The 58,100-nt window shown below is 48.8% G+C and overlaps 7 protein-coding genes across 7 annotated transcripts; all 7 read right to left on the reverse strand.

Annotated features, from left to right (window-relative positions):
- Positions 1-251: 251 nt before the first annotated feature.
- Positions 252-7,251, reverse strand: LOC134501146 (C-type lectin mannose-binding isoform-like). The gene is given in 5 exon segments (XM_063308754.1): positions 252-364; positions 5,267-5,381; positions 6,348-6,436; positions 6,439-6,484; positions 7,030-7,251. Coding segments are annotated over 5 exon segments (585 nt in total).
- Positions 7,252-15,494: 8,243 nt separating this feature from the next.
- Positions 15,495-16,430, reverse strand: LOC134501147 (olfactory receptor 5V1-like). Its single transcript, XM_063308755.1, has one exon. It carries the CDS (start codon positions 16,428-16,430, stop codon positions 15,495-15,497), a length of 936 nt encoding a protein of 311 aa, XP_063164825.1.
- Positions 16,431-21,871: 5,441 nt separating this feature from the next.
- LOC134501149 (olfactory receptor 5AR1-like) lies at positions 21,872-22,828 on the reverse strand. The gene has a single exon (XM_063308756.1). It carries the CDS (start codon positions 22,826-22,828, stop codon positions 21,872-21,874), a length of 957 nt encoding a protein of 318 aa, XP_063164826.1.
- Positions 22,829-28,891: 6,063 nt separating this feature from the next.
- LOC134501150 (olfactory receptor 5V1-like) lies at positions 28,892-29,827 on the reverse strand. Its single transcript, XM_063308757.1, has one exon. It carries the CDS (start codon positions 29,825-29,827, stop codon positions 28,892-28,894), a length of 936 nt encoding a protein of 311 aa, XP_063164827.1.
- Positions 29,828-38,088: 8,261 nt separating this feature from the next.
- LOC134501151 (olfactory receptor 5V1-like) lies at positions 38,089-39,024 on the reverse strand. Its single transcript, XM_063308758.1, has one exon. The coding sequence runs from the start codon at positions 39,022-39,024 to the stop codon at positions 38,089-38,091; it is 936 nt and encodes a 311-aa protein (XP_063164828.1).
- A 2,859-nt stretch (positions 39,025-41,883) lies between these two features.
- LOC134501152 (olfactory receptor 5V1-like) lies at positions 41,884-49,053 on the reverse strand. The gene is made up of 2 exons (XM_063308760.1): positions 48,127-49,053; positions 41,884-41,976 (listed from the first exon to the last, which is right to left on the reverse strand). The coding sequence occupies exons 1-2, from the start codon at positions 49,051-49,053 to the stop codon at positions 41,884-41,886; spliced, it is 1,020 nt and encodes a 339-aa protein (XP_063164830.1).
- A 5,911-nt stretch (positions 49,054-54,964) lies between these two features.
- On the reverse strand, positions 54,965-55,900 carry LOC134501153 (olfactory receptor 5V1-like). The gene has a single exon (XM_063308761.1). The coding sequence runs from the start codon at positions 55,898-55,900 to the stop codon at positions 54,965-54,967; it is 936 nt and encodes a 311-aa protein (XP_063164831.1).
- Positions 55,901-58,100: the final 2,200 nt, after the last annotated feature.

The following is a 58,100-nucleotide window of genomic DNA, read 5'->3' on the forward strand; positions in this document are numbered from 1 at the left end:
CATCCGACCATCAATGGGTGGTCCTTCTGAACACCCCCTCCCTTTGGTGCCCAGCCTTGCCATGCAGGAGACTCAGGGCTCTCGAGCGTTGGACCTCACCAGTCGCCTGGCTCTGCAAAATGAGTGAGGCTGGTCATGCCAAGTGAGTATTTATTGGACATTCTGGCCCATCGGAGTGAGCAAAACCACATCCGAGCTACAGAAAGCATTCCTGGAGCGAAAGGGCAGAGATTTCGGCAGGCAGCAGGGCTTCATTCCCTCTCCAAGCTTGATGGGGTGCCTCCATCACTTGGGGGCTGGAGTGGGAACTTGCAGAGGAAAGCATGCCAGGATTTGCAGTTCTCATCATTCCACTTGAGATACCCTGGGCAGCAAAAGAGAAAGTTTGATCCCTGATTTGCAGGAACTCCATCAGAGTCGCAGAAAAGCATTTCAATGGCTTCTACTTCATTGGCAGGAGAACATGAGGATACCAGGCAATGGAGACCCAGGTGGAGACCCTAATCTGTTAAAACGGGCTTGGGGTTCAGCTAGGCTGACCATATTTCCTTGAAACAAAAACGGGACATTGGGATGGCAAAATGGGATGGGGTTAAAAATGGGACAGGGCAAAACAGGGCAGGGCTGGGCAATGGGCTGGATCAGCAGGCAGGAACTTCTCCGGTTTTCTTGGGCTGGGAATCTTCGGATTCCTTCGTTTGTGACAGGCAAGGCTGGGCTGGAGAGTCTAGTGAATGGTTGTCCCCGACCAGCCATTCCTCCTCTGGCCGTGCTTTTACGTTCTTTTTTTCCTGCCGTTTCAAGGCAGGAGCCAATCGGCTTGCCCTCTGATCACCGCCTATCAGCCAATCCTGTTTTTTGCTTTTTAGGTTTCCCGCTGGGTTGAGCTCTGTGGCTTTTTTCCTGCCATTTCTGCTGAGCTCCCCCTCCTTCCACTCAAAGTCAGACTGCCTTCTGACAGGTTCGCGGGAACGGAGGGCAGGCCATCTATGGGGAAAACGCCCCTGGCCGGTGGCATGTTCCGGCCCTCTGTGGTCATACCCAGGCCCTGGACAGCAGATCCTTGAGGGCCCTGGTCTCTGGCTGCTGCTGCTTAACACCAGGTCAGTTAACAAGGATTTGATCACAGAGGAGGGGGCAGACCTGGTGTGTATTACAGTGTATTACAGTGTATTACTGTGGCCTGGCTGGACCCAAAAGGGGGGGTAGCCCTCTCGGAAGTGTGCCCAGCTGGGTTTCAGGTGTGGCATCAGCTGAGACACCGGGGTAGGGGAGGAGGGGTAGCATTGTCATCTGGGAGTCTGTGCTGGCCTTCAGGGGTGCTGCTCCACAAGTGACCAGTTGTGAGACCCTGTTCTTCAACTTGGGTTCCCGTGGACAGTTGGGAGTGTCGCTGCTGTACCAGCCTCCCTGCAGTGTAGCAAACTCCCTGCCTGAACTGCTTGAGGCCGTCTTAGGGCTGGTGGTGGAGGTCCCCAGGCTTATGGTTCTGGGGGATTTCAACCTGCTGTCCCTGGGGCATGCCTCGGAGGAAGCGTGGGAGTTCATAGCCACCATGGTGGCCATGGTCCCATCTCAGATTATTTGGGACCCAACTTGAGACAGTGGTCTCACCCCGGACTTGGTTTTCTTGTCGGAACAGTGGCAACGCGATCTGAGGGGAGAGTTAGATCTGTCCCCATTGTCATGGTCAGACCATGCCCTGGTGGCCTTGAGATTCTCTGGTGCTACCCCACTTTGCAGTGAGGCAGGGCCCATTTGATTGGTCTTTCCCTGGCAACTGATGGACCCGGCTGGGTTTCAGAGGGAGCTGGGGGTTATACCTGAAGATCTGCTGCACAGTCCAGTGGAGGTCCTAGCTGCAGCCTGGAATAGGGAAGCAACTGGGGCCTTGGACAAGATCACACCTATGCGGCCTCTCTTGCCTCATGCAACCCGGTGCTCTCCATGGTTTATGGAGGAGCTGTGGGTTTTGAAGAGGATCAAGAACGTCTAGAGCACTGCTGGGGGAAGACAAAGACCAAATCTGACCGAACACAATCTAGAGCCGCTATTAGGGCCTACCTTGTGGCGGTAAGAGCAGCAAAATGTCAATATTTCTCCATTCTTATTGCGTCCGCAGAATGCTGCCTGGAGGCCCTGTTTATGATTACTTGATCCCTCTTGAGTAAGGGGGATTCAGTGATCCATTTACAGGGCCGTGCAGAGGAGTTTTCTGAGCATCTGCAGGACAAAATCTTTCAGATTCATTCTAAGTTGGATTCTAAGCATGAGGCACAGTCTGGGGTGATGCCAAGGGAATGTACTTACCCTGTTATCTGGGAACAGTTTGATCCTGTTGGACCTAAGGAAGTGGACAGCATCCTCCGGACTATAAACACCACCACATGTCAGCTAGACCCATGCCCTTCCTGGCTGGAGAAGACAGCCTGGGACGTGACATGTGTTGAGTCCAGGTGATGGTCAATACATCCTTGAGAGAGGGGGTGTTTCTGACTGCCTTCAAGGAGGCGTTGGTGCACCCCCTCCTCCAGAAACCATCACTGGACCCTACTGTATTGGACAATTTTCATCCCATCTCCCACCTCCCCTTTTTGGAGAAGGTGGTTGAGAAAGTGGTGGTGTTACAGCTCCAGAGGATTCTGGATGAAATGGATTATCTAGACCCCTTCCAGTCAGGTTTCAGGCTGGGATATGGGACAGAGACTACATTGGTCACACTTATGGATGATCTCTGGCGGGAGTGGGATGGAGGGAGTGCCTCCATCCTGGCTCTTCTTGACCTCTCAGCAGCTTTTGATGCAATCGACCATGGTATCCTTTTGGGTCAGCTCAGGGAGTTGGGGGTGGGTGGCGTAGTCTTATGCTGGTTCACCTCCTTCCTCCAAGGCCGGTCCCAATCGGTGGTGATAGGACATGAGAGATCCAACCCTCAACCTCTCTTGTGTGGGGTTCCTCCGGGTTCAGTTCTCTCCCCTCTCCTATTTAATATCTACATGAAACCACTGGGTGAGATTATCCCTCACCATGGGATGAGATATCATCAATATGCTGATTGTACCCAATTGTACATCTCCATCCCGGGTGAAGTAAGTGATGCCATGACTGCCCTTTCTTGATGCCTGGAGGCTGTGGGGGCCTGGATGGGGGACAACAGGTTGAGGCTGAACCCTGGTAAGATGGAGTGGCTGTGGGTTGACGGCTCCTCTGCTTCTGGGAAATTGTCATCTTTAGTTCTCGATGGGGTTGCACTACCCCATTCAGATTCGGTGCGTAACTTGGGGGTTCTCCTGGACTCACGACTCCTGGTCAAAGAGCAGGTGGCAATCGTGACCAGGAGGACCTTTGCTCAACTTTGGGTTGTGTGCCAGTTATGCCCGTTCCTGGAGTGAGAGGCCCTGCAATCAGTCACTCATGCCCTGGTCATCTCCCATATAGACTACTGCATGCGCATACATGGGGCTACCCTTGAAGAGTATCTGGAAGCTTTGGCTGGTCCAGAATGCAGCCACGTGGGTTATTCTCAGTGCCCCGAGATCGGCACATATAACACCTTTACTGCGCGAGCTGCACTGGGTGCCAGTTTGCTTCCAGGTCCAATTCAAGGTGTTGGTCATGACTGTTAAAGGACTACATGGCATGGGGCCAGGTTACCTGAGGGACCATCTCATCCCCTTAACATTGACCTGTCCCACCCAGTCATGCAGAGAGGGCATGCTGCAAATCCTGCCGGTTAGGGAATTCTACCTGGTGGGGTCCAGGAGGCAGACCTTCTCTGCAGTGGCCCCTGCCCTGTGGAATATTCTGCCCCTGGAGGTAAGGCAGGCCCCTGTGTTCCCAGCCTTCTGGAAGAACTGGTTCTACCACCTCGCTTAGGGTGGGAGAGGTAATAGCTCACCTTGGGGGTGGCTAGCACCATAGATCTTTCCCACCGAATAAGAACATTGCCCCTTAGCTTTGGTATTTATTTTATTGTTATTTATTGGTGTATTTATTGTAATTTATATTTTATGATTTTAATCTTGGTTTTATTGTAAACTGCCCAGAGTTCCCCTTTCTTGGGGGAGATGGGTGGTAATAGAAGTTTGAAGAATAAATAAATTAAATAAATAAATAAGCTTTCAAATTTTTAAGAAAATGGGACAAAATGGGCATTTATATTAAAATGATGGGATGGTCTGGAAATATTAAAAAAATGGGACTGTCCCATTCAAAACGGGATGTATGGTCAGCCTAGGTTCAGCAAATTGTTGTAACCCAGACAGCTACCAAGCCATTAAGTGCTACATGACCATGCCTGTCAAGCTTCACTCAGCCACAGGAGGGCAGCAAAGAACGTGTTTTTTGGCTGAACCAGGACGCCACCCACACAATTTAGGTGAAAAAGGTCATATTGGGACATGATGGCTTTTTTGGAGCCTTTTGCCCCTTGGGGGTCCTCAGGACTATGAGTCATGCCACCTTCTTCAGCTCTGGTAGCATTTCTGGTGAAGAAGGTGGAATAATATTCCAGGCTTGTGCCACTGACATTCACCAGGCAGCCTTCCCCCATCCCACTCATGATCTCCCCACTTCTTTTCAAGGCCACCAGCCCCCTCAGCTCTCAGCTGTTTTTCCAGAATAGCACTCTTCTGGAATGGCCCTAATCCCATGCCCACTAGCTGGCACTCAGGCCCTTTTGAGGGCAAAACTCTTGTGCAAAACCAGAGCAAGCTTGGACAGATGGTGAAAGTCCTTGGTCTAGCCATCTGTCAAAAGAGGCCCAGATCCCCATCCCCAGCCTCGTCCCCCCTTAAGGAGAGTGACTGACAGTGACGTTTGGGGGAACCGCATAGAACGTCACTTGCTTGAGATGGGTGGCCATATAAATCAAATAAATCATAAGGCCAGTTGCCTCCTTGACTCCTCCGCATGGAATCTTCTCAGAAACAGAGGTGGCACATTCAGCCGGAGGAAGAGCTGATCAGCCGATCACCCTGGAAAGACCCGCAGAGCCTTGTAGAGTCATCCACCCTCGTTGGGCTGGTTGGGCAGGAACGAGGACAGGCTCTGCACTGCCTCGGCGAGGGCTGGGGTGCTCAACGTGGGGGGCTCCCCACTTGCATGAGATGGGGGGCTCTCGGGTTAAGTGTAGGGCTGTGACAGCCTCGAGATCCAAGGGATCCACAAAGGCTATCAGATGCCAAGGGGTGAGTGTTACAAGATGGATCAAACGTGTCCTTGTTTGAAGCAAACCCTCGACTGCCTCCCCACCGTCTGACCTTACCTGAACTGGCCCACACATCAGTGCAGTGTTCATTGGCCCCAATGTTGTTGGGTTCTCCTTCATTCCAGGTGGTGTAGTTGGTGTTGGAGCCGTCACTCCACTGCCACTTTCTGTGCTGTAAGGACAGGGAAGCCCCGTTAGCCACCCGAGGGAGGGGCGCTGCCTCTGCAGGGCCCGGGCACAGGTGAAACGTGGGCAGTTTTTGAGGGGCAGACCAAACCGGCAACTCCCTCTCTCTCTCCTTCTCCATCTCCCTAGTCAATCTCAGTTGACCTGGAACAGCTCAGCAGGGCTAAACTTGGTGAATGCTTGGAGAGGGGACCATCAGGAGATCCAGAGAAAAAACGCCCCAGAAGGTAACTACCTGGAGGTGTCCATGTGGTCACCAGCTCAGAGAGCCACTTTTCCTTGTGCCCAACTTGGTGGCAGGACCTGGATGATACCCATTGACCTCAGAGGTATAGACAGGGTCAAAGCTAATGAGGCCTTGGAAGGGAGACCACCAGCAAAACCCCAGGGCTGTGGGTTACACTTGGCAACTGAGAAGCATCTTGGGAATGACTGGGGGGAGGGGAACCTTCTGCCCTTCTTTCTCTGCGATCGACCCTTTTTCCAGAATTGGAAATGCCATGGAGCGCAAGATGAGAGCCAGCGGATAAGAGAAATGAGCCGTATCTGCCCAAAACGAGAAAGGGGGAGGGAAGAACAGCCCTCCCTGGCCGGGCCCGCAGTCCCCTCCAGAGTCTCAGAAGGGCCAAGGCCATCCAAGGGGCGCAAAGGGGAAGGCAGACGGAGGGGGAGAAGCCTCGTTCCTGAGATGGAGGGTGGAGCAGGATCCGGAGCAGGACCCGTCCCTTTGGGGTGTTAAAGGCAGCGATGCGTCCTTCAGCTGGGCAGGGAAGGGAATGGAGGGGAGGGGAGGAAAGGTGGTCTTGGAGCCAATAACCTTTTTCAGTGGTTTTGCCCAGGGTAAGAGCCTTTCGCAGGGAGATCCCCCCCTCCTCTTGGAGGGATCCTTCAAAAAGCCCCTTAGAGATGGTAAAAACTGATTGATGCACATTAGCAACAGAAAGGGACCTACTTTTGATGGATCCCACAGTCCGATCCAGACAAAGACATCACTTTTGAGATATCGGAAGTACTGGGCCAAGGCCACTGCCTCCGCTTCACATGGAAGGAGGCAAGATGGCAGCCTGTCTTGTGGTTCTCACAGAGCCCCTGGGAGAGGAGAACAGAGGAAGCCCTTGCTCAGCAGAGGAGAGACAAGTGTGTGTGTTTGTGCATGTGGGAAAAGAGCGGGGATCTGATTGCATGATCGTCACCACCATTGTGATTTGTTGACCCCCAGAGACCCTCGCTGGAGCACGTGGCTCTTGAAGAATTCCTGAGTTAAATTCCTGAGTTAAAATCTCTGATCCCGATAACTTCAGCGGGAAGGTGGTCCGAAGGGGCCTGAATTAGCCAGCCACAGTTGCCGGTGAAACATCAGGAAATCTCTTGTCTAGACCGTGGTCACCAAGCCCCAACGCTCAACACTGCCCCACAGATACCGGCCATGAAAGCTGCACCAGTATATGGTTCGTTTGAGACTGTCCTAAAATCCTGGTCTCTGCTGCCTTTCCATGCACCCAGCCTAGCGGCCCCCCAGGCCCCTTGGCAGGTTGTCAGCCCAGCCAGGGGGGACATGGGTGCTCTGCAAGGGCTCTGCAGAACTTCTCCTCTGCCTGGGCCAGGATGTTCAGAAGGCACACACCACCTCTCACCTCTGCAGTGTTCCAGTCCACTTGTTCATTGAAGATCTTGTAGCAAAACCCACTGTAAGGGTACCAATCGAAGGGACAACATTTTTGGGTTCCAGGTGCTGTGTGGGAAGAGAGAAAGCCCAATGAGAGGGTGGCCCAGAGAGGAGGAGGAGGAGGAGGAGGAGGGGGAGGAGGAGACAGCTGGGTCTGCAGAACACGCTTAACCTGCTGAGTTACCAACATCTTTGATCACAACAAATTGATCCTGACTGGGGTGACTGACACAGTGGCTGCATTTGCAGAATGTCCAAAGCTAATTTTATTGAAGCTGCATGTCTTGTGTGAACCTGTCCTCTTTGCTTGGAGTTATCATTAAGTGAACAGTGCAAAGCCAGAAATGGGTTCCTTCAAGATCCAGGTTAAGCCTGTTTAACCTTTGCACAGTTGGGCCTCGGGTGCCAGCTGTGAACCTTCCCAAGCCAGTCAGACTTAGCCAGTTATCCACCCTTTGGTTACAACCCATCCAGACTACTGCAATGCGCTCTGTGTGGAGGCACCCTTGAAAGTGCCTGAAACTGCCAGTGCTGCAGAACGCACAGCCAGGCTGCTGACCGGTGCAAGGGACAGGGATCACCTTGTCCATCCTGAACAATCTGCAGTGGCCTCCTGGACGTCCCTTCACCGCTGAAGCCCCGAAAGTCTTCGGGGCTGATTACTGGTGGGACTGCCCCCGCTACCAACCACCCGGGAGAGGCCCTTCGGATGCTTCTTTGTACCCCACTTTGATTTGGGACCGAGCAAACCCACTTCTGGATTTGGGCAGCTGCAGCAAGCCGAAACTCCCCCTCCGGGCTGGCACTGAGTGGCGCATGGAGCCACAGAGGAACTAACTGAGCATCAGAGGTTGGGCTGAAGCAGCTCGAGGTATTTCTTGGAGCTTTCAAGCGTGTTGTGTGAATGTAGTTGAGGTTTGGCTGGTGTGAGAGGCTCAGCAGGGTCACTTTTCAGGGTCTGACTCCCTTTCAAAGCCTTCCTGGAAGCAGCTCATTTTCTTCCTTCCTTCCTTCCTTCCTTCCTTCCTTCCTTCCTTCCTTCCTTCCTTCCTTCCTTCCTTCCTTTCTTTCTTGTTTTAAACTGCCCAATGGTTGAAGTTGGACAGTTTAGAATAAAATACACTATAAATATAATTTGAATAAAAGCATGTACAATACAATAAAATCAAATGCAAGTAGGAAACACCATATAAATCAGGCAGCAGCAGGCAATAATTCAAAATCTGAAATGTGACAAATTAAAATACAATTTAACGCCCATTAAAAAGTCTTTACAGAAACAGAAAACAGGAAGCTCTTTGCCTGGCACCTAATGTGAGCACCACTTGAGCCTCCCTGGGGAGGCACCCCATCATTGTCATGGCATTGCTGCAACACATAAACAACGAAAATGCCTTCCAAGTTCCCCCCACCATGGCAGACAGTCAACTGTGGATGAGATAGTATATGTCATGCTTCCTGATCAAAAGTTCCCAGAACATCTTATTGGACTCGCATCCATCTTCAAACAACCCATGTCAACCCGCGAGTCGCCAGTTGGGAGGGGAGCTGGCCTGGAGTGTGAATCATTTTGTTTGGGCTAGATGCTCTTTGCCCCAAGGTCATCAAGGAAGAAACCGTTCGGGCCATCTGCTGGCATGGGGAAGGAGGGGCATATACCTAAGTGGGTAGTGGGGGGGGATTAGAAGTTTTCTCATTTTAAACTGTAGGATGCATGGGAAATGCCATTCGCAACTTTGCCTTTGTACTGAATGCTACACTTCATTAAATAGATTTGTAAGCAACAGCTTATGAGTTGTAATTGCATGAAAGCTTGAGTGTGCCGGTCCTTACGGTAAACATAAGTGGCTAACTCACCGTGATGTACTAGAATTTTCCCAAGAGAAGATTTGACAATAGAAGGATATCCTTGTTAATGATTTTATTATGTACAATTACCAGAAAGATTTGAAGTGGATAAAAGATTTTATGGTTTTGAACAATGTAAGACTGACTTTGAAACAGAATTGTGTACAAATGATGAACATGTTATTGCGAAAATGTATAATTTTTTGTTGAAATATGAGACAGAAAAAGTGAAAGAATGCATGATGAAATGGGCTAAAAAATTGGTTACAATATACAAATGGAACAATGGGAGAATATGTGGCTGAAAGGATTGCAATTTACATTGTGTTCTGTCCTTGAAGAGAATTTTTACAAAATGACGCATTGTTGGTGTTTGTCAGCAGAGAAATTGTCTAGAATGTATGTAAGTCTTTGAATGTCTTTACTTTACTAAATGTCTTTACTGGAAATGTGAACAACTCGAAGGGACGTTTTATCCGGCTTGGTGGGTGTGTAAGAAAGCTAGAAAACGTTGGATTCAAAAACACACCCTGATTCAGAGGAATGTAAAGATTAACAAACAGCTGAGAGCAGGTTTTTCTTTGGGGCCATGGTTGAAAAAAGTCATGGAACTTTCTTTTTGCATATGAAAACTGCAGCAAGATTATTGTATGCACAAAGGTGGAAAGATTCGGCTTTACCCACAATGGAGGAATGGCCGGTGAAGGTGATGGAACTTGCAGAGACGGCCAAATTGATTTCCTTGATTGGTGAAAGGACAATATCTGCATTTATGGCTGACTGGAAACCCCTTATAGATTTTATGCACGAAACAGGAAAAAATGCACTTATGACTTGCGGTTTTGATGAATAGGGGAAAAAATGGATAATAGAAAAACATGAGCTTTTTGTGTGATCACAGAGTCAGAGAGAACTTTCTAATCATACTTGAAGGGATCGGGAGCTTCTCCTTTCTATTTCTTTTTCTCCCTTCCTTCCTTCCTCCCTCCCTCCCTCCCTCCCTCCCTCCCTCCCTCCCTCCCTCCCTTCCTTCCTTCCTTCCTTCCTTCCTTCCTTCCTCCCTCCCTCCCTCCCTCCCTCCCTTCCTTCCTTCCTTCCTTCCTTCCTTCCTTCTTGTTATTCTTTATAAGATTGTGTTAGTTTTTATGTTCTCTTTAAAACTTAATAAAATTTACGTATTAAAAAAAACTGGGGCGAAGTAGGCTGCGTAACTGCGTTCACACAACATAGGGGCCCAGTCTGAGACGGGAGGATCATTTGGGTTGGGAGGGGGTGGGAGCCCAGCCCTCGCCGGAGGCCTCCGAGGGGGGCGGGATCCAGGTCACCCTCCCCAGCCACGAGAGGCCTTGTGGGTCGGCCGGTTAGCATGAGATGCGCTCGGTTAGCCCGGGTTCTGGCTTTCTCCCCTGCTGTGAAACTGGGCAGGAAGAGCAATCAGAATTCAGTTGTCACTGTTGTTTATAGCTGGTGTTTAGAAATGAACGCAAGGGCATTTCTCTTAACAAAAGGTCTTTAAATGTCCTCCCTCCCTCCCTCCCTCCCTCCCTCCCTTCCTTCCTCCCTATCTTCCTCCCTCCCTCCCTCCCTCCCTCCCTTCCTTCCTTCCTTCCTTCCTTCCTTCCTTCCTTCCTTCCTTCCTTCCTTCCTTCCTTCCTTCCTTCCTTCTTGTTATTCTTTATAAGATTGTGTTAGTTTTTATGTTCTCTTTAAAACTTAATAAAATTTACGTATTAAAAAAAACTGGGGGCGAGATAGGCTGCGTAACTGCGTTCACACAACACGGGAGGCTAGTCTGAGATGGGAGGATCATTTGGGTTGGGAGGGGGTGGGAGCCCAGCCCTCGCCGAAGGCCTCCGAGCGGGGCGGGATCCAGGTCACCCTCCCCAGCCACGAGAGGCCTTGTGGGCCGGCCGTCCCAGCATGAGATGCGCTGGGCTAGCCCGGGTCTTGGCTTCCTCCTCTGGTGTGAAACCAGCCGCACCGTCTCGCTGGAGGAGACAGACCCGCTGAGAGTTCCTGCCGGCGTTTCCCTTTCTTTATTGACCCCTTTCCTTCCCTTTGCTGACTAATATTTCAAATGTGAGTCTTATAAAGGTGTTAGGAGGTGCATCAGCTTCCTGTCAAGCATGAGGAGCATAGAAATGCAGGGGTTCCTCCCTGGACGGGCAGGCCCTGCTTCTCAGCACTGGCCCTTTAGTCCTTGGCCCAGCGGGATCCCTCAGCCAGAGCCTCGTCTGCCACACGGATGGACATGTCTATTGGGATCAGCCCAGTGGGGGGATGTCCTCTGCACAAGAGCAGTTGCCACCCAGCCCGTTGTACCAGGGCGGTTCAGTGGGACTCCAGGCTGGCTCACCTGATCCCTTGCCCTGGATCAGAGGCTCAGGGGCTCAGAGCATTTCAGAGTTGGGAGGGCGCGTCAGGTCCACCCTCCGTAGGGTGCAGCCCGATCAGTTCAACCATCCTGGAAGTCTCTTCTGGCCAGCCTCCAAGGGGGAGAAGCCACCCCCTTCAGAGGGAGAGTCTCCCACTGTTGGACAGATCTGACCATCAGGGAGTTCTTCCCCCTATCTCAGTGAAATCAAAGGAGCTGCCCCCGTTATTTCTGGCCCCGGTTGCCAGCGGAAAACGTCTGCTAGGAAAACCTTCCTGAGCCCCATAAGACTCCGTGGGGTGGATGGAGACTCCCGAGGTGCCACTTCTCCACACTCTCAGGGCACCTAACAGGGATCCCCAAAGCTCCCCGAGCAGCAGGTTAGGCAGTGGGTTGGCAAGCTCAGTGTCGACAACCGGAAAGAGAGAGCGCCACAAAGCATTGGCACGCAGCGCCACGAGGCAAAAGTCGCCTTCTTCCCTTTGGAAAGAAATCAAGGAAGGAGAAGAGTAGAAGGAACAAGGAAGCAAGCTCTTTAAGCAGTCCAAGGCTGGATTTGGTGGGTCATCAAACAACATTTGCAGCAGTTGCCAGCTCCAAACTCTGCTCATGCCACATTGTGAAATGTTTTCTATAAACCCACTTATGTCACATTGTATTTAGCACACAGACACACACACAGAGAGCAATTTACAACCCTATATCTGCCAACATAAGAATATTGATGTCCTTATTTGTGCTTCCCGGTCTCCCAGTCCCCAAAGAGTTAGAACAGGCCACGATGTGAATAACTGCAACTGAAGCTGCCTTCCCTGAGCTCAGACTGGAAACCTGGTCATAGGATGAGTTAACTGTTTACTAGTTTACTGGAACCATCATTCACCGTGAATGCAAAGTACCCTGTGGAACAAAAGACACCCCCCTGGGAAAGCCCCTCTGCTCCTCCTCTCCCTGAGCCTTTTCAAGGCTCACAGGGAATGTAGACTCTCCCCCCTTCCTGCCTTTGTTCAACGCTTGACAGTTGGACTGTCTCCTCCAGGCGGAGTCTGCCCATCCTGTGAGACCCAGGAGAGAGGGCTTGCTGGGGATCCTGAGCACTCAGGAGCGTCACCACCAGGGACCACCCTGGATGCAACCCCAGCCAGATCATGGAAGCATAGAATGACAGGGCTGGAGAGGACCTTGGAGGTCTTCTGGTCCAGGAATCCTCAGGCCATCCCAGGCAAAGGGCTCTCCAAGCCCTGCTTTAAAATCTCCAGTGGTGGAGCCTCCAGGACTCGAGGAGACAGGCTGGTCCACTGCTTCATAGATCTCACAGGGCCAGAAGCCTAGGAGCCCCCTCCAGGCCAGTCCCCCATGACCCCATATCCCCATGATAGGATTGGCCCCTTCCTTGCTGTTCTTTTGGTGACCATCAGGACTTGGGTGTTTGAAAGGTCTTTGTGGAATGGCAAGGAGAGTTCAGTGGCTCCTGATGGAGTGGCACCTGTGACTCTTGGTTGGTACAGGGGATTAATAATGATGCCCCCCCCCCAGTCCTATTGTGCTGCCTAATCGTGGCAGGGGGAGGGATAAGCAAAGAACACCTGGTGTGCATGATAAGAGTGTGTACTCCCACCCAAGGCGTGAGGGTCATCCCAGCTGCCCCGCTAAAGGAAGCAGGCACCCACGTGGGGCAACAGCGAAAGGGGAAGGTGCTGGAGGCGATGACCTTAGTGACAACGGCAAAAGGCTTCATTTCATGCTGCGCGGGAGAAGGCAATGCTGAAACACGCCTGTATCTTACCAAGGAAACCACGATAGACAATATCACATTATGGGCAATATTGTGTCAGATGATGAGCCATGCAGGTTGGATTGCTCTCAGTGTGCTACTGAGGAAGGGCTGAGCGCTCAGTGGCCTTATTTATCTGATAAAGTTGCTCCTTCTAGCAAGAAATCGAAAAATAGAGCTTAAATTTTGCTGTGGGAAATAAAAGGGAAGTGAGATTCTTGGCTTTCGTTTGTGGTGTCTGTTTCTTTACCATTTGCTCAGAAAGAATATTTTTATACGCCATCAGATTCCACTTTGGATAATACCCGCCTTGCATTCTCATAGGCTGACTCTCAAAGGGACTCCCAACTTGAATTTCAAATATTGTTCAAGGCTTAGCTGCCCACTATTTAACTCTGAAGTAGGATTCCATGTTTTCTTCCTGATGCAACTTCCGTTGCCCTGGAAGAGAGTGGAGTGCCAACATTCAGGGCCCGAGTGAAGCTCCACAGCTCCATTCTGCTCCTCTCGCTGCCCAGCTGGGCAAGCCCTGGGACACCACCTCTGTGGGACACCATCTACAGGACCCTCCATGCAAGCCGGGGACAGCACTTCTATGGGACACCACATCTCTCTAGATGAGAGGGAACTAATTTTAAAGGTTCTCAGCCCTCTTGAGCAGTCTAGAAGAACAGGGTGGACCTTAAAGGGGAGAAATGCAAAGTTCTGCATTTTGGTAGCTCCAGTGAAAAGAAAACGAGAGCCAGTTTGGTGTGGTGGTTGAGGCACCAGGGTAGAAAGGGCTGAAGAAGGCAGCTCTGGGAAAGGACCCTGATGGGGAGGGAGGGAGGAGGCCCACCAGCTGTGCTGCGCCTCCTGCTGCTTAGACTTGGCCTCCCTCGATGGAGCATCGTGCCCCCAACGCTCAAACTTTTCAGTACAAAGCAATGTGGTTGCTAAAGTAGGTAAGCCAGGTTTGGAAAGGAAACAGGCCACGGTTGCAATTCATAATGTATTGTATTCTGAATAGTGAATAATCATTTATTTAAGGTAAATAAATACAAATAAAGCATTGGGTGGGGAATGGCAAGAGGAAAACCCTCCATGCTCACATCTACCTCTTCCCTGTGTTCTCTACAGTCCATTGGTTTAATGTCCTTTGGATGAAGCAAGACAAGCAATTTCTTGGCCTCAGAATAGTTCCTGAAACGTAATTACACCAGGAACCTTAGTTGAAGAGGCACTCCTGGAGGTTTCGGGACATCTGTGCATCCTGCGCCCTTCAGCAGCTTTCTGAAATCTCTAACTCAGCATCGTCCAGTCAGGATTCAACTCCCTTGTTCCCAGGCAGCTCATGGGCCAGTTTTTTTTAACGCTTTGCAGGCTCATAAGGTCTCTCAGAGAATGGCTGCATTGGTCTGCACGTAGAACACCTTGCCCAAGGTTTCACCCTCAGTCTTCAGAAGATATGAAGACGGAGCTCCTAAAACTGTTTATTCCTGGCTAGAATCTCTTACTAACTCAGAAAGTGTATTCTTTGCAAAACGGCAATGGTTGTCTCAATTCATGCTCTATTTCTAGATTTGAAATTAGGCAACAGAAAAGAGCAGAAAGCAGCCCCAGATCTGATTTGTGGTGCCCTGCAATTTTATGCTCCTTGGAGAGAAGTGGAGCAAACCTGGCCCCAAAGGCCATTCCCTCCCTTTGCACCTGCCTGTAATGATTGCCCAACCCAAATACTCAGACTCACAAGAGGTTGCTAAATGAAATCTGATTTATTAGGGAACTTAGGACAAATACAGAGAAAGCTGAGAATGAGCAAAAGCGCGCCAAATACAAACTTAAAACCCTCGGTGCAAACGTACCCCGCCTCCCTGCCAACAGCCCCGCCCGTCCCAGGTGCTGGCAACCATCAGAACTGCTAGCCTGGGAAAGTAACCTTGAACACAACAGATAACCCAAACACATTCCAAAAGCAGAGCCAAGAGATAAATCCTCCCATCCTCCCGTGAAAGATGAAACACGCATCCAGCTAATGACATGCAAAACGTTACGATGTATCAAAGACATTGAAACGGCGAACATGACACTGCCCCATGGCCCAAACCTGCCCTGGCAAAGAGCATTTTCCTCACTATCCCAATGTCACCCAGCGGCACCTCAAGGGGGGGAAATTCTGATGTGCTTCCCCCTGCCTTCTGCTATGGTGCGGCTAGGTGACCCATGACAAATGGCATCCCATGGGCACCAATTCCACCCCACAAACAAGATGGGCTCATGTTGGAAGAAGGAAGCCTGTTTCTCTCTGGTGAAAGACTCGAGGAAGGCAGTGCGGCTAGAAGCCATGGATTGTGTCCATCGAACAAAGATGTGCCACTTTTCCCTGGAGCTTCACAAGAAAAAGCAAGAACTGGTCTCTTGGAGTGCCAAGAAGGCTTTCCAACCTTAGAGAAGAAGTCTATATCCTCCTGTTGCCGTCCAGGACCTTCCACAAGGCCCCCTTCACCTCCTTGTTGCGGAGGCTGTAGATCAGGGGGTTCAACATCGGGGTGACAATGCAATGCACTGTGGAAATCAGGGTGTCAATCTCCAGGGAGTAGCCAGAGCTTGGCCGGTTGTAGTTTAAGATTCCATTTCCAAAGTAAAGGATGACCACCAACATGTGAGAAGAGCAGGTGGAAAAAGCTTTCTGTCTGCCCGAGTTGCAGCGGATGCGCAGGATGGATGCAAGGATGTAGAAGTAGGAGATGACAATGAAAAGGAAAGGGGTCAGTCCCACAAATAGGGTGGCTATATGCGTTGTTATCTGGTTGGCATATATGTCACTACAGGCGATTTTCAGCAGTGGTGGGAGGTCACAGAAGATGTGATGGATCTGATTGTCTCCACAGAAACGTAACTTGGAGGCCAAGGCTGTGTGCACTGCTGAATTCAGGAAGCCCCAGATCCAGATGAAAATGGCCGCTTGCATGCAAACATGTGGGCTCATGATGTGAGAATAGCGCAACGGTTGACAGATGGCAGCATAGCGGTCATACGCCATGATGGCCAGCAACCAGCATTCTGAGCCAGGGAAGGCCATCAGGAAGAACATCTGGGCAAAGCAATGGTTGTAGGAAATGCTGTGCCTTTGGAGAAGGAGACTTGCTAGGATCTTGGGGACTGTGACTGTTGAGTAGCAGACATCCAAGCAGGATAAGTGGCTGAGGAAAAAATACATGGGACTGTGAAGGTGGGAGTCTACCAGGATGAGGCTGATGATCATGAGATTGCCCAGAATGGTGACCAGATAGATGGCGAGGAACACCAGGATGAGGTAGATCTGGCCATGTGTGATGGTGGAGAAACCCAGAAAAACAAACTGAGTAACTAGAGTCTGGTTGCTGAAATCCATGGAAAGGCAGGGATCGTGTATAGCAAAGATGCTCAAGAGGAGCAAGAGGACAGCCGAACGGGACCTTTTTTACCCCCACATATGCACCAGTTGTGCAAAGAAAACATTTTCACTTGTCTCCTCAGATTTTGTAGTGGATTAAACAGTCTGACAAATGTAAATCTTGCACTTAACAGAAGTTCACAGAGCCGCTAAAATATTACTTTTGCTCTTAGAAGCTGAAGGCTTTCAAAGGATCTATTGTCTTGGCTCATAATGGACACTTGTTTATGTTGTGAATTTTTGTAATTTGGGGTTGAATTGGATTGAATTTGGATTAAAAAACCACAACAACCAGAAGCTGAAGCACTATCATCTAACAGGAAGAAAGGAAGAAATACAACAACCTTATTCCCAGTTTTTAGAAAACATCATGTCAGAAGCATCTCACAACCCTTCAGGAGAGACCAAACCATAGAAATCTTTGGAGCCAGATTGTTCATTGTCAGCTCAAGCGGTTCTCCCAACCCTTTGAATTACAGAGGCGCCTGGTGGGTGTGGAGAACATCTGGAAATCCCACATTCAGGCCTTGGTTCATAAGAACCAATTGCTGACATTTCAGGGCTTCATGCTGTTCCTCCGATGACTAGTGTGTCTTTCCCCCCCATCTGGGGGCTTCTTCTCAATGTGTTCATCTGATGCCTTCAGTGGAGGTTTTCTCTTTCTGCTCTTCCTGAAAGCACCCAGCAAACTAAGGAGGACCGCTATCTGATGACAATGAGCAGCCTTAGCCTTAGCATGGCCAACTATTCCCTTTGAGTCTTAGCAGGGGATAAGTCTCAAGTGGCCAGACTGAGAATGTAGGGCTAGGTTAGGACTTGGATGGAGCAGCACTTGGGAACTCCACAGTGGTCCACTGGAGCGGAAAGCCAAGGAAGATCTCAGTAGAAGGCCATGGCAGAAGACTTTAACAGAGAGCTTCATGGAAACATTGATGTGGAGAGTTAGGAAGAGGCATGAAACCATGAATGCTAATAGTCTATTGTTCTTTTAGAAAACTATGACGCGTCCACATTCAGGATGACATTATGTTCCCACATTTCAAGCATGGCATCCCAGAGCTGGAAAAAGAACAGGAGAGGACAAGGGAAATTATCAAGGGGCTCAAATCCCAGCCCTGGGAGGAGATTTAGAAGGGACCAAAGAAAACCCTTCTTCACACAGCCCATTCTGAGCCATGCAATCCTTTCCCACAAGTCAGGATGATGGCGTCTTGGAAAGAGGGCTGCATGAACTGACAAGGACAGTCTGTCCTGGGCTGTCTGTTCCAGATACAGCTGGAAGGTGGGAAATATTGGTCCTAACGGGAAGTAAACATAGAGGAATCATTAATGGTCTGCCTTCTCTGCTTGGAGGTATAGTAAGGGTGGCCCTTCAGAGCTTGGGGATGGAATACTTCCTGAAGGCAGGTGAGGAGGGAAATCCTAACATCCCAGGAGCCATGTGGGGAGGTGGGGAAGGTACTTGCAGAGCCACTGACCTGGGGGCCTGGGCTGCTGGTGCCTTGCTCCAGATGTGCTCATGAAGCTCACCTCTGCACTGCTCCTTCTCTGTCACCCGGATGGGCTCCCCCTCCACGGAAGCTGCCAGTGCGTCTTATCAAGGCTTCCTGAAGCCATCTTTCAGAACCGGTATGGCCTGCGCTCTGGTCCCCTCCAGGCCCTCCTGGCCAGAAGACAGGTGAAAGGAAGAGGTCTGGCCTCAAGTGCCTTTAAGGCATCGCCAAACCCCATCGGCCCAGGAGTGAGATTCTTTACGGAGAGAGCCAAGCTGGGGGCGGGAGAAGACTGCAGCTGAGTTGCAGGAACACAAAGGCAACTGGGGACCAGGACTCCAGGGGGGACGTGCAGCCCTTAAGCCCCCAGGCAGAAAGTGATGTTGCTGTGTTCAGATAACACGTTCTTCTCAACTAAGGAAACCACGGGATGGCTGAAGTTGGCAGGCGGAGTTGCAACATACTCATTTTTGCTCAGTCTGGCACATTGCACAGACCCCCCCCCCTTTTCAGATGACCTGAACCAGGAGCCTAAAATGCCCCCATGCCGGTTCCTGGCCAGTGTCACAGAGAAGGGCTGGAGGGGGCCCCTGTCAGCAAGACCCATTCTGCGAGACCTCACTCTGCAATTGCCAACCTCGCAACCCCTCCCTCTAAGATCCATGGCGTCCTGGTGTGGTTCTTCTGAGAAAAGGTCCACAATGCCCGGCATCAGGCGGTATCTGCAAATCTCAGTCCTGCAGTCACGCCACCCCAAAAGGAGGTGGTTCATGATTTGGGACCTCCGTAGATGCAGGATTACTGCTGTAACAGGGGGCGAAACCTAGAGCAGGATCCAGGGGTCATCAGCCATTGGGGCCTACCTGGAACAGCACCAGGGTGGGAAGTGCATCCTCCAACCCCCCCCCCCTTTGAAAGTTAGTGGGATGTGGAGCAAAGAGCCTTCGGACATCTCTAGCCATGGAGGCTTCCCCCAGCCCTTGGTATTTCAGAAAGCAGGAAAATCAGCCCTTTCTACCAAGCTTTTATGTCCTCAGAGTTCTAATACTATTTTGTATTGTTTTATATTTGTATTCTGTTGTAAACTGTTCAGTGTATTTTGATTAAGGCAGGCAAGAACATCCTGAAATTATTTATTTATTTCTTTGTTTGATATGGTATGACCACCTACCTCCAATGGACTCTGGGCAGCTTACAAAGCCAAAACAAATCCCTAAAAGCAGATCAAGTTGTTTCCTCCAAGATCCTCTGTGACTCTCATCCAACCACCTTTTTCACAACCTTCCCCCAAAAGGGAAGATTGGAGACTGGCTAATAATTATCCAATGGGGTGTGTCTGTGTGTGTGTGTGTGTGTGTGTGTGCACGCGCGCATGGGCAGCAATGACCCCTTGACAAGGGGATGTATTGCCCCCTTCTTCAAGGCTGTGGGACCGCCCCCTCCCTCAGCCTGAAACCACCACATGAACCCACTGTCAGGGCAGCCACGCTCAGAATAAGACTCAGACTCACTTAGAAGGTCTAAGGATTTCTGGTTTTATTAGAATGGAGTGCGTGCAGAGAGAAAGACGGGAATCCTTATGTGGTGATAGGGTGCCCTGTTTATACTTTGCTGGTGGGCGTTGTGCTTCTCTACCCTCGGGCCAGGACCGGATGGGTGCTCAAGACCACAATGCGTCAGCTGATGGACGATCCCGGCGATCTCCTTTGTCTCCCTGTCTTCGTCCGGACCGGGTGCGTCCCCTGAAGGTGTTTCCCCGATCTTCCGATAGGCGTTAATTCCTGTCTGATGGGCGCTCCCATTATGTTGGATATTCCTCTGTGGACATGCGTGCCTGAGGGAGGTGTGAATACATCCCCAGGGGGAATGGGAAGGCGTTCCCCTTACCTCTTTATGGGTGCTAAATTTGGTCTGAAGGGCTTATCTATTGTGTTGGGGGTTCCCTTCTGGATATGGGTGCTTGAGTGATTTAGGGATTATGCTTATCCCTTCCTCTTACCTAATGTGCACGTTCCCCGTTGTGATGCACATATGCCTTGCAATGGGGAACATGACACCCATCCTGTGGTCACCTCCCGTGCTGCCTTAGTAACCCTTGGGCATAACAGAATCGAATTCAGATATCATAAGACTGTGCTCCGGGCAACTCACTTGGACTTGCCCAGTCAGAGTCCAACTCTGAGTGAAACTGAGCAACTTTGTCTGCCAGGTGGGCCCTGGTAAACACAATGAGGGGCAGAGACATGGCAATTTTCAACTGCCCTTCCTGCCACGGTGTGAGCCCGAATGGGCTCAAATAGATAGATGAATAGCTCTGGTTTGGCCCTTTTCACCGGGTTTGCCTGGCTCTTTGAGCTCTGGAGTGTCTGCTAGATTACAAAGCCAGCCCTGTAGGGGTCAGAAAAAGGATCTTTATTTTCGCAGTCCAATGAGATAAAGACTGAGAGCCTCCTTTAATCGCAACGAGTTACTTCAGACCGAGCTCTGCAAGCTCCCACCAGCACTTAGGAACCAGGAAAGTCTCTGCACTAGCAAACAGAGAATCAGGTAAAGGTAAAGGTAAAGGTTTCCCTTGACGTAAAGTCCAGTCGTGTCCGACTCTAGGGGGCGGTGCTCATCTCCGTTTCTAAGCCTTGGAGCCGGCGTTGTCCATAGGACACTTCCGGGTCATGTGGCCAGCATGACTCACGGAACGCCGTTACCTTCCCGCCGAAGCGGTACCAATTAATCTACTCACATTTGCATGTTTTCAAACTGCTTGGTGTGCAGGAGCTGGGATTAACAACGGGAGCTCACCCCGCCGCGCGGTTTCGAACCGCCGACCTTCCGATCGACAGCTCAGCAGTTTAACCCGCAGCGCCACCGCATCAGTAGATATAAAATGATCCGCAAACAGAGCAATCGGCACTGAAGAGAGGCAATGACCAGCATGCAACTATTTTTCTCTGCTGAGGGTAAAGTTACTCTTTCCAGTTCTCCCCAGGTCTTTCTGGATGCTGGGCCCAAATTCCTGGCCCAGTTGCATGAAATCTGTTCCCTGAAGGAGACTGCTTTTGACAAGGCTTCCAGCCAGGCTTCACAAAGGAAGTTCTACCTTGCTCTCCCCTGAATCCTGTTAATATGTTTTCTACTACAGATTAAGGTTACTATGGTAACTAACCGTTTTGGCCAGGTGAAGAGGTTGAATTTAATTGTCCCCTTTTCACATGTTAATGGTTGCATTGCCTAAGGGTGGAACTTGCCTGAACTTGTTTTAGTTTCAGTTTCCCTTCTGTGTAGGCTTGCAGAGAGTATGCAGCTGAGAGAAATCTCTCCTCTCAGCAAACAGCCTTTAAATATGTTTGTTTTCTGTAAATAAAATTATTTTTATAGAAATGCCTGGTGTGTGACTTTTCTGATCTCTCCTGGGTCAAATGCTCTCCTAGCACTCTGCAACAAATCCCACCCTGTCCTTCTCCCTAGTGCCTGTGTTTTGGGAACATTTAAAAGTCCTCCAGCTGGTTATTCATTTCAGACTCACCCACCCCCACCCCCCGATTCTTAACCCACTACAGAAAGAAACTCTGGTCAGGAAAGTCCTTCTGCAAGAGAGGACTAGTCCTGGGAGGACCCCAGTTCTGTCCTCTACCTTCCCAATCCTTGCCATCAAAGGTTAGGGTTTGGGTTTCATTGGGATAACAGGTCTTCACCAGGTTCAGCTCTGGCCGAGAGTTTTCTCTGACCTCCTTTCTGAATATAAATTCCTGAGCTTGGTTGTCAGAAGGCGGAACTCAAGTCAGCCTCTCTCAATGTTGTTGGGGAGCCAGTTGCAAAGGGCCTGCGGAGTAGAACCTCGAGGCTTCTGCATCTTTCCACTGGCAAGGGCAGGAGAGAGAGTAGCTGTCCTACTGAATTCACCTTCACTTGTCATGTCCTTTGGGTAGAGGCATATTCTGCCTTCTGGCCACTCAGAAGCTTCCATAGGGCCTCCTTGACCTCCTTGTTGCGGAGGCTGTAGATCAGGGGATTCAGCATGGGGGTGATGATACAATAGAGGGTGGAGATCAGGGTGTCAATCTCCAAGGAGTAGCCCGCACTGGGCCGGTTGTAATTCACAATGGCCATGCCAAAGTAGATGGCGACCACAGTCAAGTGGGCAGCACAGGTGGAGAAGGCTTTGCTCCTGCCAGTATTAGAGCGGATCCGCAAGATGGCAGAGACTATGCTGGCATAAGACATGAGGATAAACAAGAAAGGACTCACGCTCATGAAGATGCTGGCCAAGTGGAGAGCAATCTCGTTGATGTAAATATCACTGCATGCAATTTTCAGGAGGGGTGGAACATCACAGAAGATGTGGTCGATCTGGTTGGCTCCACAGAAGTCCACATTGGTGGCCAGAGCTGTGTGAATTGATGAATCAAGAAAGCCCCAGATCCAAGAAGCCAGAGCCAGAGGGATACACACCTGACTGCTCATCAGATTACTGTACTGTAGTGGTTGGCAAATGGCAGCATAGCGGTCAAAGGCCATAACAGCCAGAAGTGCGCATTCAGACCCTGCAAACGTCATCAGGAAGAACATCTGAGCCATGCACTGGTTGTATGAAATAGTGTGTCTCTGGTACAAAAAATTGATCAGGATCTTGGGGACCGTGACAGTTGAGTAACAAACATCTAAGCAGGACAAATGGCTAAGGAAAAGGTACATGGGGCTGTGAAGACGTGAATCCAACCGGATCAGGGTGAAGATTGTGGTGTTCCCAATTATGGTCACCAAGTAGATGGCTAGGAACACTACAAAGAGGTAGATTTGGCCATGTGGAACACCCGAGAAACCAAGAAAGACAAACTCGGACACCTGTGTATGATTCCTGGCATCCATGGGAAGCACGGTGTTGATCTGTGTAGGAAAGAACAACGGGTAATGGGGCGTAGTACATTGCAGCATGATGGAGGTCTCTTCCATTCAAAGACAGAGGAATCCAACACTCATGTCACTCATGCTCACTTGTCACCTGGCAATTCTCGCTTCCTCCAAGGCCATCCAGAGGTGGTGTCACACAACATGCTTACCCCCTAAGTCCAGCTTACTGAAGCCCAACGACTGTGTCCATATAACAACGGATGCACAGACCGATCAAACAAGTTTAGCTTAACAGGATGATAGCCCACCTATTCCCTTGAACTGGTAGGAAGGTTTGAGGAACACTGATAGTTGAATTTTTCATTCTCTTTGGGGTGAGAGGAATGCCCACTTTCAGATGGTGGTGTGTCCCTTGATTTGGGGTGGGATGCCTTGTTTACCCCTGTGTTACCCAACCCCATCATGGGAGGCTAGCTTGCTTTTGGTGTTCTCTCTAAGCTGCGTTCTTCCCAGACATGCTCTGCTCTTGCTTGCCAATCAAGAACTGCAGAGCTGTGCTGAACTGGGTCAGGCTGCTCTTCCAGGCCAAAGAGCAGATGGGCCTCACCTGAAGCAGAGAGGTAGACTAGGTGGCTCTGCTCAGGAGAGTCCACGTTCACAAACTGCATGGCATGAAGGAGGCATTTTGAGGATTCAGTCTCCCCCCACCGGGAGGCACGAATATGCAATTTAGCCTAATTCGTTTTTTATCTAGCCCAACATCCAAAAATGTTTTCCAGCTTTGCTGATCTTGAAAACTTCACTTTATAGGAGATGAGGACCAGGAACTGAAGAATGAACTTCCCTGTGGAGAGAAAAAGGTCTCCTTGCCACCGCCCTTTTCCACACCAAAGTGAAGTGAAAGCAGTTGTTAGCATCCCACCCCACATCCGTGGGTCACTCAATCAGTGAGGACTAAAAGAAGCTGCCTGCATGGCTGTTCCTTTGCTGCGCAACGGAAGGAGGAAATGGCATTTAGAATTCCCCTTTGTTTTCTCTGGGCTAGCCACTGTGTGCAGGAAATAGTTCTCACTCTCTGCAAATAGACACAACAGCCCAGATCAATGCTGGTTATCCCCAATGACCATTTCAGCTGAAAGTCATGCTAACTGTTATTTATTCATCTTTTTCTCTCATTTCCCTTTCTTTATCTTTTAACTTTTTGGAGAAGGAACTGATCCTCAGACGAACCACCCATGCCTTCAAAATTGTCTTTTGAGAAGCACTGGTATTTTTTTCAGAAGGTCTCATTTCCAGTGGTTATTTTCTGTAGTTCAATCCCACATACAAGAACAGATTCTTTGTGAACATCTCAGAATGAGTTGGATTGGCAGGAAATGGGAGCTCTGCAAGAAGGTACTTTCGACACAGGGGATTCAGCACCCCAAATTCTGATGATGGTTGTAGGCTGAACTGCCCATAAAGTGGACAAAAGGAAAAAGAGGGGGAAGGGAGATTGTCCTTGGGTTGCTCTTAGCAGTGCCAAAATCTGCAAACTCCACTAGTGAACATCTATAAAAAAGCTACAGAGAGAGAACGTTGCATCAGCACTTTGCAGATGAAATGCTGCCCCACTTTTCAGCAGCTTCCAGGAATACTTTGAACAACTGCTTGGATACAGAAATGAGCTAGGTGGGAGAGCCAACAAATTCAACCTGCATCCAGATGAGAGAGGCACTGCTGGTCAGGAAAGGGATCTGTCCATCCAGAAACAAAGACTTAGCCAGTTTGGGACAAAAGAAACTTCTGTTCATGATCGAATGGGCAGCTTTGATTTTGGAGAGTCAGGTGAAGAGAGAGGATGACCAAAGCAGACTCACCTGGCTGTTTCTAGCAAGGCCCCCCCTTCCCTTCTCAGCAGCGCAGCTCCCCTGCTGCACAGAGATCTCCAGATCATTGGCATGAACCAGTCCACGCTTCCTGGGCATCCGTCACTCTCTGCAGCCGCTCGCTTAATGAAGGGACACGCAAGTCGGTGCCTCTCCAGCCAGCAGCTCAGCCCTCCGGACACCAAACCCTGCCGGCAAAGAGACTTGACTGCCCCCCCCCCACTGGCATTGTCTTACCTGTTGGGGACCTTCCCTCCTGCATCCCCAGCACAACGAAGCTGGTCCTGATCACTGCGGGAGGAGGCCTTTAACGCTCAGCCTGCCTGGCCCAGAGGGACTCACTGCCCACCGGGAGGTGGAGAGAAACACTGCAAAAACATTTCTCTTTTGATCTGAAAAGAGTTTGTGTGCTTGGATCCCAAATCTATTAAGAACTTAAGATAAGTCCCCTAGAGGAGCCCTGAGCCCTGGCCAAATTCTTGGTCACTCATTGGCCAATAAGGTGCTTTTCGCAGCCAGTAGGGCAAAAGTCTCCCTCCCTTCCAGGCCACTCCAATTTCCAGCCCATTCCTGCGGATTGAAATATTTTGTTATACTGATCAAATGCACGACATAATATGCAAGGACTGCATCTCCCCTGCACCAGAGTAGCCCTATCTTTCGCCTCCATCATCTGAGCTGATGGTGGGAATGGAGCTGTCCAGTTTTTCCAACAACCGGGGGGTGAAGCGTTGTGCAAACGGTGTCTTGCGCAACTGAATCAGACTCAATCAATAACCCTTTAGAGCAGTGTTTTGCAACATTAGCAACTTGAAGATGTGTGGACTTCAAATCCCAGAATTCCCCAGCCAGCATCTCTGGCTGGGGAATTCTAGGAGTTGAAGTCCACACACCTTCAAGTGGCTGAAGTTGAGACACAACAGGCCAGGCTGCAGAGCTGGGTCTTCTGGGTCCTCTGGAAGACCAGGAATGATGGGGCTAACCTCACCTCCGGGGGCAATGTGTTCCAGAGGGTGGGAGCTACTGCTGAGAAGGCCCGCCTCCTGGTGCCCCCCAAAACAGAATTCTCTTACCGTTCTCTCAATTCTCTCAGCATGTTCCAGAGGGGTCTCTGCATGATCGGATGGGACGGGTTGACGTAACGGGGAAGAGGCAGTCCCTCAGGTAACCGGGCCCCATGCCACTCCCATGCCTTGGATCATCCACATTTTACCGTTGTCCCATCTGCGGCTCTTCCTCCTGTCTCCCAAGGTCATTCCCACATACCATTACATTTACAGACCCTTTGCTCAACATGTCTTGGCTGGGGATTATGGCACTTGATAGCTAACACAACTGGAGAGGGTGATGCCAATATCCCCCAATTCCAGATCACATTTTGCCCTGAGACTAAAACCAGATCTACTGTGTCTCACACACACACAGACAGACACACCCCGTATGTTGGACCCTCAGTAACCTGGACCGTGATGGAGGTTGCTGGCCATGAACTCCTGAACCGCCTCCAACTCTGGGCCTAGCGGTTAGGTTGAAGTGCCCCAGAACCATAAACCTAGGGAACTCCACCACCAAGCCAGCCACAGAGTCTCAGTAACGCATGCCAGGTTGGCTCTCTCATTCACAATGACATCATGGATGAGGGGGACTTATTACAGACTGACCTGGCATTCAGCAGCAGCAGGGGAAATCTGGGACCTCTAAAGCTGTGATGATCAGTCCATAGGGAGGGAGGGGCCTGAACGTGGCACCAGTACTTAACAGTGGGCCCATCTTCCCCAGACTGACCCACCCCCTATCTCCCACCACATTTCCCTAAACCAGTCATCCCCAAGATGTTACTGCCCACCCTTTCTCCCCCCACAACACCCATCTTCGCTGACCCTTGCCCTCCAACCCCCAGGTCTGTCACACCCTTCCTCACAACCGGGCAAAAAAAGCAACTGGCACCAACACCTGGGTACTTCAGCCTATCACTCTGCACCCAGCACCAAGTCTACCAAGCTAACTGGCACCTCCCATCTGAGCACTCAACCTCCCTCCCTGTCCCCCCACCCCTACTTTCACCCAGTGGAGCAGAGAAGAGGGAAAACATTTTTTCTGCCCCTCAACCAAAGCTAGTGGGCTGTTGGGAAAATCAGTTCAGTAAGATCTTGGGGACTGTGACAGGCAAAGCAAGTGCAGCAGGATGAAGTACATGGGACTGCAAAGAGAAGCATCCAGCTGAATCAGGGTAAATACCAGGATATCACCCATTATGGGGACCATATAAAGACTAGGTAGACCAAGAGGAGGTACATCCAGCCTTCTTGAATAGTGGAGAAACCTAGGAGAACAAAGATCATTTGCTGTGCTTAATTGCTGGATGTCCTTGGAAACTCTTGAGTTCACATGCAAGGAGAAACATGGAGGAAGTAGATTTTATATTGCAGGAAACTCAGCAAGGCCCCTCATTGTACTGCAGGTTTTGGGGAAAATATTCCCAAACCCTTGTGGTGCAGAAGATATGCTAGACCAAGGTTTCTCGACCAGGGTTCTGTGGAGCCCTAGGGTTCCACAAGAGGTCACTAGGGGTTCCTTGGGAGATCACAATTTATTTTAAAAATTATTTGGAATTCTGGCAACTTCACATTAAAGAGGCAGGTTTCATTCTTCATTTTCAATTCAAGAACACCGTTATAGCATTTATACAGGCCTACTCATGAAAGGAATATATATTTTTGTGTGTATGTCAGAAGCACCTACCAAGGCGCTTCTGTATTGAAAGGATTTGCCGGTGACATCACCGTTGCCCGGGGGACGCCCAAAGGGGCTCCTTTCATGTCCCTGTTATTTTCCCACCAAAGTGGTACCTACATGCATTTGCATGCTTTTGAACTGCCTGGTTAGCAGGAGCTGGGACAAGTTGACGGGAGCTCATAGCAAGGCAAATATAATAGTTTTGTAACTTCTGGCCTATATTTGAGCCTGAATGTGCAGGGGTTCCCCAAGGCCTGGAAAATAATTCAAGGGTAACTTTTATTAGACTTTTTTACTTTTAAAAGTTGAACTGATACCACAAATATTTTTATTAGGAAAAATCCCAGAAAACATAAATGAAAAACATCACAATTTAATGTTGATTGCTACAAGAACGAATTTGGCACAACAATGGAAAGGTGAACTTTTGCCGATGGTACAAGATTGAGAGACCAGAATTGGAGAACAGTATAGACTCATAACAAAAGACTAACCAAATTCAAGCAGGAAGGGTAGATATACGACATATTACACAGCAAGGCAAATTCAGACATTTGGAAAACAGCTTTTAGGAAGAGTTAAGGGACCAAACAGGAACAAGAGAAGAATGTGGCTAAATAGATACTAGTAATAATCTCCATGTTTAATGTTCAAAGTACAGGACAACTATTTGGATCGTGGTTAGCAGCTGGGAAAATAAAGGGAAGGGAAGGGAAGGGAAGGGGAGAATGCAGTCCTGTTTTTTCCTAGGATGCTTTTACTTAGGTTTTATCAGCAGCTGTTTTGCTTTCTGTATCCTTATTTTGTGCTGCCATTTCCGTTTAAATAACCTGTCAAAGCTCCTGCAATTAAAAAAACACCCAAAGAAACACACACGGGGAGAAAACCAGCAGGCAACAGTACGACCGAAGCTCAAGGCAGGAGGCTGGACAAAGAGAAACACAGACTGGACTATATCACGCCGTCACCATTCATTATACCCCTCAATGTCTTTCTATCCTTGGCTTCCACCCTCTCTCTACTGTGTTTTATAGATTGTCATTTGTTCTTGGATCACCCAAATCTTTTGCCTATTCCTCATCTGAATTCCACCTTTGACAGAGGATGTGTGTGCTTCTGGGGCAATAACAAATGTGAACGTGTGCAAGCCATGATGAGTGACTTCCACACTCAAAACTCATGTGTCCCTGGTCGAGCAGATTCCAGGAGAAGGGTGTTGCATTTGCTTGCAGGGTCCGTGAGGCTCTTAGAATGCCATGACAGACCACGGAGGGCTGGAGTCAATGAATTTTCATATGCATCCACCTGCAAGGTCCAGCTACTCATGTTCGTAAGACAACTCCCATTTGTTTTCTAAGGGGAAAGTTCTGCAGGTGCCTGGAGAAAGTCTTTCTCCCCAGGTCATGGGCACCAGTTTTATTTTTCTGTGGGAGGAAAACATGTGAGATTCAAGGAGAAAAGTACCTCCAAGTGAAGATTACGCTGCTCTCCAGCGGTTGAGAACCTTCCGCAGGGCCCCCTTCACCTCCTTGTTGCGGAGGCTGTAGATCAAGGGGTTCAGCGTGGGGGTGATGATGCAAAACATTGTGGAGATCAGGGCATCCGTCTCCAGGGAGTAGCCAGCACTGGGCTGGTTGTAGTTCAGAAATCCATTTCCAACGAAGAGAGTTACGACAGCAATGTGTGAAGTGCAGGTGGAGAAGGCTTTGCGCCTGCCCATGTTGGATTGAATGCGCAGAATGGAGGCCAAAATGTAGAAATAGGACAGGATGATGCAGAGGAAAGGGACAAGGCCAACCAAGATGCTGGTGATGTGGTTGGCCCAATTGTTGACCCAGGTATCACTGCAGGCAATTTTCAGTAATGGGGGGACATCACACCAGATGTGAGGAATCTGGTGGCTTCCACAGAACTCCAACCTGGAGGCCAGGGCCGTATAGATCGCTGAGTCCAGGAAGCCCCAGAGCCAAACGGCCACAGACAGCTGGAGGCACACCTTGCTCCTCATCAGGTGGGCATAGTGCAAAGGCTGGCAGATGGCAGCATAGCGGTCATAGGCCATGATGGCCAGCAGTGCTGGCTCACATCCCGCAAAGCCAATCAGGAAGAATGCTTGAGCCAAGCATTGGTTGTAGGAGATGGTGTGCCGCTGGCGTAGGAAGTTCACCAGAATCTTTGGTACAACTACAGAGGAGAGGCAAATATCCAAGCAGGAGAGCTGGCTGAGGAAGAAGTACATGGGGGTGTGAAGGCGGGAATCCAGGAGAACCAGGGTTAGGATCATGAGGTTGCCCATCAGAGTGGAGAAATAGGCAGCAAGGAACACCAAGAAAAAATGGACATGGTGTCTCTGGAATCTGGAGAAACTCAGGAAGATGAATTCTGTCCCCTGTGTTTGGTTCTGGGGATCCATGAGGAAGAAAAGGGACAGCTGGGAAGAGAGAAACATGCATGTGAAGAAAGCAAAAAGTGGCCATGGACCCTGGAAAATGCATGGAAGAAGAAAAATGACAAAGTCATTATTTGAGGACTCAGACTGTGGAAGTGTAGAGGATGAAGTTGTAGGGATCTCTTCCATCCAAAGAAGAATTGATTGCTTGTGCCATTTTGAGTCAGAATTAGCTGCAAGATCTGATTAATTAGATATATCCCTTCTAAGCTTGGCATCAGAACCTTATTCCATAAAGAGGACAAGTGGCTCATCAGGGAAGAAGCCACGGTATTGGTCCCAGAAACTCTGCCCAGGAAGTAGCAGTCCTTCAACCCTGCCTTCTCCAAACTCTGGTGTACGGAAGGTTGCATTATGACTCAGCTGGACCAACAGATTTTCCTTCAACCCCTCAGGAAGTCACCAGCCTAGAGAGGGACATTATAATGGGACATCTTTGATTTTCCAATGGGTCCTTCTCCTTCCCCTGGCAACTGACCTTCTTCTAAAGGGCACCAACAATCAGTGAAAAATGCTACTGAGAAGGCTGTGAAGATCCTCCAAGTTGAAGGTCTGTCTATCTATTTCGTATGCTGTACAATTCCTCAGGTTCTTTTAGAGCATGCTGTTGAAGCCAAGGGCAGCATGGACAAGGAGTAGCTGAATCAAAGGCACATTGAATGGCTGTTACATTTCCTCCCCTTCAGTGTTCTGTGCTCTTCCTTATTTCTGTAGGGACCCTCAATTCTACCAGTAAATGTGGAGCCCGAATCCTCCCTTTGGACATCCTGTGAATCTCCAAAGGAGACTTCAGGAGATGCTTGACTTACTCTGGGCTTCAGCACAGAACACGTCTGCCCACTCTTGCTCTTTAGAGTTTTAAAGGTATGTGCAGAATGCTGTCCCACCTCACTGACAGTATATGAAGGTCCAACTTCATTTAGCATTAAGTTGGCATATGGTATAAACTGAGATTAATACCAGTTTTTAAGGCACATAACAAACGTCTGTTGTCTTGCGGGATTCCAGAAAATAAGTGAGATCTGCAAATTGGGCAAAGAGACTTTGGGATCAGAAGGAGGTGGTGGTGTCACTGGGCCTTCAGTTGTAGCGATGTTTTGGAAGATCTGGCTTTATCTAGCAGCTTGAGGTTTACAGTGAGAGTGAAAGATTGTCTTCAAAGATGCCTCTTGCAAGCCTAAACGTAGCCCTGAATTTTATCCTCGGACATATTATATCTGGAGTTTCTTGCTACCATGTTGAATAGGCAACAGTTTACCACTGAAACGAATGGCCCCCAGTATATGAACCATCATTTATTTATACGGTGTGAAGATGTACTTGGATTGACCTGACTTGAATCCCATCAGCTCCCTCGCCTGTCAGGTACAAAAGAAGTAGACAAACGTATCCCTATAGGTCTCCAGTACCCAGCTTTGATCCAGGGAGCTGCTCTGACGGGGCATTTGGTCAAAACGTTGCCCACTCAAAGCCCTAGGAAGGATAGAAAGATCTGGGTTGTCAATGGTTAAAACGGTTGTGCCCTCAGAGAGGAGAGGCTCTTTGCCATTTCTGAGGTCTTGCATTCCTGGTCACTCTCCCCTTCCCTCTCCCTCCCAATGCCTCCCTTCTCCCAAAGCTTCTCTCTCCTCGCATTGCCTCCTGAAAAGAGAATGTTGGATGGACCACAAAGCAGCTCGCCTTTGCTAGTTATCCCACCCACAGAAGACCAGCTGTGGCTGAAGCAGAATGACCCTCTCCCCATGTTCTCCCACAGTTGAATACTGATACAAGAGATGAGAGGTGGCTCACCAAACATCTGCCATCAGAGCAGGAAGGGAGAGGTTTAGAAGCTCATTCCTCCAACAGAAGCAAGTCTCCTGGTTGCCTGCATTACCTGTGGCAGGTGGTGCTCATGGGGGAAAGTTTGCCTTGGCATAGGGGTCCTGGGAATAGTCCTGCCCTGGACTCTGCAGGGAATAAATCTGGAGGGCAGGCAGCAGGGATCCTCTGGGGCCAGACTCTCTTGTGCTTCCTCTGTGTGTATATTCATACAAGGAAATATTCGAAGCATACTTTCATGTACCGGAACACACTTATATGGGATTGTTCACAATAGACCTTTCTGGCATTTCCAGAAACATCAAAGCAACTGATGGAGGAATTGGCAGGAGGGGATATAAGACGGTGAGAGTCTTCCTGACCTTGGTGGATAATCCTGGCTTCGTAGAGGATTTGCTTCCTTATCTGAAGGACTTTTATCCCGCCCAGCTCAGCCAGAAAGCAGTCCGATGCCTTCCAAGGATCTGGAAAAGTGGTGAACCTGAGCATCTCATGGGCAAGATGTGCTTTGGCGGAAATAAGCCAATGAGGCAAAGAAAAAACGACCGTTCAGCCCTTCTGCCCGTCAGGGAACCCCAGAGAAATGGCGGCAGGCAGACCCACCATGCAGTGACTTCCCTCTCAGGCCCACATTGAAGTTCCAGACCAAGCGGGGGTGGGGGGTGGGGGGTGGGGGGTTCCCAATTAGTTTATATCGGAGTGCCTGTTTCTCAAGGCTAATTGGATCGAAGACGAGGAAAACTCTCCTACTTGACACAAAAGTCTCACCAAGGACAAGGCAGAACAAACTATGACCCCATTTATTTTCAGGACTAAAATAAATGATTGCTTAATTCTACACTACAGTACTAACCATTCCATGAAAATATACAATCTACAGAGTTCTCGGTTTTTTCCAAAACACAAAATATTGACGACAACTAAAGACACTAAAAAAACCCATATAAGTAAATGAAACCATTTTTAAACTTTGTTGTTGTTTATTCGTTTAGTCGCTTCCGACTCTTCGTGACTTCATGGACCAGCCCACGCCACAGCTTCCTGTCAGTCGTCAACACCCCCAGCTCCCCCAGGGACGAGTCCGTCACCTCTAGAATATCATCCATCCATCTTGCCCTTGGTCAGCCCCTCTTCCTTTTGCCTTCCGCTCTCCCTAGCATCAGCATCTTCTCCAGGGTGTCCTGTCTTCTCATTATGTGGCCAAAGTATTTCAGTTTTGCCTTTAATATCATTCCCTCAAGTGAGCAGTCTGGCTTTATTTCCTGGAGGATGGACTGGTTTGATCTTCTTGCAGTCCAAGGCACTCTCAGAATTTTCCTCCAACACCACAGTTCAAAAGCATCGATCTTCCTTCGCTCAGCCTTCCTTATGGTCCAGCTCTCACAGCCATATGTTACTACAGGGAACACCATCGCTTTAACTATGCGGGCCTTTGTTGTCAGTGTGATGTCTCTGCTCTTAACTATTTTATTGAGATTTGTCATTGCTCTTCTCCCAAGGATTAAGCGTCTTCTGATTTCCTGACTGCAGTCAGCATCTGCAGTAATCTTTGCACCTAGGAATACAAAGTCTTTCACTGCTTCTACATTTTCTCCCTCTATTTGCCAGTTATCAATCAAGCTGGTTGCCATAATCTTGGTTTTTTTGAGGTTTAGCTGCAAGCCAGCTTTTGCACTTTCTTCTTTCACCTTCATCATAAGGCTCCTCAGTTCCTCTTCACTTTCAGCCATCAAAGTGGTATCATCTGCATATCTGAGATTGTTAATGTTTCTTCCAGAGATTTTAACTCCAGCCTTGGATTCCTCAAGCCCAGCTTGTCGCATGATGTGTTCTGCATACAAGTTGAATAGGTAGGGTGAGAGTATACAGCCCGGCCGTACTCCTTTCCCAATCTTAAACCAGTCCGTTGTTTCGTGGTCTGTTCTTACTGTTGCTACTTGGTCGTTATACAGATTCTTCAGGAGGCAGACAAGATGACTTGGTATCCCCATACCACTAAGAACTTGCCACAATTTGTTATGGTCCACACAGTCAAAGGCTTTAGAATAGTCAATAAAACAGAAATAGATGTTTTTCTGAAACTCTCTGGCTTTTTCCATTCTCCAGCGGATATTGGCAATTTGGTCTCTAGTTCCTCTGCCTTTTCTAAACCCAGCTTGTACATCTGGCAATTCTCGCTCCATGAACTGCTGAAGTCTACCTTGCAGGATTTTGAGCATTACCTTACTGGCATGTGAAATGAGTGCCACTGTTCGATAGTTTGAACATTCTTTAGTGTTTCCCTTTTTGGGTATGGGGATATAAGTTGATTTTTTCCAATCTGATGGCCATTCTTGTGTTTTCCAAATTTGCTGGCATATAGCATGCATTACCTTGACAGCATCATCTTGCAAGATTTTGAACAGTTCAGCTGGGATGCCGTCGTCTCCTGCTGTCTTGTTATTAGCAATGCTTCTTAAGGCCCACTCAACCTCACTCTTCAGGATGTCTGGCTCTAGCTCACTGACCACACCATCTATCCCCGATATTGTTATCCTTCCTATACAGGTCTTCTGTATATTCTTGCCACCTTTTCTTGATCTCTTCTTCTTCTGTTAGGTCCTTGCCATCTTTGTTTTTGATCGTACCCATTTTTGCCTGGAATTTACCTCCAATGTTTCTAATTTTCTGGAAGAGGTCTCTTGTCCTTCCTATTCTATTGTCTTCTTCCACTTCCGCGCATTGCTTGTTTAAAAATAATTCCTTATCTCTTCTGGATAACCTCTGGAATGTTGCATTTAATTGGGCATATCTCCCCCTATCACTGTTGCCTTTTGCTCTCCTTCTTTCTTGGGCTACTTCTAGTGTCTCAGCAGACAGCCATTTTGCCTTCTTTGTTTTCTCTTTCTTTGGGATGTATTTTGTTGCCGCCTCCTGAACAATGCTGCCAACTTCTGTCCATAGTTCTTCCGGGACCCTCTCTACTAAGTCCAGTCCCTTAAATCTATTCTTCACCTCCACTGCATATTCCTTAGGAATATTAGTGAGCTCATATCTAGCTGATCTGTGGGTCTTCCCTAATCTCTTTAGTCTGATCCTAAATTGTGCAAGAAGAAGTTCGTGATCTGAACTACAGTCAGCTCCAGGCCTTGTTTTTACTGACTGTACAGATGTCCGCCACCTTTGGCTGCAAAGGATGTAATCAATCTGATTTCGGTGTTGTCCATCTGGTGAAGTCCATGTATAAAGCCGTCTCTTAGGTTGTTGGAAGAGAGTGTTTGTTATGCAGAGTGAATTGTCTTGGCAAAATTCTATCAGCCTATGTCCTGCTTCGTTTTGTTCTCCCAGGCCATACTTACCTGTAATTCGAGGTGTCATTTGACTGCCCACCTTAGCATTCCAGTCTCCTGTGATGAAAATAACATCTCTTTTAGGCGTGTTGTCCAGTCGGTGCTGCAGATCCTCATAGAACTGCTCTACTTCAGCTTCTTCTGCATTTGTGGTCGGGGCGTATATTTGGATCACTGTGATGTTAGATGGCTGGCCCTGAATTCGAATTGAGATCATTCTGTCGTTTTTTGGGTTGTATCCAAGCACTGCTTTAGCCACTTTACTATTAATTATGAAGGCTACTCCATTTCTTCTGTGGTCCTCTTGTCCACAGTAGTAGATCTGGTGGTCATTTGATGTGAAGTGGCCCATTCCAGTCCATTTCAGTTCACTGATGCCCAGAATGTCTATCTTTAATCTTGACATCTCACCAATAACCACATCCAATTTGCCCTGGCTCATAGATCTTACATTCCAGGTGCCAGTGGTGTGTTGATCCTTAGAACATCGGATTCGCCGTTCACCACCAGCACCGTCGGCCGCTAGCCGTCCTTTCGGCTTTGAGCTAGCTGTGTCATCACGTCTGGGGCTAGTTGAGCTCATCCTCTTCCTCCCCAGTAGCATTTTGACCATCTTCCGACCTGGGGGTCTCATCTTCCGATGGTATACCGACATATCTCTGGTTGTACTGATCCATTTAGTTTTCACGGCAAGAATACTGGGGTGGGTTGCCATTCCCTTCCCCAGGGATCTCATTTAGTCTGGCCTCTCTGTCATGACCTTCCCGTCTTGGGTGGCCCTTCACGGTTTAGCTCATGGCATCATTGAGGTGCTCAAGCTCCAGCACCACGACAAGGTAACGATCCTTTGCTGAAGATTTTTAAACTTAAGACACAATAAAAGCCAAAAGAGAAAAGGGTAAGAAAAAGAAACTAAAAAGAAAGGACAATCTACCTTGTATATTAAATGTATCAATAGTTGTTGGTTTACTAATAAATAACATAATTAATATAGTATAATTCATTCAAAGTATTATTGTAAAATATCACAAAGTCGTATGTTTAGGGACAGCAACCTTAACAACGGTCGGTAGAAACATTATGTCTTCAATGAACCGATTAGTTAGCTTACAGCTTTGTCACGATTTTTATGTTTCACAAGTTCCTTGTAACAATATCTCTGTGATGAATGAGTTTGGAAGCCCTGGAGTTAATTTCCACTTGTTAATGCCATGTCAATGCCACAAGATGTTAGGCATGTTAAAATCATTTATTTTTTAAAAAAGCAAAACATCACAAAATCTCTGCCAAAGCAGTATATTTTGCTTTATCCTTGGGTTAGTAGAAAACATTGCCTTTTCCAAAACAGAGAGGTCATGCATTTCCAAAAGCCGTTCCTTCAGATCTGGAATCATATCAGGTTTCCAATATCAATATGATACTTTTAGCCACCCCCATGCCTGATACAGCCATAATTCCTGATAAACAGTCAGATTCCAAAGCTTTGGTATATAATTCAATGTCACAGTGACATCTTAAAAATTTATAAACTTTTAAGAATATTTATGTCCCCATAAATCTACTTCTATACATTAAAATATCATCCCCCAAAGTACCAAATGATCACAAGACCATTTCATATGGGTCAACGAACCCTCCATTTTTTTTACACCCCCAACACCGAAAATCTGATGTCCATCCTGTTACCTAAATCCTTTTGGGAGTCCAGTATGTTCTAAATATATACGGCAGGTCCCTGGTTTAAGAATGTCCCGGTTTACAGACCACTGCGAGTTAAGAACGGACTGCCATAAAGACTATTATATTAAAAAATTGAGTCAAGTTCAATATTTGGGGTTAAATACGGAATACTACTTTGTGTATTATGTTTAAGATGTTTTAGTGTGTTTGGAAATGTTTCTTAAGAGTTTTAAATGCATAGAAAGGTAAAACATATACTACATACTAAGACAAACATTTGACTAACTGATGCTAAATAACTGTTTTGATTTGACTTAAGGACAGACTTAGGAACGGAAGTCATTCTTAAGCCGGGGACCTGCTGTATATGTGTTCGATGAATCAACTTTAATTTCAGATCTGTTGATAACATTTCAATATTTTTAAGGACATGAGGCCATTGATGGGGCATTCTTGAGGATCCTAGTTCTTCAGTCCATGTTCGGAATCTCCCAGAAGTGTCCACTTTAAAAATATTATTGATCTTTCAATAGAGATATCTTATGAATTTTGCTGCTATCCTGGATTCCTTAAATAAGAGACCAACTCGGGTGCTTTGGGCTGGAAAAGCATCTGGCCCGTGTTGGTGGATTAGCAGATGCTTACATTGAAGATTCTGCCACTGCTTTGAAGCAGGAAGGCCAAATTCAGTTTGAAGCCAGGAGAAATCCTTAAAACAATCATTGCATCATAATTGATTTAAAGTCATAACCCCAGCTTCTGCCCAAACGGTCCAAGATAATGCTTTACTACTTACTTTCAAAGTAGAATTTTTCCAAAGAGATCAATATTTGTGAGTCTCATTAACAAAACCCAGTCCATGCTCCAATATGGCCCAAAGATTTCTCACTACAATGATAGTTTTGCAAATCAGGTAAAGTAAAGCCCCCTTCCTGCAATGGTAATCTCAAATTAGCGAAAGGAAACGGTGGTGGTCCACTATTCCAAACAGGTTTCCTAAGGAATCCATCCATCTGAAAGAAATGCTGAGAGCAAATAAGAATTTCCTTCAGAGTTCTACCTGTCATGCACCTAAGGAAAAGAGGTATATGCCGTTCTTCAATTCCTCCATGCCAATCTGCCAGCTAAAACCACCAGCACTACAGGTTCACACAACACAATGGTCACCGTCAGTCCCTTTCTTTAGCATCTCTCTCAATGGTGGCCCCATTGAGGCATGTTGCAAGAAGGCAGCCTGTTTCTTTCTGGAGGAAGAATTCAGGAAGGCAGTCAGCCTGGGACCTGGTCTGTGTCCACCCAGAACACAGGTGCCACTTCCCTCCTGAGCTTCACCAGACAGAGCAAGAACTGGTCTCTCGGAGGGTCAGCAAGAAACTTGTACATCTGAGAAAGGTCCTATATTCTCCTGATACCTTCCAGGACTTTCCGCAAGGCCCCCTTCACTTCCTTATTGCGGAGGCTGTAGATCAGGGGGTTCAACATCGGGGTGACAATGCAATACATTGTGGAAATCAGGGTGTCAATCTCCAGGGAGTAGCCAGAGCTTGGCTGGTTGTAGTTGAGCAATCCGTTTCCAAAGTAAAGGATGACCACCAACATGTGAGAAGAGCAGGTGGAAAAAGCTTTCTGTCTGCCCGAGTTGCAGCGGATGCGCAGGATGGATGCAAGGATGCAGAGGTAGGAGATTACAATGAAAAGGAAAGGGGTCAGTCCTGCAAATACGGTGGCTATATGAGTTGTTATCTGGTTGGCATATATGTCACCACAGGCAATTTTCAGCAGTGGTGGGAGGTCACAGAAGATGTGATGGATGTGATTGTCTCCACAGAAATGTAACTTGGAGGCCAAGGCTGTGTGCACTGAGGAATCCAGGAAGCCCCAGATCCAGATGAAAATGGCCGCTTGCATGCAAACATGTGGACTCATGATGTGAGAATAGCGCAACGGTTGACAGATGGCAGCATAGCGGTCATACGCCATGATGGCCAGCAACCAGCATTCTGAGCCAGAGAAGGCCATCAGGAAGAACATCTGGGCAAAGCAATGGTTGTAGGAAATGCTGTGCCTTTGGAGAAGGAGACTTGCTAGGATCTTGGGCACTGTGACTGTTGAGTAGCAGACATCCAAGCAGGATAAGTGGCTGAGGAAAAAATACATGGGACTGTGAAGGTGGGAGTCTACCAGGATGAGGCTGATGATCATGAGATTGCCCAGAATGGTGACCAGATAGATGGCGAGGAACACCAGGATGAGGTAGATCTGGCCATGTGTGATGGTGGAGAAACCCAGAAAAACAAACTGAGTAACTAGAGTCTGGTTGCTGAAATCCATGGAAAGGCAGAGATCGTGTATAGCAAAGATGCTCAAGAGGAGCAAGAGGATAGCCGAACGGGACTTTTTTTACCCCCACATATGCACCAGTTGTGCAAAGAAAACATTTTCACTTGTCTCCTCAGATTTTGTAGTGGATTAAACAGTCTGACAAATGGCATGAAACCATGAATGCTAATAGTCTAATGTTCTTTTAGAAAACAATGACGCGTCCACATTCAGGATGACATTATGTTCCCACATTTCAAGCATGGCATCCCAGAGCTGGAAAAAGAACAGGAGAGGACAAGGAAAATTATCAAGGGGCTCAAATCCCAGCCCTGGGAGGAGATTTAGAAGGGACCAAAGAAAACCCTTCTTCACACAGCCCATTCTTAGCCATGCAATCCTTTCCCACAAGTCAGGATGATGGTGTCTTGGAAAGAGGGCTGCATGAACTGACAAGGACAGTCTGTCCTGGGCTGTCTGTTCCAGATACAGCTGGAAGGTGGGAAATATTGGTCCTAACGGGAAGTAAACATAGAGGAATCATTAATGGTCTGCCTTCTCTGCTTGGAGGTATAGTAAGGGTGGCCCTTCAGAGCTTGGGGATGGAATACTTCCTGAAGGCAGGTGAGGAGGGAAATCCTAACATGCCAGGAGCCATGTGGGGAGGTGGGGAAGGTTCTCTGCAGAGCCACTGACCTGGGGGCCTGGGCTGCTGGTGCCTTGCTCCAGATGTGCTCATGAAGCTCACCTCTGCACTGCTCCTTCTCTGTCACCCGGATGGGCTCCCCCTCCACGGAAGCTGCCAGTGCGTCTTATCAAGGCTTCCTGAAGCCATCTTTCAGAACCGGTATGGCCTGCGCTCTGGTCCCCTCCAGGCCCTCCTGGCCAGAAGACAGGTGAAAGGAAGGGGTCTGGCCTCAAGTGCCTTTAAGGCATCGCCAAACCCCATCGGCCCAGGAGTGAGATTCTTTACGGAGAGAGCCAAGCTGGGGGCGGGAGAAGACTGCAGCTGAGTTGCAGGAACACAAAGGCAACTGGGGACCAGGACTCCAGGGGGGACGTGCAGCCCTTAAGCCCCCAAGCAGAAAGTGATGTTGCTGTGTTCAGATAACATGTTCTTCTCAACTAAGGAAACCATGGGATGGCTGAAGTTGGCAGGCGGAGCCTGATTTGCTTCCCACAGGAGCCAGGATTGCAACATACCCATTTTTGCTCAGTCTGGCACATTGTACAGACCCCCCTCTTTTCAGATGACCTGAACCAGGAGGCTAAAATGCCCCCATGCCGGTTCCTGGCCAGTGTCACAGAGAAGGGCTGGAGGGGGCCCCTGTCAGCAAGTCCCATTCTGCGAGACCTCACTCTGCAATTGCCACCCTCACAACCCCTCCCTCTAAGATCCATGGCGTCCTGGTGTGGTTCTTCTGAGAAAAAGTCCACAATGCCCGGCATCAGGCGGTATCTGCAAATCTCAGTCCTGCAGTCACACCACCCCAAAAGGAGGTGGTTCATGATTTGGGACCTCCGTAGATGCAGGATTACTGCTGTAACAGGAGGTGAAGCCTGGAGCAGGATCCTTCTGCGATGGTGATTCTGGCCTTGCTTTGGCACTGCCGGATTACCACAGGGCCCTCTAAACGGGGCGGCCTTTGGAGATGGCCTGGAAGCTGAGGCTTTCCAGAACGGAGGGGAGACTGGGGGCCAGTCCTGCCATGGCAGGGGGCCCCCTCTTCTACAGCCACTGCAGGGCCTCTGGTGGGGTTCCAGATGCTGTTCCGGGAGGCATCAGCCATTGGGGCCTACCTGGAACAGCACCAGGGTGGGACGTGCATCCTCCAACACCCCCCCCCCCCTTTGAAAGTTAGTGGGATGTGGAGCAAAGAGCCTTCGGACATCTCTAGCCATGGAGGCTTCCCCCAGCCCTTGGTATTTCAGAAAGCAGGAAAATCAGCCCTTTCTACCAAGCTGTTAAGTCTTCAGACTTCCCCTCATATTTTGCAAGGTTTTATATTCTCCTTCTGTTGCAGACGCCCAATGTCTCTGCCCAGGACGGTCTGTCCCGGGAGGAGGGAAGGCAAATGGCGGCCTGGAGCTCTCCTGCCACAAACAGAGCTGAAGCCAGGAGTCAAAGCAAAGAATAAAACTGAAAGAAAGATGCCCTGATGAGGGGAGGCTCCCAGAAAGGAGGCCACAGCTATAACAACCGGGAGGGGAGAGAGGCATTTTTTCCGTCCCTCAGAACCAGCCTGAGGGAGAAGCTCTTCAAGGCCTTCCCCTCGGAGGGAGCCAAAATTCGGAAGAAGCAGAGAAGAGCCAAGGAGCCCAGCCGGGAGCAAACAAGGAGAAAAGAAGAGGGGGAAAAGACAGAACAGAAACAGAAAACAGAAACTAAAAAAGGAAAGGAGACATGTGACCCTGTAGAAAAATGCATATCCTGTAGCTCTGGAGACACGGACCAGAGAGATGGAATGAAGGCATCAGAAATAGAGAGGTCAGCACGAAACAAATATATTGGAGATATGGAACAGAAAGATGTGAGAATACCCTGGAATTGCACTTTGAAGAAAAGAGTGTCGAGAAAGGGCCAGTAGGAAATGGGTAGCTAACAGAGAAAATAGTTTTATTGTTGAGGTTCCTTGCTGAACTAGTTGAAAGCCTTTATAGTGTTCGATCCCGTGGTTTTTTTTCAATTCCAAGCTTTCCTTTGTTAAAAAGAAGTCTTCCCCCCCAGCCACTAAAGGGGATCGAAAACCCTCAACCAGCGGTCCAAGTTTCCAGTGCTTTGTGTTAACAACTATTGAGCTGGGTCAAGCTGGTTATTGGTGGTTCGAAACAAACACGCCAACGCCAGGACGGTCTTCGGACTGGGGCAGCTTAGAGCGTCCGGAAAGTAAAGAGAGCAGCGAAGAACTGCAGTTCGGCCCTTTTCACCAGGCCCGCCTGGCTGGTGGCGTTTTGGGGCACGCGCTGCAGGGATCAAGAAAAAGGCTTTCTGTCTCTGCTGTCCGACCAGGCAAGGACTGAGAGCCTCCTTGAATCGCAACCAGTTGGTTACGTCAGACCGAGCTCTGCAAGCTCCCAGCAGCACCCGGGAACCAGGAGAGGCTCTGCGCTAGCAAACAGAGGATCAGAGGAGATGCAAATCTATCCCCAAAGAGAGCAATCGGCACGGAAGAGGCAAAGGATCCACCGCGCAACGGATTTTCTCTACTACCTTTACCTTGCCGTTTCCCCAGGCCTTTTTGGATGTTGGGCCCAAATTGTGTGATTTTTTCTTTTTCTTTAAGGCAATGTTTCTCAGCCTTGGCAACTTTAAGCTGTATGGACCTCAAACCCCAGAATTCCCCAGCCAGCGGGAGTTGAAGGTCGTACATCTTAGAGTAGCCAAGGCTGAGATGACTGCCATAAGGAGCCTGCCTTTCCCAAGGCTTCCAGCCAAATTTTACAAAGAAAGCCCTAAGTTGCTCTCGTCCTGAATCCCACCCTGCCCTGCCCTTCCCGCAAGTGCCTGTGTTTGGGGAATACTTAAAAGTTCTGCAGGGTCCAACTGGTCGTTCATTTCGGAGCCCCCCTGCTTCTTAATCCTCTACAGCAAGAAACCCGGGGCAGGGAGGTCCTTTTGCAGGAGGAGCCAGTCCTGGGAGGCACCACATTCTGCTCTGCACCTTCCTCATCCTTCTTGTCACCTGATCAGGTTTCCCAAAGATGACCTGAAGAAAGCCAGTTTGCGTGAGTGGTTTTCTTCTTGGACTCTGTCAACAGTGTTGGGCATTTAGATCCTCTGACTGGAACAGAAGGCTCTTCAGACAGTCACTCATGCCACGGCCACCTCCTGGCTGCATTGCTGTAATGCGTTCTACGTGGGGCCGCCCCTGAAGACCATCAGGAAGCTGCAGGTAGTTCAGAATGCAGAGCCCTGGGCAGTGGTGGGAGTGGCGCGTTATGCGCACATGACGCCACTGCTCCATGAGCTGCACTTGTTGCAGTTGGCTTCCAGGCGCAGCTCAAGGTGCTGCTCAACTCCTTTAAAACCCTTCTTGGCTTGGCTACCTGAATGACCACTGATCTCCGATGACCTCTGGCCACCTGGTAGAGTCAAGCAGGGTGGGTGCTTGCTCTCCAGGTCCCGCTTATCAAACAGTGTCCTCTTGCGGGAGACAGGAGGCACGCCTTGCTGGTTGCAGTGCCTGCCCTCTGGAATAATCTCCCCCGGAGAGTCACGCAGCTCCCACCCTTAGGACACTCTGGAAACTACAGAAGAATGCCCCCCCCCCGGCCTTGGGTTAAGGTGGTTGCGTAGCCCCTTTTATTTAGTTTAGCTTTGTTTAATTTAAGATTGGGTGTTTGTTCTTCAGGCTGGCCATGTTCTTCTTTTTCTATGCATTATCTCCTTTTCTAATTTGTAAGCCATCCAGAGTCATGGAGCAGTCAAGCAGACTTGAAAAATTGGAATAAATAAATAAACAAGCAAATAAATAAATTCCATGCGGTTTTTTTGAAAGGTATCGTGGTCAGTGAGTGTTCCTCTACACGATCACTGGCAGCAGAAGAAGCCATGCGGCTTCTATCCGGTTTCCTGGCTTTGGCACTCCTAGGAAAGGTAACAAGCTGATTGGCTGGGGAAATAGCAGTTTCCTGTGTGATTCTGGGATCCAGGACACAAGGTGAGAAATGCTGACAGCCAGCTTTCTTGGGGAACGGCCCTTTCTACAAAAAGCTCCCATCCCCTGTGAAAGCCAGCTGTGGGAAAGGCGAGTCCATGGATGAGTTTTGGTTTTAGGAAGGCTGCCGGGCTGGCTGGAGGGAGGGTCAATCTACAACCTCCATCTTGTCACTTTGACTGGGTGGGAGGAGTTCTAGCTTTAGACAAGGAGGAGGAGAACAATCTGTCGCCTCTGTGCCTTTCTGAACTCTCTACCACAGGCCCGCAATTGGGGTCTGTGCCACCCGGGGGACACATGGATTCTGCGCCCATTTTGGTGCCCGACCAGCATGGCGCCCAGGGGCATACGCCCCGGTTGCCCCAGCCTAGTTGCGGCCCTGCTCTACCGCATTCTTCCTCCTTTCCTCGCCCCAACCTTCTCCCATCACTTGCCCTTTGGGCACATCTTCCAACTCTGCCAGGTTCATCTGAAGGCGTCGTGGCCAGAATAGTGTATTTCAAGAGCCATCTCACCGTAGACTTCCTGTCAGGGTCAGTCTCGCTTCGCAATAAGACACAGACTCACTTAATGGGTATTAAGGATTTCTGGTTTATTGGAATGATGGCTGACAGAACGAAAAACGGGAACGGGGTGTGTGGTGTGGAGGTGCCCATTTTATACCCTCTTGTATGACCCCGGGCTCCTCCGCCCTCCATTGTCCCAATCCTTCTTGATGGGACCCTTGATTGCTGCCTGGGCGTTTTCCCGGTGTCTTCTCTCGTCTTCTCGATTCTGGTGTGTCTCCAGGGCACCAGGTGCGGCTTATCTCTGTTCATCCGATGTCCTTCTTTTCAGCTGCATATGGGTCCATGGGTGTGGGTGCTTTGGGTGCTTGTTTTAATCCCTGTCCTGATTATCTTCTTCCTCTTTTCCTTGATGATCATGATCTACGTTGTGAGGCTCTTTGTGCCTTGCAATGAGATCATGACACTTCCTAAGAGAACTACAAGCCTGGTTGTTCCGTGTTTGATCCCCTTGCTCAGGATTCCAGACACAGCACTGGGGCTGCCCACCAAGCTGGCTTCTCCATCCGGCTGTCCGTTCCGACTCCAAGGTCCATTTCTGGGGCACGACCTGTTCGGAAGTTGATGGCTGGTGTGTTTTTGTGAAAGTGGTACAAGACTTCGAGTTGCTTTGTTTCTGAAGGAAGTTTTGTGTCTGCTATCTAAAGACAGAGCCACCTAAGTGGGAATGTTTCAGGACAGGGAGGGTCCAACTTCCACTGGTGACTCTGTACAAAAGGATGGTTATGGAAGGCGGAGCTCAGCGACTGGAAGGAGGGGCCTTCCTACCCTCCTGCACAGACCCCGGTTGTGGGGGAGGCCTTAGGTGGAAGCCAATGAAACGAGGGGTAGCGGGTGAAGCCGATTGCACAGCTTGATTCAGCAGAGCTGGAAAACCCTACTTGGATCCGTGGATAGCCCGGTTCCCGAGCTCAGGGCCACCAAGTCTCAGAGGGGGGCTACCTCCCCCAAGACCATCAGGATGGGTCTGAACTGGGCCAGCAGAGGTCAGCCAGGAAATCGCTGGCAGAGAGCAGGAGGCTTTCCTTGCTTAGCTGGTACTTTGCAGCAAGAGCTGAAAACAGTCTCCGAAGTTTTGCCGCTCTGGGGCTGGACTCTGTGCTCAAGAGCGGAGGCTGATCTCCCGGCACCAGCCCACAGGAGAAGGTGCTGCTGGTGGGACATAGCCGGCATTGCCGAGGGAGCTAGTTAACCAGCCCGTTTTTCAGAATGATGAAATGAGAGTCAAGGGACCTCATTACGGGCTTGTGTGCCAGGAACAAGAGCCGCATGGAGCAAGCAATCCGCTTCCTTGTCTTCCCTACCCGCCCATGGAATTGCAAGGCGTGTCATCATCTCTGCTTTGCTATGAAGCAGCAGTCAGTTGGTGACCCCCACCCTCATTTCCCAGAATACCTCGAGGGATCCATTACAGTCCCCTGCAAGCCACCCTTCTGCTAGAAATGTCCTGATGGGAAATCACGGCAGTCAACCTCCAACAAATCTGGAGGACAAGGGGCTGGGGAGCAATGGTTCTTTTTTTTTTTTTTTGCCCAATTCATACGAATTCTTTCTCTCAAAATGCACAAATCTAACCTTGCTTGCCTGATATGGAGAAAAAGGATAGATGAGAGAGGGAGAGGGGGAGGGAGCTGCTTCCTGCCTGTTGTTCCAGCAAGGTATGCTAAGGATTGAAGATATAATTCCTCTGGACACCTGTTTGGAGACACCGCTCAGAAATTCCACAATGTATTGGCTTTTATGATGTTTTATATTGTGAGCTGCCCAGAATCAAGTTGATTTGGCAATGCCTAAAATGACTCAAATCAATCAATCAATCAATCAATCAATCAGTGCCGCCTAAGCTGCTTCTGTGCTCCCCCCAGTTGCTGTGGAGCTGGAAGGCCTCCAATCCGCATTATGGTGGTTTGGCAACAGGACCGGGTCGGTGGTGCTCAGCCCAGACGACAGCCACCTCAGGCCCTGCCCGGTCTTCCCCTTGCTTCTTGCCCTTCCCCTCTGTCAGGGAGGCAAGGCCCAGTGGCTGTCCCCTGTGTGGGCAGGTCTGCCAGGGCCTGCTTCGTCCTTTTAGGGACTGTTCCCTCCTCGCTGGTCCCCGTGCCTTTCCTCTGCTTGACCAGACGTTTCAGACATGGCTGCCTTTACAAGCCCTTCTCATGTTCTGTCCTGCGCAATAACGCGGACCATTTCTTTTTTCTTTTTTCCATGTCCTATGCCATCATTGCGCTGATGCCACAGTGATTAAAGCAAAGGAAAGCTGTTCCTTTTCTCCTTGGTTCCTCTGCGGGGCTATAGGAAATTTGTGACCAGGAGGAACCGATGGGTCAGGTTCACGGAAGCGAAGGAGTAGCCTTTGCTGAATCTTTCCAGTGTTCCTGCAAAGTAGCTACGCTGCGACTTGGAACGATTAATTAATGAAGTAATTGGGAAAGTGAACCATTGCATGACAATGGGCACAACCGGCAGAGACAGGGCAGGATTTCGCATGCAGCCCCTCACCATTAGCTGGACCATTGTACCAACTGTGAGGGATCTCATGAGAAGTGCAAGTCAGGACAGCATGAAGAGCAGAATCAAGGAAGCCCCGGTGCCAGGCAGCCACCGCCAGTTCTCAAGCACCGGTTGCTCATGAGACTGGAGCAGCACAGAGACCTGCCGATGGAACGAAGTGGTCAGAGGTGGTCATGGGCCATGAGAGCCAGCAAGCTGGCTTCTGTTCCTGCAAAGGACAGCAGGAAGCACATTTGGGCCATGCGTCCAGGGAGGGTTAGTCCGTGGTGCTGCACAGAACTAGCACTGATCACTGCACCTCACGCTTGCGATTCAGGCCCCTGTGTCTAGGGACATCAGTGGAGAGAGAAGTAGGGAGATGAGTTGGGGAGCCCTGGACCTCCTTGGGGACAGTCACCTTTTGCATGGTTTTTAACAGAAGAATGAGCAGCCACTTGCATGGTACGGATGTCTATTTTAACACTGCCAGTCATATCTCAGTTTTTCAGCCTTCCTATTTTACCACTTCCACTTGTTTTCTACTCTGTGTTTTGTTCTGGTTTTGGAAGCCAGCTGTGACACTTTCTTATGACAGGATTTAATGGTGCCTCGCTGGGCCTTTGTGATAACCATGCTCCACGGCCACCTCTGCGGTACCCAAGAATAGGGCTAGTTTTGTGAAATGCATCCCCTAGGGAGAGGCTCTTCAACCACACAGGGGCCCTTGCGCAGGTGCCTGGAGAGACCTCAGAGTGAGCAGGAATCGCGGCGGGAACTCGGGAAACAGTACCGGGGGATTTCAACGTACAGACAGACAGACTTGTACACCATTTATGCTATTTTCAGAGTGAGAATCATTATGTAACATGCAGAGAAGCAGCAGGACAGAGCCAATGAAAGGCCTTAAAGGCCGGAGATAAGACAAAGAGAAGCACGTGGTTCAATCTAAGCCATGCCTTTGCCATTCATGATCCTCTCCAGATCTTTCTATCCTTGCAGACCATCTTGGCTTCTGCCACGTCCACACTTCATTTCCTATACTAGCACTCGTTCTTTGACTGTGGTTCCAATTCCTCATCTGAATTCTATCTTAGTTAGCGCTTGTCTTTGCTCTGGGGCAGTAGAACATAGGCCAGGAGAAGGGTATGGCACCTGCTTGCAGGTTCCTTGACAGCCTCAATCGGTCAGGGTGGAACACAGAGGGCTGGAGGCATTGCGTGTTCGTAAGGATGCAAGGTCCAGCTTCTCATGGTATTATGACAAATCCACAAGTTTTTTTTCTCATGGAAATGACTTGAGAAAGTACTTCTACCAAAGTTCATGCACCACTTTGATGCTTCTGAAGGACACAAGCACATGAGGTTCAGCGACCCCTCCCCCCAAGATGAATACTATGCTACCTTCCAGCAGCTGAGAATCTTCCGCAGGGCCCCCTTTACCTCCTTGTTGCGGAGGCTGTAGATCAAGGGGTTCAGCATGGGGGTGACGATGCAAAAGGTTGTGGAGATCAGAGTGTCAGTCTCCAGGGAGTAGCCAGCACTGGGCTGGTTGTAGTTTACAAAGGCATTTCCAAGGCAGACAATTACAACACCAATGTGTGAAGCGCAGGTGGAGAAGGCTTTGTGCCTCCCCGTGTTGGATTGAATCCGCAGAATGGAGGCCAAAATGTAGAAATAGGACAGGATGATGAAGAGGAAGGGGACAAGGCCCACAAAGATGCTGGTGATGTGACTGGCCAATTCATTGACCCAGGTATCACTGCAGGCAATTTTCAGCAAAGGGGGGACATCACAAAAGATGTGAGGAAGCTGGTGGTTTCCACAAAAATCCAACCTGGAGGCCAGGGCAGCATGGATGGCTGAGTCCAGGAAGCCCCAGAGCCAAACGGCCACAGCCAGCTGGAGGCACAGCTTGCTCCTCATCAGGTGGGCATAGTGCAAAGGCTGGCAGATGGCAGCATAGCGGTCATAGGCCATGACAGCCAGCAGTGCTGGCTCACAACCCGCAAAGCCAATCAGGAAGAAAGTTTGTGCCAAGCATTGGTTGTAGGAGATGGTGTGCTGGTGGTATAGGAAGTTCACCAGGATTTTTGGTACCACCACAGAGCAGAGGCAAATATCCAAGCAGGAGAGCTGGCTGAGGAAGAAGTACATGGGGGTGTGAAGGCGGGAATCCAGGAGAACCAGGGTTAGGATCATGAAGTTGCCTGTCAGTGTGACCAAATAGGCAGCAAGGAGAACCAAGAAGAGGTAGACCTGGTGGCTTAGGAGTCTGGAGAATGCCAGGAAGACAAATTCTCTCCCCTGTGTTTGGTTGTGGGAATTCATGAGGAAGGACAGGGAGAGCTGGAAAGAGAGAAATGGACATGTGAAGAAAGAAAAAAGTGCCCATGGACCTTGGAAAATCCACAGAAGAAGCAAAATGACAAGGTCATTATTTGAGGACTCAGACTCTGGAAGTGTGGAGGATGAAATTTTAGAGATCTCCTCCATCCAAAGAAGAACTGATTGCTTGGCCATTTTGAATTAGATCAGCTGCAAGGCGAGATGAGTTAGATTGGGGATGTAGAGCAGGGGGAGCAGAGCTTAATTCCCTCCCTGCATTCCTGGGACGTTGGGCATGCTGGGAATTTCTGAGGAACATCCCTTCCAAGCTTGGCATCAGAGCCATATTCCATATGGAGGACAAGTGGCTTACCGGGGAAGATGCCACAGTATCGAGTACAGAAAGTCTGCGGAGGACGCAGCAGTCCTTCAGCGCTGCCTTCTCCAACCCCCTGGGTCCTGAAGGTGACATTATGACTCTCTAAGCTGCAAAAAAGGTTTTTATTTCAGCCCCCCAGGAACTCACTGGCCTAGAGAAGGACATGCTAATGGGACATCTTCGATTTTCCAATGGGTCCTACCCCTTTCCCAGGCAAGTGATTGTTCTTCCAAAGGGCACTAACACTCAATGAAAAATGCTGCTGAAAAGGCTGTGAAGATCCTCCAAGTTAAAGATGTGTCTATCCATTTCCTATGCTGTACAATTTCAATTTCTTACGTCTTTAAAGCACGTTGTTAAAGCCAAGGGCAGAACGAAAAAGACCAGCTGAATCAAAGGCACCTTGGATGGCTGTCGCATTTCCTCCAATTCAGACTTCTTTGCCCTTCCTTATTTCACTAAGGGCCCTCCATTCTATCAGCAAATGTGGAGCAGGATCCAGCCTAAATCATCGCTTTGGGCATCCTGTGAATCTCCAAGGGGACTCCAAGAAAATGCTTGATGTGCTCTGGGCTTCAGCACAGGATAAGCCTGCCCCCCCTTGTCCTTGAGAGCCAGAAAGGTTTTGTCGGCCATATCCCACCTCCTCTAAAGGAAGGTCAATTTAAATTTGGAATCAGGGCAGCATATGGTGTTTGCTGAGCTTATCCAAACCAGAGGCCTTGCTAGGAATAGGTTTAATAATGTCACACATTTCTACTGTCCTGCTGGATTCCAGAAAGCGATTGATACGTGGAGATTGGACAAAGGGACGTTGGGATCAGAATGACAAAGGGCTGCTTTTGCTTGTAGAGGTGCGTCTGCACAGCTGTCTTTCCTAGTGAATGGAGACAATGGGGTGAGGGTGCCCCTTTCAAGACACCTCTTGCAAACCCAAGAGCAACACCCTCCTCTTCATGTTCCTCACCCAATATTCGGCTGAGACACGTCACCTCTGAACATGGAATTGCCACCTTGCTGCCATGGCTAGCAGCAATATGCGATCCATAGTTGACTTACACTGCATGACGATGTTCTTGGTTTGAGGGTCTTGAAACTTGATCCCTCAGTTCCCTTGCCTGTCATAACAAAAGGAGCTGGAAAATGTATCTGTAAGTTTCCAGTTCCCAGCTTCGATCCAGGGAGCTGCTGTGTCCAATCAAAGCCCATCTCTGAAGCAGCACATAGTCCTACAAAGGATGGGAAAGGCTGGCTTGTCAGTGGTTGCAAACTGTGGTCTGTTGTGAGTCTCAGGCAGCGGAAGGCCTGTGCCAGTCCCGAGATTCCCTAGGTGGAGTTTCCCGGGTTGAGTCTGGCATTCCTGGTCCCTCCCTCCTAAAGCTAAAAATCTTCTTACAGTGCCACCCCAGAAAGAATGGGAGGAGAATCCTTGATGGACCAGAAAGCAACTCACCTGTGCTGCTTATCTCACCTGCTGAAGACCAGCTGAGCACCCTCTCCCCAGGTTCTCCCACAGTCGGGTTCAGGTACAACGAGAGGAGAGGTGTCTCGGCCAACCACCTGCCCACAGAGCAGGAAGCTCATTCTTACCGTAGGACCGAGGCTGCCAGTTGCCGGCATTATCCGTGGCAGGCGGTGCTCATTGGGTGAAGCGTGCCTTGGCGTGGGGGCCCTGAGCGTAGTCCTGCCCTGCGCTCTGTGGGGAGTAAAGCCGGAGGCAGGCAGAGGGATCCTCCGGCGCAAGTCTGACTCATGTGGGGCTTGTTAGCAGGCACAGGAGAGTTTTCTCAGGGGTGGGAGGAAGGAAGAGGGCAAAGCAGGACAATCTTTTCCAGGTCTGAAATGGAGCCAGGCAGGGAGAGAAATCTGAAATCAGTTATCCCGTTTGCTTTTAGCAGGCATTCTAGAAATGAATCCAAGAGCATTTAAAAAAAAAAAACCAGGGCATTTTAAGAGTCTCCCTCCCTCCTTCCTTTCCTGGTAGACTGTAACCCCATTCAGGGTTAGCAATAGAAAGGCCCAGATCCGGGGAGCCCTAAACCCCGCAGCCGCTCAGTCTTGTCAGGGTCGAGCTGACGCCTGTTCTTCCCCGTCCAGTCGCATCTACCCTCCAGCCGCTGGGGAAGTCCTCCACAACACCCCTTGGACGAGGGGCAGAGATGCACGGCTGAGTGTCATCAGCGTACTAAGAACGCTTGACCCCGTGCCAAGAGATGACTTCCACCGGTGCTTTCCTGCAGATGTCAAATAGGAGCAGGCAGAGTCCAGCGTAGCAGGGGCCTATGGCTAGACCTCTCTTCCCTACCGACATGAACTGCGACTGGCCTTGCGGGAAGGAGGACCGGTGAGGAGCGGTGTCTCCCACTCCCAGCCTGCTCAGCCAGCCCAGAAGAATGCCACGAACACTGGTCTTCAGAGCTCTTGACAGATCAAGGAAGGCCAGGATGGATACATCACTCCCATCCTGAACCTGTGAGAAATCGTCTACAAGTGTGTTCATTGCTTTCTCAGGACTATATTCTACTCTGAAAACCAGCGGTGACATGTCTAGACAATCTGCTTCCTCCAGGGCCCTCTGAAGCTGTCGGCTTAATACCTTCCCAACTACCTTTCCCAGAAAGAGAAAGTTGGAGACTGGACAAAAATTCTCCAGCACTGCTGGGTCCAATGATGGCTTCCTGCAAACACAGCACCCCACTGCCTCCTTCAAGGCACGTGGAACCGCCCCTCCCACAGAGAAGCACCTCCCACCCCTCGGATCCAGGACCAACACAGCCAGAGTCTGACTGGGTCACTTGCATAAATGGCATCCTTACACAAGATCTAGTCAGGAGTTTTGGTTCCCCTGGAGGGAATATTTTATTTAAGGCTTTTGAGGCCTTTGCCCTTGCACCTGGAGGAAAATCTTCCCAAACATCTCAGAGTTCAGAAACCTGGGGAGGTGCAGGGAAGATAATGAAAAAGTGGTGACTGCCCGCAGTTGTGTGCCCATCTTCCTGTCTTAGGTTGAAGTTCTGAGAGCCTGCAGTTGCTGTTCCGCCAAGGGTGCCACCGATGCGGATGAGAGAGATGCCTCCTGCTATCCAAACACGCCAACAATCCCAGTCCACCCATCACAAGAAATGCCAGGTGTACGATTGTTGGCCAAAACTTCCCCTTTTTATAGAAGTAGCAGACGATTGTAAGTTCTTTCACCTTAACCTAAAGAAAGGGGTTCACAGGGCAATATCAGGCTCTCTAGCAGCTTCCTGCTCCTTAGACTTGGCATCATTTGATGGAACTTCATACCCCAACTTGTCAGTCCAAAGGAGTGGAGTCGCTAAACTAGATAACTAATCTTTGGAAAGAAAACAGGCCATGGTTGCAATTCATACTTTATTGAGATATAGATATAGATAGTAATTTTATTAAAGATTACAACAATAGAAACTAATACAACTAAAAAAATAGAAAAAATAGAAAATGCAGAAAAGAAGAGAAGAGGAAGAATAAAAAATAGAAGAGAAAGAAAAATAAGAATATAGTAAAGAAAAAGAAATGTATATAACGAAATGACTTCCCCTTCATTACAACAAGTATAAACAATTTGAGTAACTATCAGCTTCTCTTAAAATACAACACATGATCTCTTTTTCCCATATCCCATCTGTTCCGGGGGAAAAAGGCCAGACTGAAGACAACTCCAGGAAAAGCAGAGCCGAGGACTGCGGCAGAATGAAGAGACAGTGAGTCGACTGGCTCTTCGTGATGCCTCTCTGGACAAGGAGAGGACTTGAGCTCATCCACAAGTGCTCCAGACAGCTGCTCCTCGTGAGGAGACTGCAAGACAGTGGTCTCTGGCAGGTTTAGAGCCCTGGGAGATGAGGGAGTAGCCATCTTTTTGCTCAAAGCGTGGTCGGTGCCTTCGACAGGGCCCTAAGCTCGCATCCTTCCTTTCCCAATCACCTTTGGAAATTGCTTGTTAACTGCTTTTCAGCTATTAGGAACCTTTGGATCAAAAGATTTTTACCGCACTGGGCCAGTTTCCTTCGTTCCTTAACAAAAGAACTTTTAAATATGAGTTAACGACTTAAAATTTTTTTGAACATAATTTATTGCATTCTGAATAGTGAATAATCATTTCTTCAAGAAAAAAATACAAATAAAGCATTGGGTGGGGAATGGCAAGAGGAAAACCCTCCATGCTCACATCTACCTCTTCCCTGTGTTCTCTACAGTCCATTGGTTTAATGTCCTTTGGATGAAGCAAGACAAGCAATTTCTTGGTCTCAGAATAGTTCCTGAAACGTAATTACACCAGGAACCTTAGTTTAAGAGGCACTCCTGGAGGTTTCGGGACATCTGTGCATCCTGCGCCCTTCAGCAGCTTTCTGAAATCTCTAACTCAGCATCGTCCAGTCAGGATTCAACTCCCTTGTTCCCAGGCAGCTCATGGGCCAGTTTTTTTTAACGCTTTGCAGGCTCATAAGGTCTCTCAGAGAATGGCTGCATTGGTCTGCACGTAGAACACCTTGCCCAAGGTTTCACCCTCAGTCTTCAGAAGATATGAAGACGGAGCTCCTAAAACTGTTTATTCCTGGCTAGAATCTCTTACTAACTCAGAAAGTGTATTCTTTGCAAAACGGCAATGGTTGTCTCAATTCATGCTCTATTTCTAGATTTGAAATTAGGCAACAGAAAAGAGCAGAAAGCAGCCCCAGATCTGATTTGTGGTGCCCTGCAATTTTATGCTCCTTGGAGAGAAGTGGAGCAAACCTGGCCCCAAAGGCCATTCCCTCCCTTTGCACCTGCCTGTAATGATTGCCCAACCCAAATACTCAGACTCACAAGAGGTTGCTAAATGAAATCTGATTTATTAGGGAACTTAGGACAAATACAGAGAAAGCTGAGAATGAGCAAAAGCGCGCCAAATACAAACTTAAAACCCTCGGTGCAAACGTACCCCGCCTCCCTGCCAACAGCCCCGCCCGTCCCAGGTGCTGGCAACCATCAGAACTGCTAGCCTGGGAAAGTAACCTTGAACACAACAGATAACCCAAACACATTCCAAAAGCAGAGCCAAGAGATAAATCCTCCCATCCTCCCGTGAAAGATGAAACACGCATCCAGCTAATGACATGCGAAATGTTACGATGTATCAAAGACATTGAAACGGCGAACATGACACTGCCCCATGGCCCAAACCTGCCCTGGCAAAGAGCATTTTCCTCACTATCCCAATGTCACCCAACGGCACCTCAAGGGGGGGAAATTCTGATGTGCTTCCCCCTGCCTTCTGCTATGGTGCGGCTAGGTGACCCGTGACAAATGGCATCCCATGGGCACCAATTCCACCCCACAAACAAGATGGGCTCATGTTGGAAGAAGGAAGCCTGTTTCTCTCTGGTGAAAGACTCGAGGAAGGCAGTGCGGCTAGAAGCCATGGATTGTGTCCATCGAACAAAGATGTGCCACTTTTCCCTGGAGCTTCACAAGAAAAAGCAAGAACTGGTCTCTTGGAGTGCCAAGAAGGCTTTCCAACCTTAGAGAAGAAGTCTATATCCTCCTGTTGCCGTCCAGGACCTTCCACAAGGCCCCCTTCACCTCCTTGTTGCGGAGGCTGTAGATCAGGGGGTTCAACATCGGGGTGACAATGCAATGCACTGTGGAAATCAGGGTGTCAATCTCCAGGGAGTAGCCAGAGCTTGGCCGGTTGTAGTTTAAGATTCCATTTCCAAAGTAAAGGATGACCACCAACATGTGAGAAGAGCAGGTGGAAAAAGCTTTCTGTCTGCCCGAGTTGCAGCGGATGCGCAGGATGGATGCAAGGATGTAGAAGTAGGAGATGACAATGAAAAGGAAAGGGGTCAGTCCCACAAATAGGGTGGCTATATGCGTTGTTATCTGGTTGGCATATATGTCACTACAGGCGATTTTCAGCAGTGGTGGGAGGTCACAGAAGATGTGATGGATCTGATTGTCTCCACAGAAACGTAACTTGGAGGCCAAGGCTGTGTGCACTGCTGAATTCAGGAAGCCCCAGATCCAGATGAAAATGGCCGCTTGCATGCAAACATGTGGGCTCATGATATGAGAATAGCGCAACGGTTGACAGATGGCAGCATAGCGGTCATACGCCATGATGGCCAGCAACCAGCATTCTGAGCCAGAGAAGGCCATCAGGAAGAACATCTGGGCAAAGCAGTGGTTGTAGGAAATGCTGTGCCTTTGGAGAAGGAGATTTGAAAGGATCTTGGGGACTGTGACTGTTGAGTAGCAGACATCTAAGCAGGATAAGTGGCTGAGGAAAAAATACATGGGACTTTGAAGGAAGGAAGTGAACAGGATAAGGGTGATTATTGTGATGTTACCCAGAATGGTGACCAGATAGATGGCAAGGAACACCAAGATGAGGTAGATCTGACCATGTGTGATGCTGGAGAAACCCAGAAATACAAATTCTGTAGCAAGAGTCTGATTGCTGACATCCATGGCAATGCAGGGATTGTGTGTAGCAAAGACGTTTAAGTAGAGGAAAAAATCACTGAACGAGACTTTCTTACCTTCACATATACCTCAGATGCACAAAGCAAATAAGACACTTGTCTATTCAGATTTTGTAGTGGTCCACAAAATCAAACCATTGCACTTGATTGATTGATTGATTGATTGATTGATTCATTCATTCATTCATTCATTCATTCATTCATTCATTCATTACGTGCCATCAAGTTGTTGTCTACTCTTAGTGAACATACACATAGATTTTCCCCATGTTGCACTTAATACCATAAGTTGCACTTGAAGTTCCCAGAGTCATAAAGTATTACTTTTGCTCTTATAAGTTGAAGGCTTTCAACAAATCTGTGGTGTTGGGTAAGGATGGACACTTGTTTAAGTTGGGATTTTTTGTAATTTGGGAGTGACTTGTCCTTCTGATCAAAAACAAAACTCAAAAACAACAATAAGTGGAAGCAGTATCACCTAAGGAGGAAAGGAGGAAACACAATGTTATTACCATTTTTTAGGAAAGAAAAATTTAGAACTACCAAAGATCAAACCACAGAAGATGGGGCTAAGGTTTGGGTTAGAACGATCTCACAACTCTTCAGGACAGATCAAACTATAGAAATCTTTGCTGCTAGATTATCCATTCTCAGCTCTGCAAAGCCCCTGGAGCAATTCTCCCAACCTTTTTAATTACAAAGGCCCCTGATGGCTTTAGAGAACATCTGAAAAGTCCACATTCAGATCTTCATTTATAAGAATAGAGGAAGCATGCTTTAGATGTTCCATAAAACAACTGTGTGACCCTGGGATTATATAAAGCTCCAAGGCTCTCCAAAACCAAGGACATCCTTCCGTTTGATATCCCATGGTTTTGCAGTAGAACGTGAACCTGAAGCTCAAGGATGATCTGTGATCTTCAGAAGGTTGTGGATCATCACCAGTCTGGAAGGAGAAAGGAGCTCTGTGCTGGAACTGACATAACAGGTAGGACCTGCTTTCAGATTAACTATTTCCTGGGCTCCCATGATCAGTTGGTCACAAATGAACAAAGTGGGTTGCATGACAGATTAATCCTCCAGACATCCTAACCACCTTGAAAATTAGTACGTGATAGAAATAGAGCCACTAGTCACTTACGTGACTTGGTTAAGTGTGTTGCATAAATGTAGCTTATATTATCATTACCAAGGAAAGAAATCATGGGCACATCCATTGGGTAGCCCAGCCTTCTCCAAAATGATACCACCCCAATGTGTTGAATTTCAACAGCCGTCATCCTCAAGGCCATCTCTTATGAAAGGCTAGAAGACCACTAAAAAGCCTGTCTGGCCAGCCATAGGGACTGAAGATTGAAAAGGCAGAGCAATCACGGGTCTCCCAAGAAGATCAAAATCAGTGTGAGTCTGTCTCCATCTCCAAAGAAGAAGGTGTGTCTAGCACCAGGACCAGTCAGAGATAAAACCAGGACTATGCAACTGAAAAGAGCTGGCTTTGCATGCATGGTAACCCAGGAATCCTTCCCCCCACCCCAGATGAACACCCCAGCACATTCAGAAAAGTGCTTGAGCTGGCAAAATTGGGAAAAGTCTGTTTTAAGAGATCCTCTGCACCCAGATCTGGATTGCGTACTCATCAAAATGAATATAGATATTGCTATCTGCTGTAGGTACTCATTAAAGATCATTATGCCCTCCTGGTAGACCTACATTTCCAGAAGTTCCTATATTCCATCCTGGGCTTTTCTACGCATGGGTCTGGGAAGCTGTACTCCATAGTCCAATTTAGATCGCCTCGTTGAGTGTTAGCAGAAGTCCAGACCCAACTGAGCTTGGCCAAAGCTCAGAACATAGGGCTAGGTTAGGACTTGGATGGAGTACCACTTGGGACCTCCAAATATGATTGCTGGAGTGGAAAGTCAAGGAAGATCTTGGTAGAAGGCTATGGCAGAATGCTCTACCAGAGACCATGGTGGAAAGGTGGATGTGGAAGACAGGAGTTATGAGGAAGAGGCGTGAAACTGTGAACGCTAATGGTCCAATCTCCTTTTAGAAACTACGACACTTCTATGTTCAGAACAACATTATGGTCCCCGCGTTTAAAACATGGTATCTCAGAGCTGGGAAAAGAACAAGAGAGGACTAGGAAAATTATAAATGAGCTCAAATCCCAGCCCTGGAAAGAG

Source organism: Candoia aspera, chromosome 7, assembly GCF_035149785.1.
Source record: "Candoia aspera isolate rCanAsp1 chromosome 7, rCanAsp1.hap2, whole genome shotgun sequence".
Classification (NCBI taxonomy): Eukaryota; Metazoa; Chordata; class Lepidosauria; order Squamata; family Boidae; genus Candoia; species Candoia aspera.

What these genes read in the sequence shown, in the direction of transcription:
- LOC134501147 (XM_063308755.1), bottom strand. Translation starts at nt 16,430, where the DNA reads ATGGATTTCAGCAACCAGACTCTAGTTACTCAGTTTGTTTTTCTGGGT.
- LOC134501152 (XM_063308760.1), bottom strand. Translation starts at nt 49,053, where the DNA reads ATGAATTCCCACAACCAAACACAGGGGAGAGAATTTGTCTTCCTGGCA. An exon ending in AGATTCTCAGCTGCTGGAAG is followed by an intron (nt 41,977 to 48,126) that starts GTAGCATAGTAT and finishes TGATCCCTGCAG; the next exon opens with CGCGTGCCCCAAAACGCCAC.
- LOC134501151 (XM_063308758.1), bottom strand. Translation starts at nt 39,024, where the DNA reads ATGGATTTCAGCAACCAGACTCTAGTTACTCAGTTTGTTTTTCTGGGT.
- LOC134501153 (XM_063308761.1), bottom strand. Translation starts at nt 55,900, where the DNA reads ATGGATGTCAGCAATCAGACTCTTGCTACAGAATTTGTATTTCTGGGT.
- LOC134501150 (XM_063308757.1), bottom strand. Translation starts at nt 29,827, where the DNA reads ATGGATCCCCAGAACCAAACACAGGGGACAGAATTCATCTTCCTGAGT.
- LOC134501149 (XM_063308756.1), bottom strand. Translation starts at nt 22,828, where the DNA reads ATGGATGCCAGGAATCATACACAGGTGTCCGAGTTTGTCTTTCTTGGT.